Below are 71,894 nucleotides of genomic sequence, written 5' to 3'. Positions count from 1 at the left end.
CTTATTTAACTTACATGCAGAGTACATCATGAGAAATGCTGGGCTGGATGAAGCACAAGCTGGAATCAAGATTGCCGGGAGAAATATCAATAACCTCATATATGCAGAAGACACCACCCTTATGGCAGAAAGCAAAGAGGAACTAAAGAGCCTCTTGATGGTGAAAGAGGAGAGTGAAAAAGCTGACTTAAAACTCAACATTCAGAAAACTAAAATCATGGCATCCGGTCCCATCACTTCATGGCAAATAGATGGGGAAAAAATGGAAATCGTGACAGACTTTACTTTCTTGGGCTCCAAAATTACTACAGATGGTGACTGCAGCCGTGAAACTGTTGCTTGCTCCTTGGAAGAAAAGCTGTTACAAACCTAGATAGCATAAAAAGCAGAGACATTACTTTGTCAACAAAGGTCTGTCTAGTCAAGGCTATGGTTTTTCCAGTGGTCATGTATGGATGTGAGAGTTGGACTATAAAGAAAGCTGAGTGCCAAAGAATTGATGCTTTTGAACTGTGGTGTTGGAGAAGACTCTTGAGAGTCCCTTGGACAGCAAGGAGATCAAACCAGTCAATCCTAAAGGAAATCAACCCTGAATATTCAATGGAAGGACTGATGCTGAAGCTGAAGCTCCAATACTTTGGTCACCTCATGCAAAGAACTGACTCATTTGAAAAGACCCTGATGCTGGGAAAGATTGAAGGCAGGAGGAGAAGGGGACAACAGAGGATGAGATGGTTGGATGGCATCACCAACTCAATGGACATGAATTTGAGCAAGTTCTGGGAGTTGGTGATGGACAGGGAAACCTGGCGTGCTGCAGTTCATGGGGTTGCAAAGAGTAGGACACGACAAGCAACTGAACTGAACTGAACTAGTACATACAGGCCATTGATACTTAAAATATATTAGAAATTTTAGGATGAATGAAAAGTTTGTAAGAATACAGAATGTGTTCACAGAGTTAGCATGCTCAGTCATGTCTGATTCTTTGTGATGCCATGGACTATAGCCAGCCAGGCTCTTCTGTCCATGGAATTCTTCAGCAAGAATACTGGAATAGTATTGCCTTCTCTAGAGGATCTTCCTGACCCAGGGATTGAACTTGGGTCTCCTGCATTGCTGGCAGATTCTTTACCATCTGAGCCACCAGGGAATCTCCAAAAGTTGGTAATAATATAGTGTGTACTCATGGTATAATGTAATGAAAAAGCAAGAGATAACATTACTATAATCTCAACTATATATTTTTTAAGTAATGTATAGGAAAAATACTGCAAAGAAATATATCAAAATTTTCACATAAGTGTTAACATATATAACACACATTTGGAAGGTAAAACAATGGGTTATTTTTTCTTTTTTTTCCTTTTGTATTTTCCTGGCTTCCTAACTTCTCTATAAAATTAATTTTAATGGGAAAAAGGTATTTGATTACTTTTATGATTTATTCCTAGGTGCTTTTTTCATACTTGGGTACCACCATTGAATGAGGAAACAAATGCACCCTCAATGTGGCTACGAAGCATCAGTTCACCACTTCTTATTCTAGCCTGAGGACATTGCTGATTAAACAAAGCCTCCTGTGATTCTCGCCCTGAATTCTATTAATACCTGATATTTACAAGCCTTATAACAATAGTCCAGCTCTTTCCTTCTAATCAATTGAAATAGCACAAACTGGTAAAGCCTGTCTTCGGTCTCATGCATTATTCCTCCCCAGGATATTTATACATTAACTATTAACATATTTGATCACTAGGTCAAAACTTGAGGCTAAAGACAAAAAAGAAAAAATCAAGGTGGAATTTTAGGAGGCCAATTTTTGGGAAAGGAGATTTGGAAAGAAGGACCTTTCAACTGCAACACCTTCATTTTCTTTTACCAAAAGACCATAGGCTTACCAGCAGAGCTTCATGTCCATAAACCTCTGGCAGGATTCCAGATTTTCCTAAGCAGTCTTACTATTGAATGTTCTACCACTTGTACTGGTCAGGCACTGTGCTCCAACCTTGGTTTTACCTCTAAGATCCTGTGAACTCATCCCTTTTTATATTCCAGGCACCTGGCTCTTGGCAGATGTTAAATCAATTGGTTGCCCAGTGATCAATTTCTTCTAGCAAAAAGAAGACCTCTTCCCTTCCTAGCAAAGCCATAAATTTCCCCTCACTCTCAGACTTTGTGCCTCACCTCTTCAGACCTCTTCTACCAGGATGGCACAGCCCATCTGTCTCATGCGTGAACTAGACTAGTCCTCCCAGACATGTCCTGGAGCCAGTTTCCCAGGAGATGAGAACAGGTGGTCAGGGCCATGCCATGCCCATGATGTGGAAAGCCACTGGAAATGACTGGTAAGTGAGTCATATAGCTGTGTCACTGTTTGTTTACAGAGACCAAAGCTACATTTGTCCCAAGCTTGTAGATTCAGAGAAGAAAAAAAATCTCAGGAAAAAACCAGAAGCACATATTATTCCAAATTACCTGCAAAAGGCAGAGTGATAGGCGGCCTGCAGGTCGAGATAGGACAGCTCTTGAAATTCCACTGAAAGGCTGCACGCACCTGTCCCCAGGTGTCTTGGGTAGCTGGCAGAGAGATGTTTCCCTATGAAAAGACTGAAGAAGAGATATTGTCTTTGATGCGCCCAGAGAAGGGGTTCTTGGACAGCCTTTGGAACTGTTGGTTGGTATAGCAGAGAAAACTTATGACTTGGTTTCAGAAAGCCTGTATTCAAGTTCTGCTTCTCTCACCTAATGATGGTATGATCTTGGGTGAGTCTCTTAATTTCCCTGAGTGTCAGTTTTGTCATCTGTAAGCTGGTGGCAGTAATTCCAGGGTGTTGAGATAATTCAGAGAGTTTACATGAATCTTCTGGCATATAGGAAGTGCTCAATGAATGTTTCATTCCTTATCCATTCTGTGGAAATTTAGGCTAGGAGAGATTCTATGATTTGCCAAAGGTCTCCCACATCAATGGTGAATGAATGACAGACCTCCATTTTCTGCCTGGAAAGTGGGAGAACTGGGACTCGAGTCTAGTTAGTTGCCTGTTTTAAAATCAAGGAATTTCCCTGGTGGTCTAGTGGTTGAAACTGTGTTTCTAATGCAAGGGTTTGGGTTTGATCCCTGGTTGGGGAACTACGAACCCAGATGCCATGCAATGTGGAAAATAATTACTTACAAAAATAAAATCAAATGCATTTTTCTGAAAATTCTTTTTGCCTTCTTGCCAGTCAATGCCAACTGGTGGAGGCCTAGTCAGAACCGAAGTTGAGGAGGGGAGCACAAATTCTTAGGGCCAAGAGAGGAGAAAATCCAACAGGCAGAGCTCACTGAGAAAAGCCCTGAGTTCTGTGCTGCTGTCCTCCTCCGCAGCCAGTGAACCAGGTAGAGGCGGCACGTGGGAGGGTCCAGCCCAGAATCGTCACATGTGGGTGCTCCCTGCAGTCACCTGGCACTGCTGACCCAGGACCCTCTCACTGTAACAGCAACAGCCATACAACAACAGCTCCCACTTACTGACTGCTTCCTGTGTAGCCAGTCACAGGTCAAACATGTCCCTTAACAAGGTTGTTGTGGAGACGCAATAAGGTACTGTCTACAACACTGGCCAGAGCAAGTGGTCTATAGTAAGTGTTCAATTAATGGTAGCTTTGGGCACTTTATATACAGTCCCCTTTCATCTTTCCAATGACTTTATAAATTGCTTATTATCAAACTCTCTGGGCTTTCCTGGTGGCTCAGACAGTAAAGAATCTGCTTGCAATTTGGGAGACTCAGGTATGATCCCTGGGTTGGGAAGATCCCCTGGAGAAGGGAATGGCAATCCACTCTAGCATTCTTGCCTGGAAAATTCCATGGACAGAGGAGCCTTGTGGGCTACAGTCTATGGGATTGCAAAGAGTCGGACATGATTGAGTGACTAACACTACCATTGAGGATATGGAGGCTTAGTGGATAAAGGAACTTGGTCACAGACAAAAAGCTGACCATCAGTAGAAATTAGGATTTAAAGTCGATATATCTGAGTCCAAAGCCTGTGCTTTTAACCATTAGGACATAGTAGCTCATAGGTCAGCTAGTGAAAGTTGTGAGTCACTGGATAGTCTCAGTGTAATGTTGCCAGAGTTCCCTCTTTCACAGGGGAAATTGTGCTGAGCCCTAAACAGCACAGCAGGAGGGAAGCAAATGCCCTGCCGGCTGGCTCCCTCCTCTGCATTGCAGGAGCCTCTCTGAGACTGAAGACTGGTGGCTAAGGAGAGAAATGAACTGGGTTTTTCTAGGAGAAACCTTAGAGGTTTCCTGATCTCAAGGTCAGTAGACTGGTTTGTCTGTTCCAGTTTGATTTGGTTTGATTTTGCTTTGGAACACTTTGCTCAAATGAAATTTTATAGGAAAGTCTGAAGTGTGAAGTCAACAAAAGTGAAACCACTCTGTTGAAAATGAATGGAAGGGCCAGAGCCTCACCTCCTCCAAGGAACTCTGATATGTGCACCTCTTAATGTGAGAAAGGAGGCCATGCATTTGGGGAACAAAGGACCATGCCCTCTGTACATGGATGGAGACAATATGGGCAGTGCAAAGTGTGTGGGGCTTTGAAATCAGATAGAACTAGGTTCTCATCTCTCTTCCTTAACCTATGTCTGATTTGAGCAAGGAAAATCATCCTTCTTAGCATGTTTTGTCCCACGGAAAATGGAGCTCTGATCCCAACCTGAGAAGGTTGTTGACAGAAAATGGAACAATTGGTGAAAATGGCCTCAAACAGTAAAAGACACAGAAAAGAAAGGAAACAACTGTTAGCTCTTGGATCACCAATCAGGTTTTGCTTCTTTTATTTTCATGAAAGGAAGAATAAATTTTTATGGGTTAAAATGCATAAAGAAAATATACCTTTTAAAAAAGCATGTATAATCACAAAACCTGAAAAAATGCACATCCTGAGACTTCCCTAGTGGTCCAGTGGCCAAGACTTCCCAACACAGGGCACCCAGGTTCGACTCTTTGTCAGGGAAATAGATTCTGAGAGCTGCACCAAGAGTTCGCATGCTGCTGCGGAGAGATCCAGAATGCCTCAACTAGAAACCCGGCATGCCTCAACGAAGGTCGAAGACCCAGTGTGCCACCACTAAGACCCAGGGCAGCCAAATAAATACATAAATAATATGTTTAAAATCCACATCCTTGCCTTCAGTCAACGTTTGCCACGTGCCCAGAACTGTGTGGTACCAAGATGGAACAAGGGGTACGACTAGCGTCTGCCCCGGAAGATCTTACAGTGCAGTGTATGCACAACCACACACACACAGAGGCGAAATTTCCAAAGTCGTCCCAGTGTGGCGAATGCTGACAATGCAGCAGCTTGACGTCCTGAATCCTGGGAATCCCTCCTCTAGTTCTTGTCAGAGCAGGAAAAACACCAAAGCAGTGAACCGTCCATCACCCTCCCAACTTAGATATGGTAGAATTCCAAGACTTTATGTACCAGAACAAACACACTTTTCTACTATTCTTCGTCCAGTGAGACCAGAAAGGCAAATATTTTAGATAAAATATAGTGACCATGCAACCCTTCATTGTATTTATTGAGTGCTCACTCTATGCAATGTGCAGACATTACCCGGATTATCTTTGGGCTCCAAACTACTTAAAAGCAGGGAGTTTTGTGTTCCCAGAGACAGAGCAAAGGACTAGACTTTTCAGCTCTTTCCAGACTGAAATAATTTTTTTGTCCCCGAAGAATTCCTTTCAGTATTTGTCTTGGTGTAGCCAAAAAATAACTAAAATTATTAAAATAATATAAAATAATTCCATCTATATAACCTATCCTTTTTTTTTTTTTTTTACTGGATAGCTCGTCCATTAATAAAATTTATATGTAAGGTTTCACAGTGTGAAATCATGCTTTCACCAAAATCCTCCAACCTCCCAAGTCCCAGCCCTTAATTCATCTATCTTTTTATTAGTCTAGAAGCCTGGAATGACATCCACCAAATGTGTACATGATTATTTGGAGTGGTAGGATTTTTTTTTTTTTCTTCATGTTTTTCCATACTTCTTTTTTCAAATAGTGATCAGATATAGTTTAAATTCCACTGTTGTGTGAAGACTTTGCTGACTGTCAGGACCAGAAATTATTTCTTTCTTCTCCATCATCCATATCCCTTACTCTGCAGCACTCGCACGTTATATATATACTCTCTGAGACCGATGCTATTTGTAGACATGCAATGCATTCCTGCTGTAGCAGCTCCCTGGAAGTCCAATCTGTGGTTCCACCATTAGCATTGAGTTCAGTTCAGTTCAGTCGTTCAGTCATGTCCGACTCTTTGCAACCCCATGAACCGCAGCACGCCAGGCCTCCCTGTCCATCACCAACTCCTAGAGTTTACCCAAACTCATGTTCATTGAGTCAGTGATTCCATCTAACCATCTCATCCTCTGTCATCCCCTTCTCCTCCTGCCCTCAATCTTTTCCAGTATCAGGGGCTTTTCAAATGAGTCAGCTCTTTGCATCAGGCGGCCAAAATATTGGAGGTTGGGCTTCAACATCAGTCCTTCCAATGAACACCCAGGACTGATCTCCTTTAGGATGAACTGGTTGGATCTCCTTGCCATCCAAGGGACTCTCAAGAGTCTTCTCCAACATCACAGTTCAAAAGCATCAATTTTTTGGCACTCAGCTTTCTTTATAGTCCAACTCTCACATCCATACATGACCACTGGAAAAACCATAGCCTTGACTAGACAGACCTTTGTTGACAAAGTAATGTCTTTGCTTTTTATGCTGTCTAGGTTTGTTATAGCTTTTCTTCCAAGGAGCAAGCAACAATTTCATGGTTGCAGTCACCATCTGTAGTGATTTTGGAGCCCAAGAAAGTAAAGTCTGTCACGATTTCCATTTTTTCCCCATCTAATTGCCATGAAGTGATGGGACCGGATGCCATGATTTTAGTTTTCTGGATGTTGAGTTTTAAGTCAGCTTTTTCACTCTCCTCTTTCACCATCAAGAGGCTCTTTAGTTCCTCTTTGCTTTCTGCCATAAGGGTGGTGTCTTCTGCATATATGAGGTTATTGATATTTCTCCCGGCAATCTTGATTCCAGCTTGTGCTTCATCCAGCCCAGCATTTCTCATGATGTACTCTGCATATAAGTTAAATAAGCAGGGTGACAATATACAGCCTTGACGTACTCCTTTCCCAATTTGGAACCAGTCTGTTGTTCCATATCCAGTTCTAACTGTTGCTTCCTGACCTGCATATAGGTTTCTCAAGAGGCAGGTCAGGTGGTCTGGTATTCCCATCTCTTTCAGAATTTTCTATCGTTAGCATTACAGGGACCAACTAACCTCAAGAAAAGATGATATCTATCATGAGTTTTGAGTTTCAAATTACACTCAATGCCCCAGGAAGCTGTTTATTTTTGCATTTTTGGCAAAATTTGACTTCCTGTTTCTAAGAAAGCCTACTCAACAAAAGAAGGAACTTTGCTCAGCTGTTTAAATTTCAGGACATTCTTCCTCTAGCAGCTTAAGGGTTCATGCAATAGAAATGTCATTGCTTGGGAGCTGTGTTCAAGTTCCAATTCTGCTATCCGGGCAAACTGTTTAATCATACTAAGTCTCCATTTCCTCCTCCCAAGGGAAAGATGGTAACAATGCTATTTACCTACTTCATAGAGTTAAATGAGATCATATAAGTAAAGTGTATGGTACGCTCCCTATCAGAGTAAGCACTCCATAAATATCAGCCCTCACTGTTACCCTTGAGTCATATTCCCAGGAGCTGCTTTCCCAGATGGAGATATGGTTCTTAGATCCTGAAGGGCAGCTTTCCCTGGAGTTGACCACATGTGTCCAAGGATCCAGGCTCTGCGGCTTTTGTCTCGACTCCCCTCACTTCCACAGCCTTACAAAACCATCAGAGATAATTTCACGTTTACCTTAGTTCACCAATGCTTCCCAGGGCAGAATCATAAATACTTAAATATATTTCAGATTACATTCAAACTTAATTTCATAAATTCTTGAAACTTTCTATTTGGGACAACCTCAGACATGATCTAGTTCAACCTGTTGACTTACAAATGAAGAAACCAAAGCAAGAGCATTTAAGAAACTTGCCTAAAGGCCCATGGCCAGTTAGCCATGCCTGGAACCCAGGTCCCATCTTCCTGCAAGTCCCTATTATGGATTGCTTTGCCATGTAATACGCTGGTTAATTGGCTGTCTCCCCCAGAAATTATAAGCACCAGCTTAGAACACCTGCTTGTTCATGAGGAAGCGGAGGTTTAGAGCTTAAGTCATTGGTCACCGAGGTCACCCAGCTGGCCAGTGAAGGTATGAGATTTGGAACTTGGATTATTCCCATTCAGAAGCCTGTACTTTTTATTCTACTAGCCTGTTTTCCAGTCTCAGTGACTTAAAGATATCTCCTTTCTCAAGAAAGAAGGAACATCAATGGTGGATGCAGAACAGTGGTGTAATAACAGGAAGTCAAGGGGCTCATACACTAACCTGCTGTGTGAACTTGGACCAGTCATTTGACCTTGCCTTGTACTGTGTCTTAAGCAGCAAGACTGTGGCAGCCTCTAGTGCAGTGCATGGCACCCGGGATGCCATGGAGATCCATATGGAGTTGAAAATTGTTGACTGTGGGAAGCCCTTTTCCCCCAGTACCACATAGCCACCACGTTCTTTACTTCTTGTTTTCCCTCTCACAGGACACCTCAGTGGAGAGTCCATCACAAGCCCGGAATCCTGTGTCTCCCTCCCCACTCAGGTGAGGCGTGTCCTCAGGTCAAAATGAAGAGATTGCCTCTGTTTTCACAGCTTCAGCAGGGATCACCGGCTCTATCAAGTGTGAATCCACTGTTTGCTTTCCTTTTTGTCTCTCTGTTTGCCATTGGAAAAGTCCATTAGTGCTGAATGACAAGACTAAATAGTCAAGGGGAGAACAGTTGATGTGTTAATAACTCTTGGGTAAATACCATTTGTTATTGTCACCACTGAGGCTTTCAGAGACATGGCACCATTCCGGGCCCTGGACTGGAACTGTCGTCTTGTCAGCTCCCCGTCTTTCAGCAACCTGGAAAGACAGGTTTGGAGAGGGAAGGAGTCTGAAAGGGATTGGTGAGCAAAAGGAAAGGAAGGTATGGGAAAGAAACAGGGACTCTGAAAGCAATACAGAGAGTGAGAGAGAGGAGGGTAGGCTCATATACGTGCCCACACGTGCCTCAGCACACACGCACACACACACACACAGTGATGCCAAGATGTGAAGTCAGAGAGCTGGTGATTAATGGAATTTTTACCAGATTTCATAATCTCTTATATTCCTTCCTTCCCAGTGCTAGGGATCTCTGCATTCATCACTTAGCAGCTCTGACTTTGTTCCTTTGGTTCCACATCTGCTCTTCTACTGACATCCAAGATGTGCAATTTGTCCTACTGAGCCTGTCTGGGACCCAGAGGGGAGGTGATGTTGAAGAACCAGTGTAAGATTCAAAGGGTCAGCATAAGAAGGTCACATGGCATTACCATGGAGGTCAGGAGAAAAAACTTTGTAAAGGATATCTCCATGTTGTGGAGGATGGTGGAATCCACAATCAGGAAAGCTCACATTTGCATGAAAAGATTCGTGAACAGAAAAATTGGGAAACTGGCTTCTGCTCTTAGTTAAGAGGCTGGGTGACCACCTTGGGTCTGTATATTAAGTTCTCTGCACTTGTATTATGGTGTGTGTGCTAGCATGCTCAGTTGCTCTGTCATGTCCAATACTTTGCAACCCCATGGACTGTAGCCTGCCAGGCTCCTTTTTCCATGGGGTTTTCTAGGCAAGAGTGCTGCAGTGGGTTGCCATTTCCTCCTCCGGGGTTTCTGATGGCAGTTTAAACCAAATGATCTTCCAGCTCCAAGCATCTCTGGGACTGAGATCTTAAGGCAGATCAGACACTGAATACTCTTTGAATCACCATCTCTGGCTAGGAATGATCAAGTATGACTTTAACACAAGGTAAAATGGCTTGAAAACAACCGTGTTGGTTAGAGATCATTGGGTTCCCAGACTAAAGACCTTAAATACCTATCTTAGAGTCGTCACAAATTTAGTAATAATTCGTTTACATTTCTTAGTGGTTAATTCTTTTCACAGCACTCTCCAAGAGAGGCAATAGAGCATCAGATTGAGACACCAACTCTGGACTCAGCCAGTGTGTGCGTGCATGCTGGGTGGCTTCAGCTGCGTCCCACTCTTCATGACCCTATGAACTGCAGCATGCCAGCTTCTTCTGTCCATGGGATTCTCCAGGCAAGAAAACTGGAGTGGATTGCCATTTCCTACTCCAGGGCATCTTTCTGACCCAGGGATCAAACCGGCATCTCTTACATCTGCCTGCATTAGCAGGTGGGTTCTTTACCACTCAGGCAGAGGTTCAAATCTCAGCTCTGCCACACACCGGCAGGGTGAAGTCAGGTAAGATTCTTTGCCTCCCTAAGCCTCAGTTTCCTCAACTACGAGATGGAAATAACAGTGAACCTATCTCATGGGCAAAGATTTAAAGAAACAAATAAATAAACAAATGCAAAGTGTTTAGCACAGTGCCCATCTGTATAAACCCTCCATAAATATTAGACTCTGTCCACTCCATTCCCACAGCACTGCTGTGAATTAAGTGTGTATTTCCATTTAGGAGAGTAAGAAACTAAAAAATGGAGAAGTTAAATGACATGACCACAGTCTCCAGCCAGTTAGAGTTGAAGCCAGGATCAGAAAGAAAATAGCCTGTTCATCCCTCATATCATCACAAAGTCTCTAAACTGAGCTTTCAAGAGCCTAAGCTTTGAGGGTGAGAATGTAAAGAGACGAGGGTAAGGGCTAAGGATCTTATCTTGGGGAACACATGTCGTTAGAAGGATGGGAAGGGTAAGAACTGAAGAATGAGGAAAGCAAGAGAAGAAAACTGTTGCAGCAAAGGAAATGCATCTTTTCCAAAGTAGAGAGGGAGGTCCACAATATCAAAAACCATGAAGTCAAAAGAAAGGTCTTGGAATTCGAAAACAAAAAAAGTCCTTCATTTATTCAACAAATATTCATTGAACCAGATACATATGTTAGGCACATCCTAACGCTAGGAATATGTTGGTGAATGTGGTGGACAAGATACCTGCTCTCTTGAAGCTTCCATTCTAGCAGGGAATATAAATACTGTAAGAGTAACCTAATGTCCTAAAAATATAATTTCAAGCAGTGATAGTTCTAAAAAGAAGATAAAATAAGGATAGTACAATAGCAAGTCATGGAGAAGGTGGGTGAGGATCTAAAGCTCAAGTGATTAACAAAGGTGGCTTTAGGAATCTACCAACCACAAGGCCGTCAAAAGTGTATTTTAGGTGAAGGGAACAACTGAAACCAAGTCCCAGAGGTATAGATGAGTTTGACTATGACCTTCAGGGGGCATTTTCAGTGACTTGAACAGGGGCCAGATTATGGGTTAACAGAAGAGAATTGACACATAAGGAAATAGAGTCCATAGGTCAACTGGGCTTCCCTAGCGGCTCAACAGTTAAGAATCCACCTGCTAAGGCAAGAAACACAGGTTCAATCCCTGGATCAGGAAGATCTCCTGGAGAAGGAAATGGCAACCCACTCCAGTATTCTTGCCTGGGAAATCCTACGGACAGAAGAGCCTGGCGGGCTACAGTGCGTGGGGTCACAACTGAGTGACTAAACCACCACCACCATTGGTCAACTACTCACTCAAGAAGTTGGTCTTGAAAAGTAGGAAGAAAATGGTATTCATGGCATTTATAGCTGACAGTGGCAGTATCAGCTATTCCTATTTTGGACGTTTCGTTTCCCTTCCTATTTCAGTGATATCTCCTCACTACCAAAATTTTCAACCAGAGAGCCACATTCTTGGAACATTCACATTATAGATGGGGAAACAGTGGCTGACTTTATTTCTCTGGGCTCCAAAATCACTGCAGATGGTGATTGCAGCCATGAAATTAAAAGACGCTTCCTCCTTTGAAGGAAAGTTATGGCCAACCTAGACAGCATATTAAAAAGCAGAGACATTACTTTGTCAACAAAGGTCCGTATAGTCAAGGCTATGGTTTTTCCAGTGGTCATGTATGGATGTGAGAGTTGGACTATAAAGAAAGCTGAGCACCAAAGAATTGATGCTTTTGAACTGTGGTGTTGGAGAAGACTCTTGAGAGTCCCTTGGACTGCAAGGAGATCCAACCAGTTCATCCTAAAGGAGATCAGTCCTGGGTGTTCATTGGAAGGACTGATGTTGAAGCTGAAACTCCAATACTTTGCCACCTCATGCAAAGAGCTGACTCATTTGAAAAGCCCCTGATGTTGGGAAAGATTGAGGGCAGGAGCAGAAGGGGACAACAGAGGATGAGATGGTTGTATGGCATCGCCAACTTGATGGACGTGGGTTTGAGTGAACTCCGGGAGTTGGTGTTGGACAGGGAGGCCTAGCGTGCTACGGTTCATGGGGTCACAAAGAGTCAGACACAACTGAGCGACTGAACTGAACTGAACTGAACTATAAAATATTTGTGGGACTTGGAGATAAGCATACTCAATTCCTCCCACTCCAAGACTCCACTGACAGCATGGAACTTGTTTGCACTCGTAGATAACTGTCACCATTCCAGCAAACACAGAGATATTTGCTTTGGATCTTTATTAATTTTTTGTTCTCTAGAATTCAGGGTCACCTCTGGTTTCTAAGGCTTAGTGGATCTTATTTCACTGTTGATTATTTTTGCTCACTACCCTTTCCCCTTTCCACCCTTACCCCATCCTCCCAAGTCAGATTCTAGAGCAGTGCTGTCCATTGGGACTTTCTTTGATTATAGAAATGTTCTATATCTGTTTATCCAATAGAGAAACCTTTAACCATATGTGACTACACATATGGTAGTGCAATTAACAAGCTACATTTTCATTTACATAATTTTAACTAACTTAAATGTTAATCACCACATGTGGGTAGCATCTATAGTTTTGGACAGACAGATATTTCTAAAGATTAAAATTCAGGAGAGTTCCTGTTTCCCAAAGAGGAGACACTCTGCAAGATCTTCATGATTACTGAGAAATGTGTCAGTGCAAATAACTCCCAAGGCAATGAGGGAATTTCTCTTCCTTGGAGAAAAATGGAATTTATATAAAGTGGGCCGAGTTTGATGTGCTTGAATATTATCAGCATACTAATTTGGCCTGAAAATGAACATACTGCTTCTTGTAGCTCAGAGAGGTAATCTCAAAAGATCATCATTTCCCTAATAGTGTTTCAAAGGGTGCTGATTTCATGAAGTCTTCTTTGATGAAAAAGTTCCATTGTCAAATAAGCTTGGAGAATTGGGAACACTTTTTTACCTCTCTTACAGATTCACAATGCACGTCATAACACAAAGGCTCTGGAAAATCCCACAATAAATAACTCTGTAATACATCATTTGACTCAGTACTATTTCCTCAATGTCTTTAACCATGAAACTCTGTGTGTGTGTGTGTGTGTGTGTGTGTGTAAGACAAGACATTAGTGTTCTGACACACTAGAGAAATGTTAGGGTTATGAGTATGGACTTTGGGGGAATGCCCTGGTGGCCCAGTGGTAAGGACTCGGTGCTGTCACTGCCACAGCCCCTGTTAAGTCCCTGGTCAGGGAGCTAAGATCCTGCAAGTTGCCTGGTACAGCCAAAAAAAAAAAGAACGTGGACTTTTGGAAAAAGAGAGCTGAGTGAACAATACCAGTTCTACCAATTACTACTAACTATGTGACCTTAAGAAAGCCACTTAACCTTTCTGACCTTCATTTCCTTCAGTTGAAAATTGAAGATAATATTTATATATAACAGGAAAAAAATGGAAATTATATAAAGCGGGCCAAGTAGATTAAATGCAATGTAGATTGCATGTAGATTAAATGCAATCATGTATACAAAGAACACATCCCAGTTCCTGGGATCAACTGCTTCTTCCCCAAGTTATTTTCATTGTGACTTATGAACTTAAGTGACTGAAGGACTGCAGACTCCGCACCCCCAGGAGAAATATGCTATGAACTGGTAGAACGCATGTCCTGCCTGGAAATATTTTTAAGTGTGGTATTGGAAAGCTGGATGTGACAGTGGTCTTTCCCGCCTCCCTTTGTTCATCCTTCACCAAGAATGTACACTCAGCATTGAATGGCTTCCTGCAATTTATTCTTAACAGAACAGCTAGAAGGACCCTTTCAAACCAGCAATGGAGCACGGCATTCCTCTCTGGCTCCCCATGTCACTCAAACTAGAGCCTTCAGCATGGCCTCCAAGCTCTAACATTATTTCCTACTATTGCTGAGTCTATCTTGCAAACAGACTACCCTCCTTTTCTTTGGATATCTCAGGAACAGGTGTTAAGAACCTCAGGAACTTTGCATTTGAGGTGCCTCCAATAGGGTGCCATCCCCTTCCCCCACCCCCGCCAGCCCCAGCTATCTCCACGGTTCCTTTCCTTCCATCTTTCCTAACCCTGCCAAAAGTTGCAAGCACCCCCCATACTCCAGCACACTCTACTCCACTCCTTGCTGTACATCTCTTGACTACACTTCTGATACTCCATGTTGTGTTTGTCAATATCTTGTTTCTTGTCTGTTTCCATCCAATAGAACATAAATGTCACGAGAGCAGAATTTTTTTGTCTCTTTCATTCTCTGCAGTAATTCAGCGCCTAGGACAATGCCCGGCCCGTAGGAGTAGATGCTCAGTAGATGATTATTGAGTAAACACATGCAGAAACTGCCTACGTTGTGTTGCTACAGACTAAGTGCATTCCTCTAAGCCTGGTTTTGGATGGCTTGTTGAAGCATCAAACACACGGTTACAGGCTGGTCTCTGTAATTTTTATTAGTGTTTTCTGGGACCCATCAAACAAACAAACAAAAAAAAAAACCTGTATTTTGAAAAAATAATTCTTTCATAAAACAGAAATACTCAGTTTTAATTTAACGCAGTTTCAAGGGCAAGGTTTCTGATTGTTAAAAAAAAATAGCGGCAGTAGGGTTGCTTCCCCAAAAAATGTCAACCCAGAAGCCAGATGGGAAGAAAAGCAAGAAATAGGTAGACAGTTACAGAAAGATTAATCCCAATTAAGCTAAACTCATGAAGGCTTACACATTTCAGTGGTTTGCGACACCCAGTCTCAACACATTTTTATTCAATGTTCTCTCTCTTATTCCAGAAATGGAATCCTGAGAAGCAATGCTGAGGCTAATTCAGCTCACGTACTTTCTTTCACACAGGAAGTAGCCATTCCATGGGCTCCTCTGGAGTTTCTTACACCCCATATAGTTAGATAAACTCCTCCCGAAGATGGTTCCATGCTGTGCACACAGGTAGGCACTCAACAAACTTTTTTTTTTAACTATAGAAGAATAATATAACTGCCTTTTTCTCTTACTATTTTAACTTCTCCTATATTTTATACATTTGAAAAACAACACACTTGAAAACTAAAATCTAACATGCATGACTAACCTTATCAAAAGATCCCTCAATATTTTTCAAAAAGAAAAAAAAATACAAACCAACCCCAAAATACTAAAACTTAGAACTGCTTTACACTTAAATAGAAATTTACATCATATAAACATTCATAATCTTCATCGTTTAAGACAGGTTCAAGGTTCATGACTGGCTTCTCATATACCGGGTAATTCTCACAGTTCCCAGTGAGGTGACAGAATTCTCACACAACATAGGCTGATTTGCAGAACCAAATAACCTGTTTTGGTTTTATTTCAGCACAGGTAGGAAGGCAAAGTAAAGAACCTCACAGTAAAATGTTCATCTGACAGATAGTAAGTCCTTGAAGTTTTGGCTGTTGTGCTCTTTGTCCAGTAAAGAATCAATTTATATCACAATTATGGATATGGGCTCCCAATCCGAGGAGTCTTCCAGAAGACATTTATTCATTACCTCATCATATAGTTACTAAGGACCTATCTCATGTAGGTATTGAAAAAACAGTATTGCTAAGATATCATCCCTGCCCTCACAGAGCTTACAGTCTAGCGAGAGAAGAGTTTGAAAAAGAACAAGCACATTTCAAAGAAAAACTCACTGCCCTGGTCTGTGCTGCTCAGAAAGCAACTTCCAGAAGTTGTAGGCACGTTGCTGGGGGTCAGGGCTTTGCTCGTTTCATCAAGTCAATTATCTAGAGGCCCCAGATGATCTGAATCTAGTAAAGTCTTAGCAATACATTTCCTTCCTCAGGTTCCCATGCAAAAATAAAATAAGAGCCCAAGCCTTTAGTGTAAGAGGGGTTTAAGGAGGCCATGTGTAGTGATCTTAGGAGTGTTGGCGCAGATGAGAGCTTCTCAAGTGAGAAGCTGTGAGTTGCCAAAAGAAGGGGGCTTCTCAAGTGAGAAGCTGTGAGGTGCCAAAAGAAGGGGGCTGGCTTGTTGCTGAGATGTTGCTCTCCCTTGCAACACTGGGGTGGGAAAGATTCTGTTCACACCCCAGGTTGGCATGGCTCAATTACCTTGAGTTCTCCAAGTCACGAATAGCACACAGAAAATGCATCAAACTCAAGCCAAGACAATAGAGATATATGCTGAGAACTTAATACGCCAACCTATTTAAGTAGGAACCAGGTGCCAAGAAACCGTCACTTTCAACAAATAACACAATCTGCTAATTATCTGCAGTGTTCCAGTCAGTACATCCCAGACTTACTACCTAGCAGGGGTTGCTCTTCAACAGAGAGGGTGAAGAAACAGCCAAGACCAATTTGGAGGAACAGGAGAAACTTACAGTTTTGAGGAAGGGAGAGCTCAGAGAATGATCCAGGCAGCTTAGATGATGAATAGGCCAAGCCAGAGGACAGCAGAGAGCAAATTAGCAGATGTCTCTTAATAACTACACACAGACATGCAAACATTCACATGTTTACATTAATTCAAATATCTGGAAGTTTAATCTCTTCTGTGGAAAGTATGGTCAACTGCTGGGAAAGCCTCAGTTCTATAGCCTTGCTTGGAGAGCAAGGTTTGTCTTTCTTGTGGGAATGTCTCAGATTTGTGCTGCTCATCGTCCTTCTAATGAGAGCCATGATGGCCAGTGACCTTGGAACACAGCTTAGTGAGATGAGTGACCTTCTGAAGGTACAACTGAGTTGTTTTTCTTTCTGCATGACTTGGTCACCTCCAGAGGTGCTACTCAGCATTGTCAAAGTACAGATACTGAGGAAAGCCTCTAACTCCTTCCCGGCCACAGCTCCTGAACTGAGTTTTCTGTCTTTCTCTTCCATCTTCCTTCCTCTCCATCCTTCATTTTCCTCTTCCATCCTTTCTTTCTTCTTCCTTTATTCCTAAGGAAGTCTTTTTTTGTTCGTTTGTTTAACATTCCTCTAGATCCAAATCTAGGCAAGACAGCATTCACTTTGGAATGAGTTAAAATGCGACAGGAAGGTTATCCCAAAGAGGAAAGATTATAAGCAGCAATATCTGCGAATGTGTCTCCCTGGCACTAACCTCTCTCTGTCGGTCTCCCTCTCTCTCCTCTGTGTTCCCTTCCACAATATTATTTTTTCTCTGTTTTGTCATTCTACTGAAAATGTGTTGTATTGTTAGCTCTTGTTTAAGTTATCTGATTCTAGCTTTCATCTGGGGTTCTGAAAAGAAGTCCCTCTAGCGATTTAAACTCACTGTCACAACATTTTAAAAATGAAAAATAAGTTGACTTTAAAGTCTTCACTCCAGGGATTTTTGTTGTTGTTGTTCTGAGAGTAAATCACCATCTTCATCTTGACTGGCTAAACCAGTGGTTCTCAGTCAAGGGCAATCCTCCCACCTAACCAACCTGCGGGACATTTGGCAATGTCTAGAGACATTTTTGGTTGTCGCAACTTTGATGACCACAGTGCTATTGGCATATAGAAGGTATAGGTCATAGATATGCTAAACATCTCAAAACACACACTACAGCCAAAATAATACACAACGAAGAAGAATTCAGCCAAAAAATGTCAGTTGTGCCAATTTTGAAACCACAGACAATGGGAATACAAGAGAAAACTCATCATCTCCTTTTCCCACTTATTTTTTAAGCAATTAATATAAAAATAACCAAGGCCAGACCTTCTCTTAAATAACCAAAAGTAAGCAGAGGTGGCAATTGAAGTTTTTCACCAATGAGTCGAGAAGGAGGAGGGAAGATAGACTTCACCCCAGGTAAATCATTCCTGAATGAGTATAAAGCCCCCTGCACCATTATTCTTCTCTGATTTAAACAGGAAAGTTATGTGATTATGCAGTGATTACAGTCCACCCTGGACTGTGGAAGTCCTCAGTCTCCACTCGCTCACGCCTGAAGGTCAAGGTAAACATCCCAAGCATCCTTCTGGTTCATCCCATCAATCTGAGACCCTGAAGTTCATCCTGGCGACCACATCCACCTCACTTGAGGAGGCCACATGAATGCTTACGTGTGGAGGACACGTCACCTTTTCCTAAATCATTTTGCATATAAAAACATTTAATGCCCTCTGATTATTTTTCTTTCTCTTAACAAGAAGCACAAGACTCTGTCCTTCTTGCAGCAGAAAAAAAGTTCACAATAGAGTCAAAAATTACAACCAGACACAGCGTCATATTTCACAGAAAACTGTGTACGTTTGTTCCCCATATAGGACATACTTCAAAAGTAACAAAATCATTTTATCAACTGTCATGTTCCTTCTTCCTGTTAGAAGTAGCTGTATTTTTTTCCCCTCGTGGTACATAAATATCAGAAAACAAGTAGTCTTTGAAATATTTACGTCCGGGAACTTCATGGTTGGTTATCATTTCGGGGGTTATTTAGCTTTATGTTCAGAGGTGTCAGCAGCTTCAGTTTTCATTTTCCCTCCATCCACGTGCATTCTTGCCAAATTTATATACCAGTCTTCGTCCATCCACACGTTCCAGAATTTCTCTTTTGTAGTAATATCTGTAACAAAAGACATTGCGTAAGGGGCCTGGTCTAATTAAGATGGCTGCGGGAACAAATGGTCACGTGGTCTTATCATGTTCGGAGACGTGAAACTCCTAACCTCATGGCTCGGCTGAGTTTTTCGTAGGTCATGCTGCTGTTGTTTTTCTTTTTCCCCCATAGCTGGGCCACAGCCTCTGATTTCAAGAACCTGAAGATGCCCTCAGACCGGTCTTCCCACTTGATTAACCCTGGATTCTTGTCTGGGTTTAGCAGGATGTCGCGGATGAATTCCCATAAGTGAGTCCCTCTTGGATCTGAGGCCAAGTGGAAAAGAAGAGTTTATTCACAGCTTAAGTCACAGCGAAGAACAGCTCGAGGAAGCCTAGAGTTGAAACATCTTCCATCAAGTAAGAAATACTCAATACCTTGCTACCCACCAATGACACCATGTCACAGCATCTCCAGTACTGAGTATTTAAGAATGAACTAGCAGAATTTTTTAATTTTACAAGTCAGAAAGCTGAAGCATGGAGAACTTAACTGACTTGACCAAAGTCACACAAGCAAATTAGCGGCAAAGCCAAGACAAAAGAATAGGTCTTACCTAGAGAACAGATTTGTGGTTGTCAAGGGGAAGGGGTTGGGGATGGATGGAGTGGGAGGTTGGGCTTAGCAGATGTAAGCTGTTATAGATAAAGTGAATAACAACAAGGTCCTACTGTATGGGACAGGGACCTATATTCGATATCCTATAAATAAACCACAATGGAAAAAATATTTTTAAAAAGGATGCAGAGGGAGGGGATATATATATATATATAGATATAGATATGACTGATTCCTGTTGATGTACAGCAGAGACCACCACAATATTATAAAGCAATATCCTCTGGTAAAAAATAAATAAAATAATAAAAAGAATGTGTGTGTATATACATATATATATATAACTGAATCACCTTGCTGTACAGCAGAAATTAACACAACATTGTAAATCAATTTCAATAAAAAAAACAAATGTAAAAAATCAGTCCTAGATCACCTAGGCTAGTGGGAGTATCTTCAAAATATGGTTGACAGATTGCTGGGGACTCATTTCAACTTGTTACTTCCCAGGAGAACAATGCTCAACCACTTTTATTTATTAATAGGACCTCAACCAATTTGACGGCTGCAACCCAACAATTGTGTGTCAGCCAAATGCACAGGGTTCTAGAACTCTTAGGCCTAGAATATATTGCGGTGGGGTCTCACGGGGGTTGAGGGAGTCAATCTGAAAATAAAACAGCAACTGTAATGACATTAGCAACCAAATTCAATTCTGTCCCCATTGGATTTGTGACACACAACTCCCTCCCCAAGCCCCAATTAGCGAGGCTGTGTTCCTTCAGTCCTTCAGGATGACGTGGAGTAGCAGATAGCAAAGATGTCCAACCACTACAATTTCCAGATTATACCACCTCGATCTCTTTTCCCCACCAACTCCACATCTCTGATATTTCATACACTTTCATAAGATTTTATTATTGGGGGAAATATAGCTCCACAAAAGCACTGCTGATGCTTAAGAATAAATAATATTTCTTGGAACAGTAACTCAACAAAAGAAAGAAGCCAACATTCAGCAAAAGAAAAAAAGAATATACCTCAGCTGTTTCTTCCCACCTTTCTCCTCATCCCATCCCTTTTTTTTTATTTTCTGGAGAAAGGGAGATAGCCCACCGCATGCCTGTAAGAAGTTCCCATTCACAGAGGTCTCAGTGTTAGAACAAATAGAACAGAGTGAGGAGGAAATATCCATTGAAATTCTACTTTGAGAAACCACTGCAGAGGGGTTGCTTGGCCAGCAAGTGATGCCTCTCTTTTCACACCCCACCCAGTCTGAGGTGAAGAAATGCAGGCAGCAGGAAGAGGCAGTGTTTGCCTTAAAACTGGTGGCCTCCAGCAACCCTCCACTTGAACGAAAGGAATGGCCAGGAGGCAACTGAAAGCCAGCCAACTTACTGTGCTTTTTGGTGTGGGGCTTGGTCGGGTGGTCTTGCTCCTTTTTCGTATCAGGTGACTCTGCTAAAGAGAAGACAACGAGAACTGCTTCATTTCCCTGTTTCCTGCAATTGTCATCTCCATTCGTCCATTCATTTCATCAGGATTTATTAAACACCTACTACATGCCTGGCACTGCTCATGTAGTTGGTCATGATCAAAACAGAGCAGAGATGATAAGTGCTCCAGAGAAAACATTTCAGGATAAGCAAAAAAGGGTAGACATGTGGGAATGGGAATAATTCGCAATTAAATATAAGGTGGTCACAGAAGAACTGATAAGGGGACCAGAAGGGTGTGAGGGAGACAGTCACACAGAGAACTTGTGGAAGAACCTGCTGTGCCTGAGAATAGGAAGTGCAAAGACCCTGAGGCTGATGTGCACAGAATAGAAGGAAGCCAGTGTGGCTGTGAGCAAGGGGCAGAGGGGAAACAGTGACGTTCAGATCACTAAGGCCTGATAGGATATTATGAGGATTTTAGTTTTTATTCTGTGAGAGATAAGAAGCCATTGAAGGATTTATGTCATCAGTTGTTTTTTTTTTAATGAAATACCAAAATGTAAACATTTAAAACAAAGAAAGATGACTTTTAAGCCAAAGGAGTGCCTTTTTTGGCATGCAAAGTTACATTTTAATCAGCCAGACAAAGGTGCCATTGACTGGCCTGAGCTCAGCACAGAGAGCCACAGTGGACTGTGGAAACACAAATTAGTTTAACAAATGACTCATTATGGTGACCCTTGAGATTATCAACAAGAGAAAATTACAGAGGCAAATTTGTGAAATAAAACTTGTTTAAAAAGAAAACTAAATGACTTAGCAGTGTGTGTGTGTCTGTGTGTGCCTGTGTGTGTGTGTCTGTGTGTATGCCTCTGTGTGTGTGTGTGTGTGTGTGTTTGTGTCAGTGGGCATGTCCAGTATCAGGAGAACTAAAGCAGATCTTACCAAAAAAAAAAAATCCCACCATCAAAAATCTGCCAACTTGAATACAGAGCTGCTTGTAAGTGGTAGCCAATCCCGATAAGAAATTGGACCAGTATATCACATCTCTTCTGTGGGCATTACATCAGAGTTCCCTCACTTAGGGTTTGCTGACCCACGTGTGGCTTTCAAGAGCATTTTCATCAGACCGACAGTGCTGGCAAAGGAAGAGGATCCAAGCATTCGAGATTGTCAAGAGTGGTCCATTGTTCAATAAGGTTTGACCATCATTAGATCCTAATGAAAATGGTAAAGACTAACTCTTGTTTCTTTAGCACTTACTATGTGCCAGGCACTGTGATCAGTACTTTACATGAAGCACCTTATGTGATTCACACAATAACCCTATGAGGAAAGTGCTAGCAGGATCCAGAGGTTTTACTCATAAGCACTATTCTATGCCATTTACAAAGATGGTGCCACATAACAGATTTCATAAATGCCTTCCCTGCCAAGAATCAGGTTCAGTTCTGCAACACTCTAGTCAGTGGGGAGAAGTCATTCCAATTTGATGATTCTGTATTTCCCAACGTGCATAGACACATTCACCTATCTGAGCACCCAGACTGTCACAACTCAGAGCTCCCAGCAGCTTGAAAGTCGTGGTGCGATGGATGAAAGAGTTTTAATAAGATCTGGTTAGAAGAGAAACCTCTTTTTCTGGTGGTTAAATGCACCACCACCCTCCACTCACCCCCCGACTCCCTCCCCACTACAACAATGTCAGCAGGAGGGTTTGCACCTGACTCAGATTTCTCTGAAACCTGGAAAAACAAATTCACAGAAAATGCAAGGAGACTCCACTCTCTCTCTCTGTAGGTTTCGCAGTGAGGTTGCGACATCCCATCAGGATGTGACAATATTGCGACAGGTTGGCACCCACCCCGGTTTCCAAGTGATGCATCACTCTGACAGGGCCACGTTGTTCTGTAGACAAAGAGTGGCATTTACCCAGCAGGCCACAAGCAAAGCTTATTTTCAAATGGCATCCAGGAGTGGTGCAGGGCCATTATTTCAGAGCCAGGGTTGAAGTCAGAAAAACCCAAGTGTAAGTGTCTCTCAGCTTATTGGCCTCAATCCTTATTTAAGGGTTGCAAGCACATGTAATGCAAGAATCAATTACTTTGGGAGATTGAAGTACTTTATGAATAAACTGGAAACCTTGGACCGTCTCCCCAGAAAAAGGCACATATGTGTGTGTACACTCATGAAATTCTGTAACAGTTTCAGGAGTTTGTGGGTCATTTAGCTGTCCATGGATTCCAGATTAAGAACCCCCAGACCAGCTACACCAAGAGGAAATGTTCTCTTTAAGATGTCAACCATTTACCCAAGCTAGACTTCCATCCATCTTAAGGAAGAACTTCAGCCAAAAAAAAAGCCCTCAATAGAAATGTGACCATCATCGTATGGAAGAATATGCAGCCACAGGCAAAAAAAACTCGAATTTCTTCCAGCCTCTTCTAGTCCCCAGTGTGTGGGGGGCAAGCTGTAGAATCACCCACCTGCCTCAGCACTAAAGTCTTTTGATCTGAAACTTCACCTTAATATGATGGCCTCTCCCCCTGGCTCTTCCCCTGGCCCTCAAATAAAAGTCAGAACCTTTGAAGTTAGCCGTGTGGTTAAGTGACTCATCCTTATAAAATAATAGTTTGCTCTGAGGAAGTTGTCCAGCTTGGTTTTCTCCTGCTCTGCTTCCAGGCACCTCAGGCCAAGGTCCAGTCTGGACCGGGGCAGCACCAAGGCACAAGTTTATGAAGAGCTCCAGAGCATGACTTCAGCTAAGTTGCTTCGCAAGAAGCAAAGATTAGAAACATTTGCATATGATTCAGCTGTGAGCCATTTCTTTACGGGATATACAAATTTCAGTGTTATAATAGACCATGCCACCCTCGCTCTAGGCTCAGCGAGTCGGTGAATAAACACATCAAGCCTGCATTGGCATGATTGGCTTGAGGACTATCGGGCAGATCAGGAACACTGGCGGCAGCCATTTTATGAAATGAGCAGATGACAGAGAAATCAAAACACGGCCGCTTCCCCACCTGTGTTTATCAGTGAGGGCATCAGTTTATGTGTGGCCTCGCCTCAGTGTGGCTTGTAACTTGCATTAAAACACATAAAGATACTTAACTGCCCTCCATTTCATGGGAGCTGGAAATTTGAAGACTCGGACAAATGACAGGTCTTTGGGGCAGGGCTCGGGGGTTGCGGCAGGGTGAGGGGGTCCTGGTCCCATTCAGTAGAGACTAAACTATTCTGAAAGGGATTGATCCTTACAAGGCTGTAATTAACTATTCTACCTGGAGGGCTTGTTACCCCAAAGAATTTACCAACCCAGACACTGAATTGATTAAGTGATCATTCTGATAGAGCTCCTGAATGGCTTATCTCTTTTTTCAGCCTGTTACAATTTCAGGATAGGAATCCAGGATAAAGAGATTAAGAATCAATGAAGGGACTTCCCTGGCGGTTCAGTGGTTATGTCTCTGTACTTCCACTGCAGGGGGCATGGGTTCAATTCCTGGTCAGGGAAGTAAGATCCCCACATGACCAATACCAGAAAAAAAGAAAGGAAATTTCTTGAACTGAATAAAAATGAAAATACAACATATCAACTTAAAAAAAAATTTTTTTTAAAAATCAAGGGATGTGAAGGAGAGTAGATTTATAAAGCTCATTTTAAGGACTATTCAAAAGTTGAGTAAGTGAACTCAGAAGGCAGTGAGTTCCCCGTTACCTCCACGGGATCTTCCCCACCCAGGGATCAAACTCATGTCTCCTCCACCTCCTGCACTGCAGGTGAATTCTTTATCCCCGAGCCACCAGGGAAGCCCACAAACATGAAAACAGACATTGGTCCCTATTGATTCTGAGATTCTAGCAGGTAAGTCAGGATGCAAAAGAGAGCCGGGTCGCCCGGCGTGAGGGCAGCAGAGCTGTGAGGACTGCTCTTGGTTCCCCCGGTGCCTCGAGATCTAACTACCCCTGAGGCTCGGGAAGTGGCTGGTTTAAGTTCATTCTTAGTTGCAATCTTCTGCCCTAAGCCAAAGACTCAGGACATGGGATCAGTACCTTAGGAAGCGTGGCAGGAAGTCAGAGGGTGACGAGGGTGGTCTCTTCAGCTCTGAAAACCTTAGTCTTAACTGAGTGACAACAAAATTTTACCCTGACTGGCTCAATTCCTCCAGAATGGCAAATCCACCACAGAACGCTTCCAGTGTTTGATCTAGTTCCCTAATTTCAGCAGATATTTAGAGTGACAGACAATGGGATGGGCCACCGGGGCTCTGGAGGGGGAAATCAAAAAATGAATCAACCTTCGCTCTTCACCTCGATTCCAGAAGCACTTACCCTGGCTCCCAGCCCGGTCTCATTCAAGGGGCTTGAACTGAACAAAACCTCAAACTGAAAGCTTTCATTTTTTCAGTTCTCAAAAACACACTCAACAAAAGCCAAAAAAAAAAAAAAAAGAGAGAGAGAGAGAGAAGGGGTTGTTGTTTGACTCTTGCCTTTCACAAACACTCTTTTTAAATCCCAGTTCTGAAGCTGCCCCAAATTAAGTTCCAGGAAAAGATAGAGTCACTTGTAACAGGTCTAAGCTCTATTTTACAGAGCCAGACAGAGCCACAAGTTTGCAATGAGATCAAGAGTTGGCATGAAACCATCTCTTCACCTTCCCAGTGCGCTCATTCCTACCAATGGATCTATTTGTAAGTGGATGAAGAGTAATAATCTGAAAGCCCCTCTCCCAGACTCCCAACAGACCAACCCTCTCACTCATTTTGACTTTGACTGAGTCACGGATAGCCTCCAGACACATCCAATCTCGAACACAACTAATATGAACATAACTCATAATGTGCATGTGGTCTGACTGATTAGAGAGTCCTGATGAGCCTTCAAGCACAGACTTTAAAACTGACCCATGATTCCCAAGGTTCTAGAAGTTTTCAGCAGAAGTGAAACTCACTTCAGTTTTCAGTGAAGGTGCAGAAGTTTTCCTGCACCTTCAACCCAGAGACCATCTTCCTAAGTTCACTGACTTCTGGATTCCACTGTGAGACATTCTTTTTCTAAAGCCAAAGACAGCTTGTTGAAAATTAAATAGAGCCTTCTCCCCTAATATACCCACTTAATAATTTTACCACATGATTTCACAAAAGCAAGTTTTTATTGAAAAGAGGGTTTTTCTTGTCACAAGAGAGTGATTTGGATTCACAGGAGGAAAACACTTTTTCTAGAGGCATCTTTGATGATCATTTTCAATAGATAAATATGGTCTCAAAAGCAGTTATTTTATAAACCTTTCCCAGACCTTCACTGGGAAGGACCCCAGCAAAGCTGGAAATGTATAACATTGGTAATTCTCGTTAATTCTCAGTAAGCGCTTGTATGAGGTACATTCAGCCTTGGGTGTCAGGACAACTTACCAATGGGAAGGTGACCAGTGGTTGTCATGGAGATCTGGGCCCGGCAGAAAGTTTTGCTGTCCAGCAAATCTGTGGCAGTGAAAACATAAGGGACATTAAGATCGCCCTCCTTACAACATAAAGTTTTGGCTTTGAGAAAAACAGAATCAGAATGTAAAGGGGGTCTTAAGTGCTGGGGAGTTAGTTACCTACTGTGCTACCATAGTTGGTGTCGTATAAATAGTTTTCTTCTTTCCAGGTGTTCATGATGGAAGGGTCTACTAAGGACAGAAAATGGAAATGTCAGCAGTCACCTTCCCCAAGTGGGGAGTTTGCCTGTTTTTACTCCCTGTTCTTTATCAAAAAGGTGTGGGACAAGAAGGTGGCTTTCAGAGAGAAGAGATCAGATTCTACTTCAGTCACGTGTTGATTTACGATAATGTTAGCCCAGTTTTTCTTCCAGCGCCCTGGGGGAGATGGACTTTGTTACAGCCTCATCCAGGTGTTCTACACCTGTTGCATTTTGAGGGACGTGAGAGCAGTTGCAACAGTGGGATCCTCTCCTAGACCAGTGCTTTCCTGGGGATGTTTCCAGTCTGCACGTGGGGGTGGGGGAGCTCAGGGGCCTGGCATTGTCATACATTCTACTGTATTGTCACCAGAATACTTTTATACTAGTTTAAAAAAATGGTAAGGACAAAAAATTTCATGATGAATGAGCATCTTTTCCAAATAATATCTTCCTGGGAAAATTAATTATGTTTCTTTCATAAAAAATCTGCTCAGTCTTATCATAGAATCTTTATTGCTAAAATCCAGAGTGAAACTCTTAAGTTGGGTGACAGCTCCCTCCCTCCAGGACATCTCCAATAGTCTTAAGGGGTGGACATAAAATTTTCAAAATAAAACTGAAGAGAAGAAGAGGAGATTGTAACCGAATCAAATAAACAGCTTTTAAGAGTAGAACCTCATTAGAATGGATAAAGAAGATGCAGTACATATATACAATGGACTATTACTCAGCCATTGAAAAGAATGAAATAGTGCCCCTTGCAGCGACACAGATGGTCCTAGAGAGTGTCATACTGAGTGAAGTAAGCCAGACAGAGAAGGAGAAATGCCGTATGACATCCCTTATATGTGGAATCTGAAATGAGCTTACAAAACAGAAAGAGACTCACAAACTTAGAAAATGAATTTATAGTTGCCAGGAGTGGATGGGATAGTTAGAGAGTTTGGGAAGGTCATGTACACATTGCTGTATTTAAAATGGGTAGTTAACAGGGACTTATTGTATAGCGCATGGAACTCTGCTCAGTGTTGCGTTGCAGCCTGGATGGAAATAGGGTCTGGGAGATAAGGGACACATGTGTATGTGTGGCCGAGTCCCTTCACTGTCCACCTGAAACTATCACATTGTTCATCGGCTCTGTCCCAATACCAAATAAAAAGTTAAAAAAAAAAAAAGAGTAGGGCTTCATTGCCTCATCTTGGAAAAGAAGTTCTTTCTTTCTTCAGAGTACTGGATAAGCACATCTCTTGACTCTTTAGATTTCAGACTCGAAGGAAACTCCCCTCCACCTACCCCAAAAGCAGCCCAACTCCTACACACCCCCCACATCTGGGCTGATCTCCAACAGAAGATCTCTTTTTTTCCTGGCCGGGCAAGAGCTGAGCAATCTGGCAGGAGCTGTCACCTCATCCTCACCAGGAACTTCCTGCTCTCCCCTCCTCACAGATGGAGATGCCCTCAGCTCCCTCCTGCCCAGCATCTGAATTTCAGGGCTGGGGTGGTAAGCCACTGGCCGAATTTCATTTTGTTTTTATAGCATAAATGGTGTAAAACCTGACTCACTGGCTAAGTCCTCTTGTTTACGACATAGGGATTTAGCTGGTATTTGAACTAATAGCTACGTGCTTGGGCACCCCAAGCCCAGTCTCCTGGGGTTACACCCTCTCTCCTCATTGGGTTGCCTCGTACACCTGTTGTTGTCTCTGAAAACAAACTGAACCAAAAGAGGTTTGGGGGTGTTGGCCCCTGCATGAGCCTCCTCTCCCCTCCTCCCAGGGTGCACCTTCTTCCCCACCCTTCAGCTCAGCTTTCCTGAACTGGCACCACAAGAATGTCTGGATGGTCGAGGAGGAATTGTCAAGTACTTGGGACCTCTCTGGTACCACCTCCTGGCTCTTGCACTGGGGCTATCTGTCTGGTCAATAGCGGGGGTTAGAGGTGAGGGGGCACCATCCTCTTGGCCAAGTTCTATTCCTGCCTCTAAGGCAGTCAGGCCCATAAAGCACAAACCATCTGGGTAACTCAACCCCTGGTCTCTGGGGTGGCGTGGAGAGGGGGGGGTGGAGGGGGAAGGGCAGGGCTGGAAAACCTAATTAACATGCTTAGCAGCTATTGTTTTTTCTTTAATAATGGTAGACCAGCCCCCTTATACAAGAGTAAATAACTGCATGGGGCCAGTTTCTGCCCCTAGTGACTCACAAATCACCCCAGGTCAAATTCTGTCCTTGGTGACTGGCACGCAAGCCTCAGGGAGGCCTGTGGCCGACTATGGTTGGCCCATGTGGCCCATATTCTCGCTGATGTGGGCATGGGGAGGGACCCTGGGGCGGGGGCAGTTCCTGTGGACTTGGGCGACTTGCAGAGTTCTCTAGACTAAGAGGTCATAGAAGGGCAATATGCCAGGAAACTCTGATTGATACCAGGCTCTGGGACACAACTTCTGGAGGTAGTTACTGTTCTCTGCAGGTCCCCTGGAGGGGAGGTGGGGAGACAGAAAGTCCCCAGGAGAGAGAGTTCAGGACAGAGAAAGGAGGGATGATCGGGCAGAAGGAGGAGTACAAAATGAAAGTAATGGCTCTGGGGCCGCAAACTCTACTCGGAGCTCAGAACATCAGCTTTTGTCTGAAAATGCTCTTAAAGCAGGAGTTGGTTCCACAGCTGCTTGGACATCCTTACAGAAACTCCAAGGTCCCCAATCTCTCCTCAAGCCCAGTCTCTTGGGATAACACCTTCTCTCCTTGCTGGGTTACCTCGTACACCTGTTGTTGTCTGTCATAGAGTAACTACGACACCCAGGCCGGTGCTTCCTCTTCTTGATGAAACACACTCCCTTCAAGGGAGAAGAGGGAGAGGAGACACTGATGCTTCCTCTTCTCTCCTCTTGCTTCTCCTGACTTGGCCAAGTCCAACCCCCTGACTCTCTGCAGTGAGGAGGATGCCCACTTAGACTCTGCATTTTTCTGGGCTCCTGGATCAGAGCCTGGATGCGCCCCTGACCAACCACAGGAAGCAGAGACGTGTGGGAGGAATTAGGCTCACCACCAGTCTAGAAGTCAGAAAGAGTTGGCGGTCATGGTCCCAAGGACAAGGAATGAGATTTGTGGCAGGGTGGGTGGCCCATTGGAGACAGCCAAGGAAGAGGCATCCCTGGATTTCCTGCCCGAACACCGGCTCCATCCTGCTCCCACACTCTCCCTCACACTCCCTCCCAACTTGTGTTCCCCAGACCTTTGCTTCCCACGTTGGCTCCCTTTATCTACCACGACTCACCGGTTTGTTCAGTTTTGACAATGACGTTGTGCGTGGACTGGAACAGGTCACTGCTGCACTGGCCTGTGAAGGGCAGATTGGGAAAGTCAGAGCGGGCCCACATGGAGCCAAAATGTGTTGCTTGGCTAAGGACAAAGCTGGCTTCATGCAAGAGTTTCTGCTAAGCCCACTGCCTGATCATTATCCTTTGCTTCTGAGAGGGGGCTTCCCTCTCTGCATCTGTAATCTCAAGCCTGGGGTCCTTGGCCCAGAAAATCAGTAGCTGGGGCACCCACCTCAAATGGAATTATTTAGCCTTTCAAAGAGAAGACATCCAGTATAAGGGAACTAGAAGTTTAGATGTTAGAAGACCAGTTTCTCCACTAATAGCTGCAAGTCATTTCAGCTTTCTCGGTCTTGGTTTCCTCAACTGTAAATTTAGGGGATTAAACTAGATAAAGTCATTAGATAGCCTCTAAGGTGCTTTCCCATACTAAGATCTGACACAAAATGCAAACAAAAACACAAAGCCATCTTAATCCTTTTCTGATCTTAAATGTAACTCCTTTTGGTTAGATCTGATCTGTGAGGCACGTCTAGATACGTGCAGTGATTCTTCTCTTACGTATGCCTTACAAATTCTCTTCAGATGTATCATATATAAAAGCACATGCATGCGTGTGTGCAAAGTAGCTTCAGATGTGTCCAGCCCTATGGATTGTAGCCCGCCAGGCTCCTCTGTCCATGGGATTCTCCAGGCAAGAATACTGGAGTAGACTGCCATTCCCTTCTCCAGGGGATCTTCCTGATGCAGGGATCGAACACGTGTCTCTAATGTCTCCTGCATTAGCAGGAGGGTTCTTTACCACTAGCACCACTTGGAAAGCCCCATTAAAGCACATATATACATGTAAATTCACTTTGTATGTTTGTCCTCCCCAGCCAGATTACAAATATCTCAGGAGCAGAGGTCACACTTTAACGTCTCTGACCTTCAGTTTTCCCAGATGAAAACTTCCCCTATCAAATGGCTGTGATGTTTATTTTCTCATAAGGTCACCAAATGAATCTATTCACTTGGAGTCCTTGTATAAGTAAATACTCAATAAATGTAAGTTAGTAGAACGTTTACAAAAAGGCAAATGACAAAAACAAGGTGAGAAATCTGGCCAGGAGGCAGTCAGAGGCACCGGCTGTACACAGTGGGACCAGACAAGTCATGGAAGGCCAAAGATGGAAGGCCAGAGCTGGGAAGTCAAGGGTGACCACATCCCATCCCACGCCTCCCTGTCTTAAGCTTCAATCAGAGCAAAGCTTTAAAGGAGTGGATTTAATTGGAGGTGGGGAGGTAAATATTTTTAATTCTTCAAGTATAAGTCTGCTCTTTCTGAAGACTCCTGGATGTTATTTTTAGAGCCTTGTTTGGTTTGGTTCTAGTAAAAGAAAAATGAGCAACCACCACTGAGGTGGGCGGGAAGCAGGGAGTGCCCCAGAGCTGAATGAGGTCATCTCAAACGGCCACCATGCTGCCAGCTCAGTGGCCAGACATTGGGTCTCTTCAGTGTTGATGGCAGCTGTAGGGATCTGAATCTGGTCCATAGCCCTGGAGCTCATGCTTCCCACAGCCCCAGCTCCATGTCCAAACACAGGTTCTGCTTGGATAGATGTGCCTGCTCCAAAGTAGATAGGCCAGCCCACTATTCATACACATCACTGCTTCCCAAAAGGGTTCTCAGAGAAGCTAGTTTTTTAAATAACCATTATCATAAGAACTTCAGGCCAGTGTCAAGGGCATTCTGCAAGATAGTTGTCTCCCCTACCAAGCCTTCCAAGCCAGTGTAGCATGCATGCATGTGTGAATCAAATATCACTGATGGATAGCCTTTGAATGCTTCCTGTCTATGCGCTGGCTGGAGCGTCAGAAGAGACATCTGGGGCTCTAGGATAGCCCCAATCCCAGAAACTGCAGAAACATACCAAACCTGTCCAGACCATTTGTTCTAACCCTTTTTCATTTAGGACCTTTTAAGAATCTGTTGTAATAACATAAGCTTTCTCTCCTCCCCCAAAACAAACTAGAAGTAATTTCACCTATTTTTTTTTTTTTTACCATACTTATGTCTCATTGTAAGAACCTAAGTATAGAAATATTTTTTAAAATAGCCATGGCGATCTTAACCAGCAAGTGATTGGGAATGAAACAATCAAACCCCATTTGTAAGAGAAAGAAGTGGTTTTCTGAGAGCACCAAGTATTCTGTAACTACCCAGCTAACCCTTGTCTCCTTGGAAATTAACCATAAGGAGAGAATTACATTACCCTAGATTTGTATGGGATTTGGCACACCTTGTCCCCTAGGCTTCAAGCCTATCCCCTCTCACCTCCCTTCTACTTCCCTGTCTTGGGAAACAGTCATTTGGAGGTAAGACCATCCTCAGATGTCCCTAAACAGGAACCCTGCCAGTCGTGGAGTCTCTGCCCTTCCCAGCTGGCTCCCAACAGGGTAGAGAGAGTGAAAGAGAGTCACCATTCCACTTGAGATGCTGCAGGTTGCTGTAAAGAAGCTGCCCGGCCGTCCCTGCCGCCCGGGTGAACTCCTGCAGACTCATGCTGCAGAGGTGCTCGCCGTTGACGTCAAACTCCTGGAAAGGGATGCAGCTGGCATCCAGCTGGTTGGTGTCCAGGAGATGCTGGAGCCACTCCCACACCTGGTACTTGGTCCAGTACTGAGGATGGATTTCATGCCACTGGCCTCCGAAAAACCCACTGGAAACTGCAAAAGAGGAGGCAGCCCTGTGAGTGAGCCGTGTTTGTTTCTGAGCATGATCCCAGACAGGAAGGTGCACCGCCAGAAGTCACAGGGATCACAGCCGAGGTGTGCACGCATCAGCAGAGGTTGGATTTGGAGAGGAGGCTCTGGGAAATACAATTCCTTCCCTAGTTGTGGTAGGAGCCAGTCATTCAGCCTCCCTACATCTTCCTGTTGTTCCTCATATACTCACCCCTGGGCTCTGGATAAGGACACAAGACTTGAAACGCTCTGAGATCATGAGCTTCTTCCCCATCTCCCACAAAGTACCATGAGAGCTAATGCATTGCTACAGTTTCAGCAATGTATTGGCTTCCTGCCCACACCCACATAGTTCCCATGTTTTTTTTTTTTTCCCTCTCTCTCTCACACACACCTATATACACACATATACCCCCAATTCAAATCATTTTCAACCAGAAGCCTGAGACTTGGGTTCTCTTCTTTATGATGCCTTTGTTTCTCCCCAGAGTGGTCCAGATGATTCATCTGCTCGCTATGCTGATGTCCCCTGCCCAGTACTGGTTATTACAACCACTATGACGTCACTTCCCTACCCAGTTACCTTCAGCAACTTCCCTTTATCCAGTGAAATTAGGTCCAAAACTTCCAAGCCAGGCACTGAGGCTCTTCACTATTCCTCAAGTGACCCTTTGCCTTTTTTCTATATTGTCCTTTAGGACAGTTTGAGGTCTACCTGTGGCTCCCTATTGAATTCCTGCCCAACTCACTGACTCCGACCACCCATAAAGCCATCAGAGACTCCCCCGACCAACTGCTGAGGGCTGCTGTCTTTAAATCTCCAGGAAACATACTTCCCATTTCTCCTCATGACTTCTGTCCTGTTTTGTCTTTTTTGATGGGTCTTTACAGTCCTATTCTTCTTTGTAAACTGTATGCTCAATTTAGAGACTTCACTTTCACTTTTCACTTTCATGCATTGGAGAAGGAAATGGCAACCCACTCCAGTGTTCTTGCCTGGAGAATCCCAGGGGCAGGGGAGGCTGTTGGGCTGCTGTCTATGGGGTCGCACAGAGTCGGACATGACTGAAGCGACTTAGCAGCAGCAGCAGCAGCATATCCATCTTACCCATCCTTGTATCTCCCATAAAAACTACTTAGAGATTTTGCCATTATAGGTACTTTCTCTCCATTTCTTCAGTAAATTTATTGTTGAAGAAGAAATAACATTGGAACCTGGAAGAGCCTATGAGATGCATTCACAAGATGGCTAATTCAAGTACCAGTGAAGAAGAGGAGTTCCTCCAAGCCAATAAATATTATTGAGCTCACTATGGACTAACCATCTATGTATGTGACTCTCATACTCACTTAAGAGAGCATCACTAAATCAACCCAGAGTCCTGAAGGGATGAAGAAGAAAGAGCCAGCTCCTGTTGGCATGTGACCAGACTGAGAGCTCTTACAATCCCTTCTAAAGCAGGGACCAAGGGAGGGAGCACTCTTTTGGAAGAGGTGAGGGGTAGGAACAAGGAGGAGACCCTATTATAGCCCACCCAGCTGAAGAAGGAGAAATCTAACTGAGCATGACACACAGATATTCCCACCAACTCAAGGATGGACCAATAAAGGAAAATGTAGTGCAAGAAAATAGTCCCTAACTTTTTCTTCAAGGTCCTGCCAGATCAGTACTTCTCTAAACTCTAAAGCGATTATGAATCACCAGGGAATGTTGTTCAAATGCAGATTCTGATTCCATAAACTTGGGGTGAGGCCTGAGATTCTGCATTCCTGGTGAGTGTCCCAGGAATGGGGATGATGATGATGTTTGTCAGTGGACACAGTTTGCGTGGCAAGGAGATACAGAGCTCCAAAAGGTCTGATCCCCCATAATACCCACAGCCTGGCCCTCAACACTCCCAGAGGAGAAGCTAAAGGGTGAATGCTTCCAACCCACTCCCGTTTTTGCTCACCCTCTTGGACTTCATCCACTGCTCGCAGACTTAAGGATTGCTAAGAGCAGGAGGTCAAGATGACGTGGCCACAAAGATACTGTCCTGGGTCATACCTGCCGCTCACATTAGGTGCCATACGCCTCATATCTCATAACCACACAAAAGCAGGCCTGAACCCTCAGCTGGGGTCCTAAAGGGGAAGCCAACAGTGAAGGGGGAAGCAATAAGGATTGGAGGAATCTAGTCCCCAAATTTAAATACATAGAAATATTCCCAAATATACTAACAGACTGAGCCTAAATGGGATGTCTCTCATTTCTCCCACTTTTTTTTTTGGTGTCTCACCAACCAATACAGCTGTTGAAGAGTGGGCTATATTTTTTGCAGCTCCCCCAAGTCTCTGTTCTTTTATTTTTAAATTAATTGTTTTGCTAATTGTGCAACTCTGAGTTTGCAAACAAGAGACAACAACTCTCAATAACCCCACACCAGGCCCACAGTACTTTCTTCTTTCAATGTCACATGATTCAGAAGAGAGGAGGGTTCCTGATAGTGCAGCCTATTAGAACTTGGCAGAACCAGAGAATTTTGTCTGAAGTTGAACGGAGCAGACTCCCCAGTAGCCTCCAGAAGTTTGGGGAGAAGCATTGAAAAGCCTATGAGTTCAGCTCCTCTCTGGCATTCAACTGGTCTCCCCAGTCCCATCAATCAAGACCAGGAGCTTCTGGAAGTGAGAATGTAACAGTGATGAATGGATTCTACACCCTGCGCAGCAAACAAGAGGAATGCTGCCATAATGGAGAGTCCAAGGGCTTGGGATGCAAAAGACTTTCCACCCTGAAGAACTGTTCCCTGTTTAGAATTATCCTTCAAGGTCCCCACAGGGAAGCTCATGCCCAGAAAAGACAGCAGTTCAGGAGGATAAATGATCAAATAAGAGAAGGTCTCCCCTTCCTGTTTTCCACGCTGTGTGTCTGGGGATTCCAAATTGAAAGGTGGAGCTGCCCAGGAATCGGCTGCTTCTTGGAGAATGCAACCCTTGCATTAGCATCCCACTCCTGCCTCCCAGACATTGTTCACCAAGAGCCACTTCCATGTGGTTCAAGGGAAGCAAGAGCAGCAGGTGGGAGAAGGCCCGGACCTCCTTACACCCACTGTGGTTCAGCGCAAAGGAGTTTGCCCCAGCTGACTGCCTTCACAACGAGGTGCACGGCGCTGATTAGCAACCACTGTATTCAGCCTGGCTTCTACAGTAAGCCATGGGCTGGATCCACCCTCTGTAGGCGCCAGACTAAGCCCTCCCTCTTCTAATCCACCAATCTTAGATTAAAGTGCCACAGGCAGGCACATGGTCTCCTAACAAATCTACCCGCCCCTTACAGAGGGAAGTCACTGGAAGATGAAACAGAAGGATGAAGCTGCTCTAACTCTCTTCTCCTTAATGTCCATGCTTCTACGTGACACACAGACACACACACAAACACACACACACAGAGTTTTCTCTCCTATCCATCTTCATATCCCAGCCAACACTATTCAAATGGCCTTACTTTGGGGTAGCTCTTCTCTCACCCTCTCTGTCAGCTCGCCAACCTGGAACTTTGAATATTGAGAGGAAACCATGGAATATCTCGAGTGGGCTTCTGGCTGGGGCTCCGGGGACCTGTGGGGATCTCCTGCTTGAAGGGTTTTCTCCAGTCCCCCCAGCTCCCACATCCCCTGTATTTCCCACAGGCCTCCTGGCTCCCACGCCCACTGTATACTTCATGAGGTTGGGGAATGAAGTCTAATCAGAGCAAAGGAAGAAGCTGGAAGAAGCTGCACGAGGAGGGACATGCGTAGCTCCCTTACCATTGCACGTGGAGTAGCTGTCTGTCCAGGCCGGCTGCTGGTGGAGAAGATTGTTGCTGGGGTTGAGATTCATTACACCACTTCCTTCCAGAATCATGATCTGTAAGGGGATCAAAAAGGCCGTTCCGTCAGTGCCTCTGGGACAAACGTCATTTCAGAGTATGGATCATAGAGCAAATTTAGGAAGGAAGAAAGAACGTGTCCTCCCGTCCACTGCCTGCCAAGCATGTTGCCACAGCCCTTTCAGTAAAAGCAAAACTGACTGGCAATTAAAAATTTCCAGGTTCAATTTTCATATGCATGAGGCAAGTTTTTACAGCCACCCATTCATAAATGAATAATCTCTGATCGGGAATGAAACAGGAGGAAAATGTAATACCTGCTCACCGGGTGAGTCTGGCTAGCGGCCAACTTTTTTTTTTTTTTTTACAAAAGTGAAAATGTCAGAGAGATTTTGTTTAAAGTGGAATTGCCATTCGGTAAAATCCCAAATGGGTAGCAGAACAGACCCAGCACCTGTGTGGGAACCCTGACTTGAAATCAAACATGTACGAGTTCTGACACACCTGAGCAGCCCACACCTCAGCATCCAGTAAATTTCCTCGGTGAGGATATCTGCCAAGAGATGGGCTGGTCTCGGGGGACCTCAGCCATATTTGACCTAGAGCTTTTCAAGCACTTAGCTCTGTGATAAGGTTATAAATCAACAGGTTTCTCCAACAAGACACTGACCCTTCCTTCTCGGTAAAACGTTCATCCTCACATTCCCTTTCCTTTTAGTTGTCACCCTCAGTCAATATCTGACTCTCTGCAACGCCACAGACTGCAGCATACCAGGCCTCCCTGTCCTTCACCATCTCCCGGAGTTTGCTCAAACTCATGTCCATTGAGTCGATGATGCCATCCACCTGGAGGATACTGCAAGCTTCACAGCTGACCTGAACGGGACTTTCTCAGTATGAGGCTCATTTTCTCAGTAAAGGATCAAGGAGAAGAGCCTTTCTTCAGTGAGCCTGTTTTTGGATTTTTTTGAACTGTATGAAAATTTTATGTTTTAGAAATATTCACCTCGGTCCTCCAGCACTTACAATGTTCTTACCCTCATGCCAGACTCAAAGCCTCAGAAGTGCATTCAGTCATTCAAAGGATAAACAGCCTGTTTCCAGAAGGTGACTGAGCCTTACCCGGGACCTCTAAGGGTAATTTGCTCTTTCTAAATGTTGGACTGGGGAGAAGCTAGAATTACAGTAGAAGATCATGGAAAATTCTCTGCCTGTTTGGGTGAAAACTTGCATCTTCATGTGTCACCAACATCCCCAGGATGGAAATTGCCCAACCAGAGCCATTCCACTCTCTCAAAACCCCTTCCTCTAATTTAACTACTGCTTTTAGGTCAATGTAGGGCTTAAGAGGGGAGAAAAGGGGTCTGGAAAAGACATAAAAATTCATTCATGTATTCATTCATTCAACAGATATTTATTAGCCTTGCAATGGGTTGGGCACAGTTCTAGGAACAGGGAGTAGAGCAGTGATTAAGAGTTGAATTAGGCTAAACAGAAACATTTATGATGATCATTAACATCATCATCCTGGTTGTTCGGCAAATAATTAGGCCTGAATCCAGCCTGAGTAGAAGGTAGGAGAGGGCAAGATGGGGTGGCAATGATGAGCTCTGTAACAGACCACCAGGAGGAGAGGTAGCAGAGCTGAGTTTTATGAGGTGATGCCATAGAGATGAGTTTCGACATCAGAAAGAGCTGGAGTTTATCCCAAGTTCCACCACTTAATACCAGCTAAGTTCTTAGCTGGTTTGTACTAAGTCAAACAAGTTATTAGCCTCTCTGAACCTGTTTCCTTTTATGTAAAATACAGACCATTGTACCCACCATATGTATTGGTTGGGGCTTAAGTTAGTCTCCATACCTCGAGCACTTGGCACCAAATAGGACATAACTGCATAGCAGGTATGTTATGATGAGGAGGGGCACTATGCCTATGGACTACCTGAACCAGAAGTAACCGTGGGCCTCAGTTTCCCCGGGCAGAAATTGAAGAGCTAGTAAATTGCTTTTGAAGTTCATTTCCAGAAATGTCTTGGATTCTCACTCTCAGAGAAAACCAACCCAAGTCAAACTTTCTTTTCTTTTCCCATCGAGCTTTCTAGAGCAATAGCCCTAAGCTAAGAAATCAGATGGGGGACTTGAAGGCAAAAGAAATCTTCCAGGTCCCCAGAGGGTTGGCTGGGAGAGGGAGAGGGCATGGCACCAGCTCCTGTTTGCTCAAGGCTAGGCTTGTTCCTTGCCAGCATTTGCTCAACTACAAGCAGTAGAAAGGTTACTGTTTAACCCTGAAAGGGCTGAAGCTCAGAACCCAGTCCATGTGCCCTCCAGGCTGGGGGTAGGGGTGGGTGTGCAGGGGAGGCTTCCCTGAAATTCTTTCACAAGGGTTTGCCTGCAGGGCTGTTTCAAAGTGGCTATTTCAGTGGAAGTCAGATCTGCTGGGGCCAACTATGACCTACTTCCTCAGCCGGCTGGCTCAGGGCTTCTCTTCACCAATTCCCCAAAATCTAGAAGGAAGAGTAGGGTGAGGACCGAGCACCCAGCTTTGGAGTTGAGGAGAGGTGGGCTCAGATCCTAGTTCTCCTGCTCCCCGTGGGTGACCTTGAAACAAGTTCAAGTCTGTCCAACCTGAATCTTTCTGATCCTCACTTTCCCTGCTTGTAAAATGGGAACAACCCAAACTCAAAGGGCTGTGGGCATCAAATGAGCTTGTGCATACAGAAAGCTCAGCAGGTACTAAGAATTCAATAAATGTCGCAGGAACACGTGGGCCAGACTTCCTCTTATGACTAAATGCCCAACAAGCCCCAATCCTCCAGGCGGACATCATTCCTCACCGTGAGGCATCCAGAACTACTCTCAGCCAGAGAGAAGTCCTGAGGATTACAAGGTCACAGCTGCCCCATTGCCATCTGGGCCCCCAGGAGGCTGAGCGCACTCCCTGCTGGCACCCCCTTTCCAAGGGAAAGCAGCCAGCACAACGAGGGGCCCTTTTTTACAGGGCCCAGTAAATGGTTAGCACCCATAAAAGAGTTTATGTGGCTTATTCCTTAGTGAGTCAGAGTTCACTGAGCTCACCCAGGCTGCTGAGGAGAGAAGGTCAGTGTTCTCAACCCAGCTTGGGGCGGCAGGGACCATGCCCTCAGGGTGGGCACGGAAGGCCCCTGGGGCCAGCACGGCTGAAGGCCTTTCACCAAGTTCCAATCCCTTGGAGAACCAGCTTTTCAAGTGTGAAATAAGGACATTTGCCCCCCAACAGCCTCACAAGATTGTTGAGAAGATCAAATGAGATAATAGATAATAAATGTGCCTTGAGAATGGTAAAAAAAAAAAAAAAAGAAAGAAAGAAAGAAAGAAAAAGCATTATCATAACCAACTCACCGACACTCCCATATACAAATGTAGACTTTCCATGGTACATGGTGATTACCTTCTGCTGTGCTTAGTCGCTCAGTTGTGTATCCAACATTTTGTGACCCGTGGACTGTAGTCTGCCAGGCTCCTCTGTCCATGGGATCCAGGTAAGAATACTGGAGTGGGTTGTCATGCCCTCCTCCAGGGGCTTGGAATTCCCAACCCAGGGATCAAACCCAGGTCTCCCACAGTTCAGGTGGATCCTTTACTGTCTGAGCCACCAGGGAAGCCCAAGAATACTGGAGTGGGTAGCCTATCCCTTCTCCAGGGAAACTTCCTGACCCAGGAATTGAACTGGATTCTCCTGCATCTCAGGCAGATTCTTTACCAGCTGAGCTACCAGGGAAGCCTAGGTGATTACCTGATGGAGTATGAAAAGCAATCCTTTTAATTTAGAAGTATTTAATGCTTCTCATTGGAGAAGGAAATGGCAACCCACTCCAGTGTTCTTGCCTGGAGAATCCCAGGGACGGGGGAGCCTGGTGGGCTGCCGTCTATGGGGTCGCACAGAGTCGGACACGACTGAAGTGACTTAGCAGCAGCAGCAGAATGCTTCTCGTTAATCTTTTTACTTTACCTTCAGCATAACTTTTATTATTTTCTTTAAAAAAAAGTATCAATTATGGGAGGTTGAGACTTTGGAGACTTTGAGGGCTAGGTTGGAACCCAGACTCCCCATCTTTGTATTTGAGCTATGTGACCTTGAGTGTGTTACTCCTTCCGAGCTCAACATCTTTACTGATTCCAAAGAGGGAGTCAGGGGACTGTGGATGTCCTCCAAGCTTAAGGGCTATTTGGAAGGATAGGTAATGCTATGAAGTTAAAGATCCCTGGGCTTCCCTGGTGGCTCAGATGGTAAAGAATCCACCTGCAATGTGGGAGACCTGGGTTCAATCCCTGAGTCGGGAAGATTCCCTGGAGAAGGGCGTGGCAACTCACTCCAGTATTCTTGCCTGGAGAATCCCATGGACAGAGGAGCCTGGTGGGCTAGTGTCCATGGGGTCACAAAGAGTGGGACACGACTGAGCTACTAAGCACAGGACAGTGTACAGCACCAGCACACACGCTCTTTTAAAATGTTTCTTTTCCTTTTCTTAAACATCAGTTTTCAAGATATTTCTCTAACACATTTTACTTCTTCCAAGATTGGAAGCAGTAAATTCAGAGCCTAAGGAAAAACAGTTCCACCCTTTGAGCTAAAAGCAAGCTGGAAAAGGATCCACTTCACCCCATTTCAAGCTAGAGAGAGAATTCTAGGGTGAAAAGTAGAGTTTCTCAGCCTTGGCGTGACTGGCATTTTGGTCCAGGATGGTACTTGCTGGGAGGGCTATCTCGCACACTACAGGATGCCTAGCTGTATCCCTAGCCTCTTCCCACTAGATTCTAGCAGCACTCATGCACCAACCCTGGGAAAAAAGCCCCGGAGCCAGATCACACCTAGTCATGAGCACCCATCAAATCAGAGCCTGTGGAAACAACAGCTCAGATTTTGCTCTTGCTGGTGTGGCGACTTTGGACTAGCCTTTCTGAGCTGCTATATCCTGTCCTGGGAAACTGCCACCTAGGCTTGCTGGAGGACTGAAGGAGATTCAGGACCATGGGGCCCCTGGGGCCCCTGGCACAACGCCTCATCATACCCATACCCGGTAAGTGCCTCCCAGGTGGAAGTTTATGAAAACGCACTGACTATTGGACCCCCCTTTGTCTATTCTCACATAGTATGTATTCTGGGAACACAGCATAAATTGTTACTTGGGGTATTGAAAAATGCCCATCAAAAAAAGAAAAAAGTAAGTTTTAATTCAAACCGAAAGATTGAAATGCACTGAGATATACAAGGTTTTTCCATCTGCATTCTCTTCACTGATTCCTCCACATGTCACCCTTTGCACCACAATTCTAAGACTGACACTTTGGATGACAGAAGTCTGCTCTTTATTTCAAGAGGAGGAACCATGGGTGGGATCCAATCAATGACAGCAGATGGCCCCTCGTGCCAGCCTTGCAGTCGGACACTCTTCTATCCTAGGCAGCGACTCCCTGGGCCACTAGGGTTTGGCCAATCCAAATTCAATTTGGCAGAGAGGCGGCACTGTGCTGTGCTGGGGTGGCCAGAATCACTCTTTATTCCCCACTTGGTTAAGGGGCTCCTTGGGATTAAACACAAGCACCCACAGGGCCCTAAGTTGCTACAGACTCAGACTACTTCTGGGCCACCCACATATAGAGACATCCCAGTACATCTGTACCCACCCTACCAGACCTTCCTCAAGGGTGGATTCCCTTCCAGCACCAGCTTGACCACCATGCACAGGGAAGAGCAATGGATCGGGGAGGGGGCCAGCAGAACACCTAGCCTGACCCTAAAGTTTAAGAGTCTCACATTTTAACTGTTGCTCAGAAGGCAAGGGCACCCCACTCCAGTACTCTTGCCTGGAAAATTCCATGGATGGAGGAGCCTGGTAGGCTGCAGTCCATGGGGTTGCTGGGAGTCAGACACGACTGAGCGACTTCACTTTCACTTTTCACTTTCATTCATTGGAGAAGGAAATGGCAATCCACTCCAGTGTTCTTGCCTGGAAAATCCTAGGGACAGGACAGCCTGGTGGGTTGCCGACTATGGGGTCGCACAGAGTCAGACACAACTGAAGTGACTTAGCAGCAGCAGCAGCTCAAATGGGAGTGGGTGAGACCAGCCACAGAGACAGAATCTCATTAACATCTGGGTTGAAAGGACACACTCAAGGTGTGAGGAGCTTCAAACCCAGCCCAATGTTGCTATGCTTCTGGAGGGCAGTTCTCATGGTGACTCAGATGGTGAGGATTGAAGTCTTGATTCTGCTCCTTGGCAGGCTGTGTTGACCCTGGGGAAGTACCATCCTGTTTAAAGTTTCACTTTCCCCCATGATGAAAAGTGGGAGAAATGGAGTTGATGTGTGGATCAAATGAGAATGTTTGTAAAATTCTCACACAGTATGTCAGGAAATGTTAGTTGTCACCATGGGGTCTGCCCAGAAGCTTCTCTCTGAACTGTGTTGGTTGGCTTGGGCAATATTCTTAAGGTTGAGGGAGACTCTTCAGAGGCAGGATGGTACAATGGTGGGAAGCACCAGGCTATGCAGTCAAATGGCCATGGTTCAATGCCTGGTTTTGCCAACCAGGCCAACTTGGACAAGTGATTCAACTTCTTTGGGTCTCAGTTTCCTCATTGATAGAATGGGGATGATATGAAAATGGTTGTTGAAAGACAAAATGAGGTGATACCAGTAGAATGCTTGGTACATATTACACATATCATAATACACGTATTAAGTACTTGGTGAATACAAGCTAATAAGTGTCAGTCGCTCAGTCATGTCTGACTCTTTGCAACCCCATGGACTGTAGCCCGCCAGGCTCCTCTGTCCATGGAATTCTCCAGGCAAGAATACTGGAGTAGATTGCCATTCCCTTCTCCAGGGGATCTCCCCGACCCAGGGATTGAACCCAAGTCTCCTGAATTGCAGGCAGATTCTTGACCATCTGAGCCACCAGGGAAGTCCCAAATTATTATTATCTTTTATTTGTTGTGTTGTGACTTATTATTTCATTGAGTCTCCAAGGTGAATATTGAGGGTTAAGTTCATTTCAAGCAAGGCTTCTAACTTCTACCATCTATATTATGTTCAGCAGTCCCAGTGAGCTGGCACACTCTAGCCTAGGGCTGGACTCGGGCGCCCCAGCCCCATCCTGCTCTGCTGGGTGACACGCCATTAGGCTGAGCGATGGACAGCATCTCTGAGCCTCTGCTCACAGAAGCTGTGCTCTGCCCCTCCACCCACTTCCTCCTCCCCTTCATGCCACCAGACACACGCTGCCTGAGGCTGCCAGCAGCAGTGGGAGGGCACACCTCTGTAGGCCCTGGGTTAGTGCCCCAGCATTTTGCTCCCACACACCATGGCTGGTTTGCGGGTGCACAGACGAGCAGCCCGTCTAAGATGGGAGCTCCTGGCGGAAGACAGCCTGCGGATCTCTATCCTACAGGGTCCCTTAGCACACGAATTGATCAATTACTAGAAGAAAGGGGTCTGGGATTTGACGTGTTAAGGACAGAAAAGTGAGCAGAAGGAGGTGCCCTTGGAACTTTGGCAAAGGACCAGAGCCAGGCCTTCCAGAGCCCAGGAGGCTCTGCCCAGCCTCAGGACTCCTAACAAGGCCAAGCCCTGCTCCACTGGTCTCTCTTAAACACACAGAGAGGACCTGCCGGCAGAGACAGACACAGCCCAGCTTGGGCTCGCTCATCTGGAGCAAGGTGTGCCTTTTGCTCTGTGGTGGGGCTACTGAGACCTAAGACCAAGTGCTGTACTGCTACTACTAATAGTAGCTATATACTATAGTAGCTAGGGCTTATTGAACGTTTAAAATGTGCTGCCTCTTTTCTCATAGTTTTAAATCCATTATCTCAGTCAATACTCACAACTGCTCTGTAAGGCATTATGTCATTTAGCAGATGGTTCATCTGCGGCTCCAAGAGGTTGTGTCACTTGTTCAAGCTCACACAGTTTTGAAAGAACTGAAACTAGCAGAGAATTCAAACTCTGAGTGTCTAGCAACAAACCCTGGGCACTTTCTGCTGAGATGGGGTGCTTTGCCACAGAGGAAGATGCCCTCAGCTCATCCTCAGCCCCAGCCCCATCCTATACATCGTCACAGCATTCTCCCTGTGCCACCTGGGGCCTCACACCTTTACCAGTTTCTCCTGGATTTCAAAGCTCTCTGTGTCCATTCAATCATGCAGGGACCCTGATTGAAACGTGTTTCTTTTTTGCCAGAGCAACCTGAAGTCATCTCTCTTCTCAATATATTTAAGAATTCTTTTTAGAATGAAGGGGAGAAGTCCGTTATCATTTTTCCATACCTACAGTATATTCAGGTAGGAATATTTAGGGCCAGTTTTATCTATGATATACTCTTTTAGCCATTAAAATAGATTTATGTGTGCTAAGTTGCTTCAGTTGTGTCCAACTCTTTGTGATCCTATGGAGTGTAGCCCGCCAGGCTCCTCTGTCCCTAGGATCCTCCAGGCAAGTATACTGGAGTGGGTTGCTGTGCCCTCCTCCAGGGTATCTTCCCCGATCGAGGGATCAAACCCAGGCATCATAAAAGGAGTATTTATATATTCATGCAAATATATTAATCTATACATGCAAATACATGAATATATTTGCATACACATATGAATATTCCTTGTATGATTCAATAAAACGATTTTTAGTTTATATTTTAGAAATAAACCAATCCACAGTGCTTTGTGCTTCATCTGGATTAGAACTGAATTAGTTCAAAAAGTAGTGTTTTCTTCTGTTGGGTGGGTGAAGATACACTGGAAGCCACCAGGGCCACAGAGCAGATCATAAGCAGGGCTTCGCTTGCATTCCCTGCTCCCAGCCCTAGGGGACTGAGAGTCAAAGCCACAATCTGCCTTCTTACCAGATCCTTGATTCATTCAACCACATCATCCCCAAACTGCCTCAGAATACTGTCTCATGTGGGTATTTTTACTCCTCAAGCCCAAGGAGCAATTAGGCATTTTAAATAATCACTTTTGCAATGACAGCACTATCCAGACCATTCTTGATCTTTAATCAAAGTTACCAGCAGGTGAATTCACAGCATTTGCCCGAAGGATGTTGCAATAGCTTACTGACTTCCTGTTTCAATATGACTGTCATTTCAACAGAACTACTCCCAGTGAGGAGAAAAGAAAATTCAAGTATGTGTGAAATCTAACTGAATGTAACAAAGATGATAATTCATGTTTTCCAAATGAATCAAAATATGAATCAAGCTTGGGGAATGTATTTGATCCTCTCAGGATTACATCACAGGTAATTTCATGCCCTCATAATGTGTTTCAAGACAGACATTTCATGTTCCCAGGGGCAACATCAGAAGCATTATTCCTGGGCTTTCAAGTGTCTACATGAGCAATGATGCCATAGTGGGAGCCCAAGAGTTGATTCATTACAGATACACTTTACTAACTATAAGCCAGTTGAAAATACACATCTTATGCTGATTTTTATCAGTCTCAGTGACAGTTCAGACAAGAAACAGACACTGACAGGAGACAGGAACCAAAATTGATCAAAAAACAAGATTCCCTTACATGACCTCAGAGGCCTTTATCAATCGTGTTCAGCTATGACAAACTAAAAATAGAGCAAGCTTTGAAACATGAATGTCACGGAGTCTTTTCAGACCTCAAGAGAAACTATGGTTCTCTCCTCCCCAGACTTCACACTCACACCAAGCTTTGCACATATTTTGTGCAAAAGGCCCTCCAAAGACTATCCACTGACCCCTATAAATCTATTGACACCGTGGATCTTTAAATCAAAATCTCTGTTGCACTCATGTAGGATTGAAATGAAAAGAAAACTTGTAATGGAGTCAGGGTCAGAAGAAAGTCTACCCTGACCTCTGAGAGAAGCCCTGAGAGTTTTTATTCTTGCTCTTACTTGACATGAGTGTGGCATAGTTTTCCTACAATGGCAGCAGGAAGGGCCTCCCCTTTCCCTCTCTATCAGCAGCTGAAGGAGGAACCATGCTGCGTCCAGGACAGTCATTCTGGACCTCTGTTCAGCAATGTAGTAAAAAATTCACCGTATACCCTACCACCCTGAACCTCAGTATTTCTCTCCTGACCAATCCTTGATCTCTCTTCTAAAACAAAGTAGCCATAAGCAACACATAGCAAAAAATAAAAGCAAAAACAAACAAACAAACAAAAAAAAACGCAGCCTACTTTTACAACCGAGGTCTCCATAGGGCTTTGGAAAGGCGTAGGTATGGGAACTGGGAGATTACGTTTACAATGCTTATTTTCCTACTTGGCTGAAGAGGCCACATGATTGGTCTATGGGCCACTTGTATCATCAGCACCGAAGAAGAAGTTAAACTAGGAGTTTCCTGAGGTCCCACCCAGACCTGTGAATCAGAATCTATGCTTTTAAGACCCCACCTTCACCAATCCTTAAGCACCCTTGCCATTAAGAGCTTCTGGTTAAAGACTCATCTACTTGAGTTTTTTCAAGTTCCCAAAACAAGATAACGAACTCCAGCAGATATTGGCCCTAAAATAAACATCCGTAAACACCAGGAAGTCCTCGTAAAGTCAGAGGCAATACATTTCAATCCGAAGAACTCAAGCTTCAGTTCATCTGCGGAGATTCTCTCCCTGTCTTATTGCCTAACTTGAAGTAAAGCAGTTCCTAACATCCGGTACCACCATGTTCAATGCAACAGTGCTCCGCAACTTAACAAGTATGAGTCTGTGAAGGCCAAACAAAGTCCTCAGAACACAGCATTGTGGAGGACTTTTGTAATGATTGTTTTCATCAAGGGGATTTCATAGCTGGCTGAGTCACCCCTTATTCCATCCCACCCCCACCACAGCTCTTCCAAAGATTACTTAACCACCCTGGCTTTTAGACCTCATACCAAAGAAACCTGGTATCTTAGCCTTCAATGGAGAGAAACAATCATCAAGAAATGTTTGCCCTGCTAGTATATTGATCCCTTCCAATTAATAGATATTCATTGATGAGCTACTAAACGTTGGCACTGTGCTAGGTGCTGGGGGCATAACAGTGAACAAAACACAGAAGCTGCCCTGCTCAGTTGGACTGTCCAGTAAGGTCACCACTTCTGAAAATGATGTAATAGCTTTTTCCAAGGTCATCTGGCCTCATTGGCCATCTCCTGCTGGGGTTACAGTAGAACAAGAGCAGGGAGAGCCAGGTGACCTGCTTTGGCATTTGGAAATGACCAAGCTTGGAAAGAACTTCAACTCCCTTAAAAAACAGGGTTAGGGCAAGAATAGAGATGCAGATGTAGAGAAGAGACTTGTGGACACAGTGGAGGAAGGAGAAGATAGAACAAATTGAGAGAGTAGCGTTGACATACGCATATACTACTGTGTGTAAAATAAACAGCTTTGATGCCTTGTGATGACCTAGATGGGAGGGACGGGGGATTGGGAGGGAGGCTCAAGAGGGCGGGAATATATGTCTACATACAACTGGTTCACTTCTTTGTACAGCAGAAACCAATACAACATTGTAAATCAATTATCGTCCAATCAAAAATAAATAAATTAATTAATTAATTAAAAAAGGAAAACCAGGACTGGTCCTCCTTTCTCCAACAACCCCAAGCCCTTGCCTTCATGGGAAACCCTCACCAAGACCTGGAGTTGGCAGCCATGAGTTTCACAAAGCAGCCTCAGCCAAAACCAATCTCCACGCAGGACAGAATAAAGCAGCTGGTTGTCTGGATGGCTGCATGTCTCTCTCTGAGACAATAGTGTGTTTATGTGTCAGAGGGTTAGGGGCAGGTTAACATAAAACCCACCGTAAACAGAGCTGTTAATTCAGTTGCTGGCAGGGGCTTCTGTTATCTTCTGAATACCTTCCAGAGGGTATAAGCCCTACCTTTTCATTTGAGTTGGCAGCAGAGTTATTTTTTTGCACCTGTTGCTCTGCTCCAATAACAACGCAGTTAAGCATTGATTTGTTGGAAAATAAACAGAAAAAAGCAAAGAAAGGCATCTGCCCAAACAGCCTGAGCTGGTTTGACAGAGCATTCATGCCAATTTGTTTTTCCTATAAAAACCAAAGAAAAACCTGCGCTTTCAGTTTGAATGCTGTCCTCCCACTCCCTAAGAAGAAAAGGTGGTATCGAAGAGACCAGCCAGAGCTGGCAGGGCCCAGGAGCCAGAAGACACTGTACTTTTCCATTGGCTGGTTCTACGAGGGCGCTGAGGGGTATCTGAGATCTGTAGAATGACATGGCCAGCCTCCAGCCAGCCCAGGTTAAGATCCTGAATCAGATTAACAAGGCCAGAGAAGGGGCTGCCAGGGTATGATCATAACCCAAACCACACTCTTCCAAATGGTTGATTTCCGAAAGTCAGTAAGTTCGGGGAGTAGGTGTGGTCTCTGGGTTACCTCCCTGAGCAGAAACTCAGCGTGGCTCTCCCAAAGGCTTCTTTCATCCAGCCCTGGGCGATGAGCATAATTTGAAAACCCCCAGTCCCTGGACCGTAGCTTTCCCAATGGGGAAAGGAGGTTAGCCATACCTACCTCCAAGGCAAGCTGTGTAGACTCACTCATGTCCTGCCAAGTGACTTGAGATCCCAGGTGTCCTGTCGAAAGGACCTAAGATGTTCACTGTATGATGCACGCGTTAATTCAAGCATCACCGCGCTCTCATTTCCCAACAGTTTGTCAATATCACATGATGTGCTCAAGCCAGAAAGGGCTACAAAGAGCTAAATAAATCACTCAAAGGGAGATCATGACAACACTAATTAAGCGGTGGCATCATCACCCAGACTTCAACACACACTGTCAGGCGAAGCCTCTTAATATCTCTTTTTTAAGCCTTGAGCAGAAAACCTGGGACATGTGGGCAATGTGTGATGTTCCCCAAGATTACCACCTCCCCGCAGCTTTCTCTCAGCCACTGGGCTTTCATTATCACCACACCATTGGCTTAATGGGGAGGGGAGGTCACAGCAGTGGGGGAAGCCTCCGAAACGCCTCTTCTCAAGGAGCGTTAAGAACAGGGTGTTCTGACAGAGGAGGGATACGGCTGGCTGAGCATTCCCAAGCATTCTTGTCATGAGCAGGGCAGGGAGTGGACTGCCTCGGAACCAAATTGGGCAGCCAGAAAAATAAAAGATTTAACAACACCCTCAGTTGACTGAAAAATAAATAAGACCCAGGACGCAGGAATGTGGGAAGGGTGGAGGGAGGTTAAGAGGCTGGAATCGGAGCCAGGGAGGGTTGGGATGGACTGGGACAATGGATTTGACCAGGTCGAGATTAAAGTTTCTTCCCAGAGAAAGACTGAAATGCCCCAGTCAGGGAAAGATCAACAGCCACCAGTTTGGGATCTCCAGATCATATAATTACAAAACAGCAGTCAAAATTATGACGAGGATGACAGTTTATATTTATTGAGTGTTTATGATGTGCCAGGCATTGAGCTAGGCTTTACAGGAATTGTCTCATTCACTCCTTGCAAAAACTCCAGACGTGGATACTAATATTATCTCCATTTTTACAGAAAAGGAGGCACAGAGAACTTGAGTAACTTACTCAAAGACACAAAGCTAGTAAATGGTTGGATGTATAATAACAAATGCATTGGGGTGTGGAGGGAGTGCCATATAACTTTTCGTAGCTTTGAAAATGGACTCTTGTATTTCCAAAGACAAGGTGATTGTCTTTTAGGATTGCACACTTTTATTTTTGAAACTGAGCTCCTTTAAGTACAGCTGTATAATTTTTTGTTCCCCAAATGTGAGCGTGAAGCATACTAAGCATCCTTGTGCCCTTAGTTAAAGTTATTTTAGTGTGCATCTGTGTGGATGCTACAGAAACACCCGTTCATGTCCACCCAAACCCATCTGTCAAAACTTCAGCCTGGCTTCCAGTTGAAAGCCCCAGATTGACTCAGCGATTGGGTTTGGCTGCTTGAAGTCACCTCAGACTTATTAGCCATGATAAAAGAGCAATAATAATCACAAGGAAATTGAAAAATTAAGGGGAAATTAGGCCTCCTTTGGAAAAGCATCTGACGACTAAGCCATCACACACGAGTCCTGATGTCAGACCCACTGTGTTATGGACATCACCCCAATGAGGGGAGGGCTCTGGGAGCCTGCATTCCATCCCTCTGAGAAGTCTAGGAAAGTTCTCCCCGACCTCCATCATACCCATGACCCTGCAACTGTTTGTAAAAACATAGCCATAAAACAGATAGGACTTCACTAGACTCATTCCAGCATCATCTTTGCAACTTAAGAAACAAATAATACATGAATTTTCTCATGTTGTTAGAGCATCTCCTCTTTAGAAGAAGTAGGGTTTTCTCTTTGTACAGACAATCATTAAACAACCATAAACAAAAAGTCGTATTCCTTTCTAGAGACTTGCTGCAAGACCTATAGACTCTAGGCATACCAGATCTCATTTTCCCTTCCAGAACACACTTCATTCTGCTTCCTCTAGCTCCCTGACCTGTAAAGTAAGCCCTCTGGAAAGTAACACATGAAAATACTCCTCAGCAAGGCAAGCGACTTCCAATCAGAAAGGTTTTCCCAGGGATCAAATCCCTTCCAGCTGATTATTCAGGTATTCCTCCCCTTGCTTCAGTGGACATCTTTGACACTCAAAATGATCAAATCAAAACAGCCAAGGTCAGCTAGATGAGCATGATAAGGAGGAGCCGGGGTTCTCCCTGCAGAGTCCCAGCATCAGGAGTTGTCACACATTTGAATAATTTCATCATATCCAGCTACGTGACTGGCAGGACTCAGTGCAAAAGGAAAATCCAGAGCCCCTTGTCCCAAATGTGTTAAGAACTTCAAGACAGCAAAAACAGAGTGCTAAGCCAAGCACAGGTGCTTTCTAGGTGTTGGATCCTGTATGACCGGGGTGGCTGTATTTCGCTGACCCCAGCCCTGTCCCAGGGGTCAGTCCCAACTCTTGCCTTTATCCATGCCCTTGCTCTTTCATCATGGAAGGCAGGGAGACACTTTGCTGTCTAAAGTTCCTAAAGGAGTTAGGAGAATCAAGCAAAATATGACATGGAACATGCCTGTAATAGCACCTGGCTTACGGCAGCACTCAACAAAGGTTAGCTATTATTAGCATGATTATTATTATTGTTATTATCTTCATGATGCCAGGGTCCTTTGACAACTCCAAAGCTATCCATAGACAAGAACGATGGGTGGGAAGAAAACACACCCCACTCTGATAGAAACTATTTATTAGCTACTGCTGTTCATCAGTCGTGTGTGAGAGAGTGCTATAAGTTAGGGACTCTTAGCCTTCTCTTTATACTGTGAACCCATCTTGCAGTCCACTGAGGATTATGGACTCCTCAAAATAACACTTTTGAAATGACAAAGTAAAATACTAAGATTAGAAAGGAAGTTTATATTGAAATACAATTTTCAAAATGCTTTTAGAAATAAATGTGTGATAACATAAAAATATATGTGCTTCTCTGCTGTTGTTCAGTCACTCAGTCGTGTCTGACTCTTTGCAACCTGATGGACTGCCGCACTCCAGGCTTCCCTGCCCTTCACTGTCTCCCGGAGTTCGCCGAAACTCATGCCCATTGAGTTAGTGATAGTGTACTAATGTACTAAGCTTCTTTCTTAGTACATTAAGCAAGAATAGCTAGTGCAGGTTCAACAACTTCCATGACATCAAAGTAGTGATGAATATTGATATTTTAAGACATCTGTAGCAAGTGCAATGTGATATAAAAATATCTGTAATTTCTCTGCGTGATAATCAGTTACAGCTATTGCTACTGAGGAGTTTAGTATGCCACACTCGTACTGAAATTGAATCGAATTCACATTGAATATTAAATTTTAAATTACTGAAAGTAAAAATTTTATTTGTTTTCACATTCAAGTCCACAAAGCCTCTGATTTCTCCCATGGACACTAAGAGATCCTTGGATCCCGGGTTAGAAACCTTTCCTGTTTTTGTAGCAAGGGCTGCTTGTTTAATTCAAAGAGCCTCTAGCTACCACCTCTACATGGCCAGAAGCCTCATTTGAACAATTTACAGGAGGTAGATCCCATACTGCCTTGCCAAAATAAGTAGGAATTTTTTTCAAAGCCTCTAGAATACCCAGAGTAATTAATGCCTTAACTGCCATGGCCAGTAAGTATCTGGAGACTCTCAAGAATTTAAGGGGTGGGCAACATATATAAAGTTGTGACTAGTCATGTGGACTGCCGGGAAGGAGATCAGTTTCTTCTGGAGGCCTCTACATGCCAGACATCAAGACAGGATAAAAAAAAACGTGCTATGTACCTATCCCAAGTCTTCCTTGAGGCTCCCGTGGGTGGTGGTTTGCAGCCAGCTCAATACAAGGCTCCACTAAGAGATGCCCCTCCACAGAGCTCATCCTACCTCCTTGCTGCCCACCTTCCCCACTGAAAACCCCGCTGCCTTTCTTCCCCAAGGTCACAGCACAGAGCCAACGTCGATCATTTTGACAAACAAAATCCCAGAATTATCCAGCCACTCCTTCTCAAGAGAGACTCACTGAAAACACCCAGGTTGAGGACTGATCCTCCAACTCCATTCCACAATTACTAATTGTTTACTCACAAGCATGGGTCCAGATGCTTTCAGATTCTTTGTCTAATTTAATCCTTATAACAGCCTGTGCAGATGTTATTACCCCCATTTTCCAGATGAGGAAACTTATATTCTGGAGCTTAGATAATTCATCCAGTGTCATTCAGCTGCTCAGTGACAGAGTCGAATGTGAACCCAGGTGTTCTGACTTTAACCTCGTGTTCTTTCTACCACATTCCAACTGCTTGCAGGCAACAAAAACCCATAGCCTCCTGCCTCTTGAGAGACAGAAGCAGCCAAAGTCTACATTTCAGCCATGTTCCTCAAGCCACAGCCTCTGGTCAAGGGCGTTAGAAAGGTAAGCTAGGTGTCCTCTGATTTTCTCAGTGGACATAATTGAGGCAGAGGCTGAATTGAGGCCAAATCTCAAGTCCAGCTGCGAAGAAAACAAGTCTTGTCAGTAGATACCCATGGAGACAGGCTGACATAATCTTCACCTTTCAGGCCCCACTTACCTCCTCCAATAGAATATATCATTAGTCTTTATGAGAGAATTTTTTTAAAGGTTCCTCAAAGGGACCCCCCAAAAACTCTTTGAGACAGTCATATGCTCCAAGCCCTATTGTCATATTTAGGAATAGAAGACCTCTTTCATATTCCAACAGATACTTGATAGACTTTGGGAAAAAGTCTGCATGAGGTCAAGAAAGGGATGGCAGGTGAGCTGAAATTTCTCAAATCCACAATGGGACCAATAAAGGTCTAGCCCCAGAGGCCCTTTATGTGGTGTCTATGACATAGAGTGAGGGGTATGTGGCTGAAGAGGAACTTCTAAATTCCCCACAATCACGCCCATAAAGCCCTAACCCCCAAGGCCGTTTGTGTGGTGACTATGATACAGAGTGAGGGGTACGTGGCTAAATAGGAACTTTTAAACTCACCACAATCACAACATCAAAAAAAAAAAAAGTGTGCATCTGGACAAGGACCTACAAAAGTAAAAATAAGTAGTTATTATAATAGTGGGGTTCGTGCGGTAGTCTAATAGTCCAGTAATCAAAATATTATAGTAGGCCTGTTGGCTCCTTTTGATTTGGGACTTGGTTTTCATCAGAGGCATGTTTGGAATGTATGAAGCATGTTTAAAATGCTGGTCATATTTAAAATAGACAGATACCCTTAATAATAACAAAGATGCTGCTGAAAAAGGACAGGAAGGAAACTCTTAGGACCAGGGTGTTGGGGAAAATTGGAAGAGAAGACATAATATGAATCCAATGAATCAGAACAAGGGGCTCAGCCCCGTGAAACAGACCAAAGACAGAATGTGGTTAGGTGCTAGTGAAATCAATTTTCAAAGGAGTATTTTACAGGGTATCTCTTTTAAAACAAGGCCAATTAGAGCCCTGGGAGCCTCTTTAAATGGGCCATCCTGCTTGACTCTATTACAAGCTCTGATTTTTCCAGACTTAGGCCGAGGGCCTCTGTAAAGACTGGACTCTCCAGGTGGGCTGCTCAGTGGCTGGGCCAGCCATGTTCCTCTTCTGATGACCCCTCAGGTCTTCCTCTGTAGGAGGTGAGGCCACACCCATCCAATCTACCCAGTAATTCATGGACAATCAGTCAAGTGAGCTGACCAGCACCACACAGTCTGAGTGGCCTCCATGGGGGCCTGAATATCCACCTTTCAGCCAGCTGCTTTGGGGTTTTACAGAAGAGGGCATTAGAGTGCCTACCCGGGTACACCAGCGGCTTCCAGTGGTCACAAAACAGTCAGCTGCATCTGCTTCTATACTCACACTGACTCCGGATAAATGAGACAATTGATAAAGACGGGATATTGTCATGGGAACTGACTCCAGCACCCCTAGGAAAGTCGCCCGGTATCCAGTCTGCAGTACCTCCACCAGGCATATCCCTGGGCCAAAATTCTGAAGACCCCAAGGAAGCCGTTCCGACTTGAGTTCCGACTGGTCTTCTTTCCTGTCTCATCCTTAGGAGGGCATCTCTCATCCCATTCTCAGCTTTCACAGCCTCAAGTTAAACCTGCTGACCTCTAGACGTAGCTAGCTTTCCCCAGTCACCAGGTTCTGAGGACCGAAGTGTATCTTCAGGATGATCAGGTTTCAAAATGAGGGATCAAAAGCCCAGAGAGGTGGTGTGTGTTGCTATGGGCACATAGTTTTGCTGGGACTACAAAAACCAGGTCTCCTCAATGCCAGTCCGGGACTGTCCTACACCCTGCCTTGTCTACATTGTGCTCCCATCACTCAAAAACATGAGTCTGGAATTCTTCAAGGAGAATTCGTAAAGACATTTTTTTTTCCTTCTGAAGTCCAATAATTCTTTAATCAAATAACTCTGAGGGATCCATGAAAACTTCTACTCTGGCACATCTTAGCTTCCTGACGTCAAAGCCACTTGGCTTGAATACACGTTCCATCTGAACATGACCCAGTCTCCCTCACTGCACCGTATTTCCTGCACAGCTTAATAGCCTGGGGCTCTAAAGCCCTGTCTGATTTAAATAAACATAATAGTCACACATATCTAATAAGAGCACAATTGCTGCTCCTCAAAACAAATCATATGATTTAAAATCCTATTATGAAAAATTAGATAAGAGCATATTAAATAAAGTTTATTATCTTCCCTGTCGCTTCAGTGATTGTGCAACAGATTTAAGAGAACCCCAATATGACAGGGCTGCCGTCCTCAGTCTTCAGACGACCACCCGCCGCGCACTGCCAGCGTGCCTCACCCCGGCTAAGAGCTCAGCATGGTCGGTTACCCGGTAACACAACCAGGGTGAGAAGCCAGGTCTCCAACACCAAAGCTGCATGGAGCTGAAGCCTCCCAACTGGGGCCTCACCCACAACAGAAATGATTGTCACTTCAATTCTACCAGAGAGGGATCTTAACAAGAGAAATGGTCTGAAACGGCAGAAAAAGGTTATCACCGAAAATCACGTTCCGACTTTTTATTTGATTCCTCCAAACCGTGGCATTGCTTCTCAACTGTGTTAGCAGTTTCTACCACGGCGTTCTCAGTATCCACCCCACCCATCTCCCAGAGGTCTTTGAAAATCCCATCTGTTCCAAAGGACTTAGGGAGGACTCTAACTGGAGGAAGCGAGGCAAAGACTGAACCACTTTTGAATGATTCGTGTAAACCTCTGCGACTGGGCTTAATGCTTGAACATTAAACAGGGTTCCTACACTGAGTTTTCAAAAAGCAAGATGGTCTAAAGAACACAATTCAGGGCTAACCTTAATTTAGGGGTGGGGAGTAGGTGGGGATAAGGAAGAAATAAAACCTTACAAGAATCCACAACACTAAATTCTACTTCCTAGAAGTGAACTTTGACCCACAGCACTCACATTCTGGCCTAGGACCTGATTTGAGTCCCTTCTAGTTTCTGGTTAGCTAACTGAATGCAGTTGAGTAAATAGTTTAGCCTCTCAGTTTCCATTTTGTCTCGGCCTTTGAAATCATCAAAAAGGTACTGAAAGAGGATCTGCATAAAGTTAGTGAGTTAAAGGGAGCACAAATGTGGAATCATGAGTGTGAACACAAGACTTCTCAGAGGTCCAGAAAGACCCAAGGCATTTCCATCTGGGGGCACTCACAGTATATTTTTTTTAAAAAAGCAAAAAAAAAAAAAAAAATCAAAAAGGCATTGTTTGAATTTAACAAATAGATGCTTTTTAACTCAAAAGAAAAAATATAATTGAATTTGAGATTTTTCATATGTACAAGGCCTGGATCTAAGGCATCACACTCCCCACAATCACCCTAAAAAGTTTCCAAATAATGCCACCATCTTGAACAGTAACGCACGAGAACTGAAAGCACAGTTGTTCCCTCAATGTTTCTTTCTTCTAAAGTGCCTCTATAAAATAGTTTGGAAATATGGAGGATTATCTCCATTATATTTATTATTCTTTCAAATGTGATCACACATTTTCAAACGACCTTCATTTCATGTTCCACTGTTTTTAAAGTCTGTCCACATAAGCCATTAGTGATGGTGCAGAAATAATGTAATCCTACACAATTTCAGGTTATAAAAAGATGAATCTGATGAGTTATTTCATAGTCTTTGGACTCAAGTCCTCAAAAAGAAGATTAAATGCAGCCTTCTACAAAATCCAAATGCAGCTATTAAAGTCATTCTCCTTTTTTTTAGAATTAAAGATTATTCACTTTTATAGGGCTACATAAAATCATTCTTAAAATCTCTTAAGAGCCTTTCCTGGTAGTATCCCTTACCCCTAAAATTCTTCCTAATAACACAACTTCATCTCTCCTGTTGGAAATCAACTCTTCCCTTGACTTCAGTGGAATTAGCACATGGCCACTCATGAGCCCCAACTACACTTTTATGCAATGAAAAGCTCTATCTAAACACATTCTCACAATCATGCCTACAGAATAAACTCCTGAACTAGACATTCCATTGAAAAGTTCTCCAGTCCAAACATTCACTCCCTTTATCCCTGTTATTAAGGTCAGTGTCACGAGACACCTGTGAACTTAGGCCCAGCAGCTTATGCTTCATCGTAACAAGATCATGCGCCCACCATCCCAGCAATATGCTAAATCTTGCCAAAGACAGATGGTGAAAATGTCACTTTCTGACTCGGCATCGCCATTACCAACAAAAAGATGGTCTACCCACCGTTTCCAGTTCTATCCACATGGAGGCCAATACTTCTCCATTGTGACCAAACAAAATCAAAAGAACCCCTGTCTTAGAAGACATTTGGTGCCGCTGACTCACGTCTGCCTGTCTGGTCACAGTGTCCCGTCATGGAACAAAGGGCTGGTCTGTCCCCTTATGATATGGCAAAACTCTTTGCCAAAATTGTTATTGTTTTCTGGACAGAGGTGTGCCACGCTCCCCAATACCCTTGCCTACCCACGCTGCCTGAACACTTTTTCTAATTTGAGTGCATACACCTTTGCCTGTTTCCAGCCATTTTCCAACACCAGAATATACTGAAGATGAATCTGCCTTTGCCTACAACTAATGGAATGAGTCAGGAAAATCACCAACAGAAGACATCTCTAGAAAATGAGAATGTGTGTTCTGAGCCCCAACAGCAATTTAGCCAACCAGTTCGTCACTGAGAAGAACCTGTCCCAGCTTTCAGAATTTCACAATTCAATCCAGGGAAATGGCTTTGTCACAAAAAGAGAGGGAAACCAGGGGACTTTTAAATTCAGTGATTGGAAGCCCAGACTCCATGCAGGGAGTTCAGATAGCACTCAAAATCAGCCTGCCGCCCTCCAAAATCAAATCCTAAGACGACCCAGGGAGGTGAACAGAGCTGAGGCACGTTCACTTCCTGCCAGCTGCCTCCGGGAGTCTCTTATTTACCTCTGTCTGATTCAAGGCAGGTTTCACTTTCCACTCAGGTATTTAAATTCCAGACTCCAAAGAAGGTTTAAAAGTAAGGACTTACCTCATCTACCTAAAGATTCTGGGTGGAAAATCCAATAGCTGTGGCGAATGGAGGGAAGACTGCTAGAAGCACTCACGCCAGCTTGAACGGGGACAGGGAACCGGGAGTGTTATCACGTCTGAGCCCTCATCAGAGTGAAGATCAATGCACATGACAATAATTTTAAATCATTTTGTAGGATGTTAAGCAATAAGCCACCAACCGGGAATTCCCTAAGTCACTTCCCCCTCTTCTGATTGGCTGCCGGGCCCTTTAAAAAAATAAAATAAAGGATTACAAACATTTGCTCATTTGCATTTGGCCAACTCACACGTTAGTGTTCAAACAAAACAGGTCTAACCAGGTTATGCCTGTGTCTCGAGAACAGAGAGACAACCTGTTAATGGATGAGGAATTGATTTGGTGGTGACTGTTCTTTTCAGCTTAAAGGGTGTTTCAGGTGAAAAACACCAGGCTTGCTCCCCAAAGACACCACCAGGAGGGGAGACTGTAAATGCGATGTGAGCAGAAGCTCAAATCTGGAGGAGATGGTGGTATAGGGGATTCAGGGGCTCTCTTAAACCTCTGTCTTCATATACTAATTTGTGTTCAGTCCACTCTGGTTCATCATCAAGATCTTTTCCCTGCCACACAGACAGCAAGTTTTTATGGGGCTCCCGGCCAGGTTGCTGGAAGCATAAATTCTTTCTCCAGGCACCATGATTACCTCCTTGACATGGACCCTTGGTAATTTCAGTGGACTTTGAAAAGCCCATCGCCCTGGTCCCAGTAGTGAGCTTTGGAAAATTTGAAGGAAGGGTCCTGGGAGGGAGAGTCTACCCTGAGTTGACAAAGTAGAAGAGTCAGCTGTCAACAACGCAAAAGCCTGACTATCTGGTTGTCTGCTTAGCCAGATTCTTCCTCTTGACACTTCCATGGTCTTTTGTTTTTTAACTATAAATCAACCCTCCCTATAGGAGCTCGAGAGAGAAAAACCAAGATGCTGAAACTAGAAATATAACAACACACTTTGGGCAAGAAGATGGAATTTGAGGGAGGATCCGTGGATTTCAAATATCCACACAATTCCCACCCCCCTGGCCAAGGGCCTGCTTTACTGGCTCACAGACGCCCCTCCTCCAATTTAGGTGAGTGTCAGCTCCTGGCAAGGAAAAATACTATGAACTTTCTCTCTTGGGTCTCCTTGGACACTGGCCTGGCATGAGCTAAGTGTCTAAGCGGATTTCTTTAACTCACCAGGCCTCCCCTCTATGGGAGGGGAAAGGGAATTTGGGTTTTGGCAAAGAGACAAAGATTTTGTGATCAAAACCAAGAAGTTCCTTGTACAAAAAAGGAAAGTCTGTATATGGGCAACGACTGAATAGAACAAAAAGTAAGCCATTGCCCAACAGGAGATGGACTAGTAAGTGGACGGTAGCAGTCTTTTTTTGCTGGTTGTCCTAGTGTGGGCACCGTGTTTGCTGAGGTTCTGGAAGGTGTCAAAGACTTGGTGGGAGGGTAGGTCCAGGAGGGTCTCAGAACTCAGGCAGGTCCTGAAGATTTTGAAAGTTTTGGAAGTACAGTTTAAGGGGGCTCTGAAAAACGCGTCTATCTCCCCGGCTTTCACTAAACATTCCCACCATTCCCTACCTTCAACCTGCGTGTTTTCCAAAGGCCTTGTTAAAACACAAATATCTGATACACATAGTAAATGTCATTATTGCCCATTATCACATTAGCCCTAATTAGTCTATCAGCTCCAGATCTGAGAGCAAGGCCCTCAGGGAGCAGACTGGGTTTTGCTTAAAGGATGAATCATGAGCAATCTGAACTAGCAGCCCCACCCACTTCAGGGGGGTGCCGTGTGTATGTGTGCACATGTGTGTGTGCAGGTGTGCGTGTGTGTGTGTGTTTGTGGGAAGGGGTGGTGGGGTGTTATGAGTACCAGTGTAACGCCAGGAAGCAAACTTGATCTTCTTTACAGTTTTGCCTGATATTAACCAGGGGCATATGTGGGAGGTAGGGGGTGTGTAATCAAGAAGTGGTTAACTTCAAAAACAACTCCAAAAGTGATGTGATTCTCAGGTCTAGTCCCAGCCACTTTTAATTGCAGGCTCTTTTATTAATATTTCTAGTTGAAGAGTTCCAGTTACATCTCCAATGTCTTCATCCACTCTTACCCTGCTCATTTTCTATCAGAGGACTACTTCATTAAAGGCATTCCTGAAAAGAGACATTTGAGGATGGAAATGATGAAAGGGGAAGGAACGATGTCACCCCATTCTCATAAACCACTTTATTTGTGGAGTCTTTATGTATATATCAGATCAGATCAGATCACTTGCTCAGTCGTGTCCGACTCTTTGCAACCCCATGAATCACAGCACGCCAGGCCTCCCTGTCCATCACCAACTCCCAGAGTTCACTCAGACTCACATCCATCAAGTCAGTGATGCCATCCAACCATCTCATCCTCTGTCGTCCCCTTCTCCTGCCCCCAATCCCTCCCAGATCAGAGTCTTTTCCAATGAGTCAACTCTTCACATGAGGTGGCCAAAGTACTGGAGTTTCAGCTTTATCATCATTCCTTCCAAAGAAATCCCAGGGCTGATCTCCTTCAGAATGGACTGGTTGGATCTCCTTGCAGTCCAAGGGACTCTCAAGAGTCTTCTCCAACGCCACAGTTCAAAGCATCAATTCTTCGGTGCTCAGCTTTCTTCACAGTCCGACTCTCACATCCATACGTGACCACAGGAAAAACCATAGCCTTGACTAGATGGAACTTTGTTGGCAAAGTAATGTCTCTGCTTTTGAATATGCTATCTAGGTTGGTCATAACTTTCCTTCCAAGGAGTAAGCGTCTTTTAATTTCATGGCTGCAGTCACCATCTGTAGTGATTTTGTAGCCCAGAAAAATAAAGTCTGACACTGTTTCCACTGTTTCCCCATCTATTTGTCATGAAGTGGTGGGACTGGATGCCATGATCTTCGTTTTCTGAATGTTGAGCTTTAAGCCAACTTTTTCACTCTCCACTTTCACTTTCATCAAGAGGCTTTTGAGTTCCTCTTCACTTTCTGCCATAAGTGTGGTGTCATCTGCATATCTGAGGTTATTGAGATTTCTCCTGGCAATCTTGATTCCAGTTTGTGTTTCTTCCAGTCCAACGTTTCTCATGATGTACTCTGCATATAAGTTAAATAAACAGGGTGACAATATACAGCCTTGACAAACTCCTTTTCCTATTTGGACCCAGTCTGTTGTTCCATGTCCAGTTCTAACTGTTGCTTCCTGACCTGCATACAAATTTCTCAAGAGGCAGATCAGGTGGTCTGGTATTCCCATCTCTTTCAGAATTTTCCACAGTTTATTGTGATCCACACAGTCAAAGGCTTTGTCATAGTCAATGAAGCAGAAAGAGATGTTTTTCTGGAACTCTCTTGCTTTTTCCATGATCCAGCGGATGTTGGCAATTTGATTTCTGGTTCCTCTGCCTTTTCTAAAACCAGCTTGCACATCAGGAAGTTCACGGTTCACATATTGCTGAAGCCTGGCTTGGAGAATTTTGAGCATTACTTTACTAGCGTGTGAGATGAGTGCAATTGTGCGGTAGTTTGAGCATTCTTTGGCATTGCCTTTCTTTGGGATTGGAATGAAAATTGACCTTTTCCAGTCCTGTGGCCACTGCTGAGTTTTCCAAATTTTCTGGCATATTGAGTGCAGCATTTTCACAGCACCATCTTTCAGGATTTGAAATAGCTCAACTGGAATTCCATCACCTCCACTAGCTTTGTTCGTAGTGATGCTTTCTAAGGCCCACTTGACTTCACATTCCAGGATGTCTGGCTCTAGGTCAGTGATCACACCATTGTGACTATCTGGGTTGTGAAGATCTTTTTTGTACAGTTCTTCTGTGTATTCTTGCCATCTATTCTTAATATCTTCTGCTTCTGTTAGGTCCATACCATTTCTGTCCTTTATCGAGCTCATCTTTGCATGAAATGTTCCTTTGGTATCTCTGATTTTCTTGAAGAGATCCCTAGTCTTTCCCATTCTGTTGTTTTCCTCTATTTCTTTGCATTGATTGCTGAAGAAGGCTTTCTTATCTCTTCTTGCTATTCTTTGGAACTCTGCATTCAGATGTTTCTATCTTTCCTTTTCTCCTTTGCTTTTCACTTCTCTTCTTTTCACAGCTATTTGTAAGGCCTCCCCAGACAGCCATTTTGCTTTTTTGCATTTCTTTTCCATGGGAATGGTCTTGACCCCTGTCTCCTGTACAATGTCACGAACCTCATTCCATGTTCATCAGGCACTCTATTTACCAGATCTAGGCCCTTAAATCTATTTCTCACTTCCACTGTATAATCGTAAGGGATTTGATTTAGGTCATACCTGAATGGTCTAGTGGTTTTCCCTACTTTCTTCAATTTAAGTCTGAATTTGGCAATAAGGAGTTCATGGTCTGAGCCACAGTCAGCTCCTGGTCTTGTTTTTGCTGACTGTATAGAGCTTCTCCATCTTTGGCTGCAAAGAATATAATCAATCTGATTTCGGTGTTGACCCTCTGGTGATGTCCATGTATAGAGTCTTCTCTTGTGTTGTTGGAAGAGGGTGTTTGTTATGACCAGTGCATTTTCTTGGCAAAACTCTATTAGTCTTTGCCCTGCTTCATTCCATATTCCAAGGCCAAATTTGCCTGTTACTCCAGGTGTTTCTTGACTTCTTACTTTTGCATTCCAGTCCCCTATAATGAAAAGGACATCTTTTTTGGGTGTTAGTTCTAAAAGGTCTTGTAGGTCTTTATAGAACCGTTCAACTTCAGCTTCTTCAGCATTACTGGTTGGGGTATAGACTTGGATTACTGTGATATTGAATGGTTTGCCTTGGAAACGAACAGAGATCATTCTGTCGTTTTTGAGATTGCATCCAAGTACTGCATTTCAGACTCTTTTGTTGGCCATGATGGCCACTCCATTTCTTCTGAGGGATTCCTGCCCGCAGTAGTAGATATAATGGTCATCTGAGTTAAATTCACCCATTCCGATATACAAAGTACCTAACAATGTATCTGGTGCTTAATGGGTTCTTATTAAGTATTATTTCTTTTCTTTACTTGAAACTTAGCTAAACCTCCCTTAAAAGCAAAAACATCTTCCTCCTCCATCAAAAAAAAAAAAAAAAAAAAGCTAGATTTTTAGGCCTGCTACATCCATAGAGAAATCCCTTCAGAGTATGAGGTGTTTTACCCTATGGTTAACTTCAATATGACACCACTTACATCAAATTAGACAGATGGATGGTTACAAAGATAGACAGACAGATGAATCAACGGATATCACATCCATAGAGAAATTCCTTTAAAGTATGAGGTCTTTTACTCTATGATAAAAGAGACAGCACTTATATCAAATTAGATTGATGGATAGATAGATAGAGATGATAGAATGGATGGCAGTCTTGATTTTTACAATCAAGACAAGCTTGATTTTTACAATCAAGCTACAAGGGCTTTCCTTGTAGCTCAGTCAGTAAAGAATCTGCTTGCAGTGCAGGAGACCTGGGTTCGATCCCTGGGTTGGGAAGATACCCTGGAGAAGGAAATGGCAACCCACTCCAGTATCCTTGCCTGGAAAATCTCACGGACAAAGGAGCCTGGTAGGCTGCCGTCCATGGGGTCACAAAGAGTCAGACACGACTGAGTGACTAACACTCACTTACTTACTTACTTGATTTTTAACTGAAAATGCCAGAAGTTGGATTTGATGATGAGACCTTCAACTGCAAGAGCATTAAACATATCAAGCATGTCATTCGTGGGTAAGTTTAACAGTTTAACCACAAAACCATTAAACATACCAGTCTGTTTATGAACACATTGTTAATTTCTCGAAAGTCATAACCTTCTCGAGGAGAAATCAGGCAAGAGTCTCATTATCCCATCAGAGTTCTAACCCAGTATAGGTTCCATTTGCTCTATGCTCCCAGGATCTCCTGGAGACTGATAAAGACCAAGGGAGGCAATGAGGTGATGAGAAAAAGCTGACTGCCTAGGTTTTAAGGATGCGAAGACATAAAACAGAGAGGCAAAGCAGCCTGCCCTCAGGTCAAGATCGAGATAATACCGAGAACTGGAACCAACTCTGCAAAGTCAATTACTCTGAAGAGAAACCTTCCTGGTTTCAAGTCTGTAACACTGTCTCAGACCTGTGCAAAGACACAGAGGCCTTGGGTCAAGTTGCAATGCTAGTTCCCATAAAAGAAAGAGTGGGGCAGAGCAAACCAAGCCGGATTGTGTGCAGTGACCTGGGGACCCTGAGTCCAGTTGAAAAGTCTACCAGGAGATCCACATCTCCGAATCAGTGAACCCCAGGGACCTTAATTCCTACACCAAGGCCAAGACAAAGAATCTCTCTGAGCCAAGTATCAAGCCCTAAGGGGTCGAGTCTTAATACCAACACAGGCTGTGGTTACAAGGTTAATGAGAGCACCGTGCTTGCTGTGGAAAAAAAAAAAAAAAAAAGGATGCTGGCTTACTTTACACAGCACCTTTTAACTAGAGGCCCTATATTTATTTTTGAAAGCAAACGTGTGTTTATATATGTTTCTGTCTATCATCCCCTCTTGATGACACGGAATTACCTCCAGGGCAGAATGTGGCAATTTAGTGAGAGCCACACAAGAATATTACTCTAGAATTGACAGGAACAAGAAACTCTGGTGAGAGGAGGGGGCTGATGTAAAGAATTATCTGGCTAAGGGGCTGCCTAGAATTAAATAAGGAACTAGGATTAATAAATATCATCTTGCCTCACACCCTACTCCCTCCTAAGAGCTGTGCTTCCAAAATCTTTCCATCTTTCTTAGATCTACTTCTCAAGGGTCTACAAATCCTCTGGGAGGCAGCTTCCTGGGCTCTGAAGGTAGCACTTGAGTTCCATTTGGAAGGTCTGACACTGACAGCTGTCTTAACAGCCATGTAAGCACTTTTTGACCATGTCTTTTGCCGTCACATTTGTGCCTACACACTGAGAATATTCTCTGCCAATGGAACGTCCTACTTGCCTGCTGAGGTGGGGATAAACTTGGTGCTGGAGTAGTGGCGGGTAGTTCACCATTTCTGGGAAAAAAAATGACCCAATGCATGTATACATATGTGCACACACACCCACAAATACACCTCAGGCATCTGGATGCATCACCAATGCACCAAAGATAAGTGTTGTGAACTTTCCTCTCATATTTTAATTATTCTCCAAGACATCGCGATTCTTGCCTTTTTAAATGCACTCCTGACCCGTTCCTTCTGCTTCACCTATATCTTATTACTCTCTTTCTGGCCTTATCTCTCCTCCCAGACAACTTTACGTGGTGCCCTGACTTAACGCCAACTCCACTGTTGGCATAAGCACTTTGCTTCTTGAATCAAACTGCTTTGAGCATCTAAACAACATTTCCATCAGGGTCTTCAGGAAGGCTCGTTCCTCCGTCTCACAACAGGAGAACAGACAAGGCAAAAGTTCTCCACTTCCAGGCCACCTTCTTGCAGCCTATATTTTCTTCTTTTTTGTGTGGGCAAGAGCTTCTTACAATTATAGAGTTTATTTTAATGTATTACTTAACTGTGAGAACTTTTTCCACTATCATGGAACCCCCAACTTTAAAACAGAATAAGGAGACGCTGCTGAAGATGCATCAGAGGTGAGGCACGGCAGCCTGCCCAGATCGGTCACCCATCCCTGCCCCTGCAAGCACTCAGCCTTTTCTGACCCGTGTATCCTTGCTCTGCCCTAATGCAGCATCAGGATCGTCCATACAACTCAGGGGCTCCTGCTTACACCGACCAAATTGACACCTCCAAAGGTGAGTGACAGCAGAGACAATAATTAATATTGCATTCATTACCATCTATTTATATTTTGTGGGCTCCTGTATTATTCCACTAATGATAAATCAGAAGACTAGGTTCCTACTGTCCAAGAGGCTCATTATAATGGGGCTGAACTTGAGTGAAGTTCTCAGTCCCTCAGTCTCTTTCAGCCAGGGGTCATGAGCAAAAGCAAACTCTCAGACCCAAGTAGAAAATATGTAAAATCACAATCTAAATGTCTAATGACTAGGGAGAACCTGTGGTGTTGCAAGATGAGGGTGCTCGGAACCTATTCCCTCATCCTCAAAAAAAAAAAAAAAAAAAAAGACAACTCAGCTTTTTCAGAAGCAGCTGGTCCAGTGAATACGACAGAGATGTTGGAGTCAGACTGACCAGGATGACCTTATTGTAGTTACTTACTCTTTAGCTCTCAACTTTCCCATCTGTTTGTTGGGTATATAAATACTTTCAGTGAGCTATTTAGATATTTAAATTAGAAATGTACAGAGCACTAGCAGAGTGTCTGGCGTTTGGTGGGCTCTCAGGAAATGCTTACTCTCGCCTCGAAGTATGGAGCTTAAATCTCAAGAGATCCCCTTAGGAATGTATGAAGTTACATAAGGGTGCTGTTGTTGTTCAGTCGCTAAGTTGTGACTGACTGTGTCTGGACTGCAACACGCCAGTCCTCTCTGTCCCTCACCATTTGCCGCCATCTCCCGGAGTTTGCCCAAGTTCATGTCCATTGAATTGGTGATGCTATCCAACCATCTCATCCTCTGCCACCCTTCATGGATCACTGCCTTGTCATGGCAAAGGGGCATGTGTAACTCAATGAAGCTAAAAGCCATGCCATGCAGGGCCACCCAAGACAGACGGGTCATAGTGAAGAGTTCTGACAAGAAGTGGCCCACTGGAGGAAGGAATGGCAAACCACTCCTGTATTCTCACTGCAAGAACCCCATCAACAGTATTAAACGACAGAAAGATGTGACACCAAAGGATGAACCCCCCCAGATTGAAAGGTGTCCAAGATGCTACTGGGAAAGAACAGAAGGCAATTACTAATAGCTCCAGAAAGAACGAAGCTGCTGGGCCAAAGCAGAAACAATGCTCTGTTGTGGATGTGTCTGGTGGTGAAAGTAAAGTCCGATGCTGTAAAGAACCATACTGCATAGGAACCTGGAATGTTAGGTTCATGAATCAAGGTCAGTTGGATGTGGTCAAGCAGGAAATGGCAAGAGTGAACGTAAGGGTGATGAGAGAACTAATTCTCCACATTTCAAAGGACAAAGTAGGGGAGGGGAGGAGTGACACTGGACAAGTTACAGGAAAATGGAAGCATAATAGTGACTCTTTACATTTACTCATTTTTAACCATGTCCCAGTCACTAGAATTTAACTTGCATCACTTCATTTAATCCTCACAAAACTCCATCAGAAAGAGACTAAGACTCTTCTTACTTTGCAGAGGTGGGAGCTGAGCCTCCTAAGCCTGAGAAGTAACTTGGCCAAGGCCGCACAGTAAAGCAAGTTTCTGGAGCTCAGACAAAGCTGGTGTCATTCCAAAACAAGTCAATCACAACCATCTTCAACAAAGAGAAGCTCAACAGTGTGTTGAATTTTGGATTATAGAAAGTCATTCAATCGTGTCCAACTCTTTGAGACCCCATGGATTAAACAGTCCATGGAGTTCTCCAGGCCAGAATACGGAGTGGGTAGCCATTCCTTTCTCCAAAGGATCTTCCCAACCCAGGGATCAAACCCAGGTCTCCCACATTGCAGGGGGATTCTTTACCATCTAAGCTCCTGGGGAAGTCCATAATATCTTACAGGGACAGGCAAAGCCAAGCTCAATTCTGGAAGACAATTGGAGATGTGAATGTTTCTTGTAAGAGCGAGATTGTAAAGTTGAAATGAAAAAAAAGTATAAGACAGGCAAACAGATCTGGATCTTCTAGGACAGTCTTCAACCCCTGTCCTTCCATACCAAATATTTAAAAAGCCAACTGCACAGAATAATAATTGAGGGGAAACCCATTGGAAAAAGCTGTGACTTGGTCTTGCCTGGGAATTCATGAGTCTCTTGACACAAAGGTCACCCTGCCACCCACCCAGCCTAATAGCCCTAGGCAGGCTAAGTCCCACAGCCTCTAGATGCAGAAATGGCAGAAGAATAGTCAAGAGTTGGAGTGATGATCAAAGTATTACTAACGACAGTTGAGGGAAGCAGTGGAACTTCATTAGAGGCGGGGGCTGTCATCAGTTTCTCAATTCCATTCTTCTTAAGCAACTGAGAGTGTCTCAAGAAAATGTAAAATACTAATCAATCAGATTCTGCTCCTAAATGCCTTCCAGATAGAAACTAGAAATTCTAGACTTGCTCATGCCTCTGGAAAGAATGCACCTAGAAACCTCCTGGAAATGATATCTGATCGTTGACAAGCACAACCACTGGGACTATACAAATAACCTCATTTGCATAAATAAATTATTCATTTAATCCATTCAAAACATATGCACCTGCACGTTGGTGGAATGTCAAGAAAGAAGCCCTTGGAATTATTTATGAATAATTCTATATTTGGGGGAAATCCAAATGAAATCTCCCCACATGTATCATGGCATGTCTATGATTTTTCTCCCCTTTCTCACCCCACCCCAACTCCATTCTTAGCAACCGCATGTTGAGTACAGGGTTTGGAATTAGTCAATTTGTCTTCCTGGAGAAGGACAGTATACCAAATACCTATTTTGAGACCTGGTTTCTTTTATGACTGTGAGCCAGGAAAGTTTTATGAGAATCCTGATTTAAGGTTGGAGGTTAATAGCTCTGAAATTCTGAGAACCAAAAGATAATTGTGTAGGTGGGTATACAGTAAAACTGAAATAAGGAACTCCTCTGTAAACTGAACCAAAAATCTGCAGTCAGTTCATCTGAAAACTTCTTTCTGGAGGACAGCCCCAAGCGAAAGAGACTGGCCACAGTCTGCCCACTTCCTTACAGTGGAAAGCCTGGAGGCCCTCGAACTCTGTTCTGCTGGAAAGAATGAGAGACGGAGGGCAGGGGACAGAGCAACCTGACCAGGTAAGCATCCAAAAAGGACATGGTCAGCTTGCCATAGACATTCTCCATCAACACCAAAACCAGATGGTTCAGGGACTTTCTCCATCAGCACCAAAAGACTTCAAAGTCTGACCAGGGTTTATCATCCTCAAGTTCACCTGTTTGTGGTTCTCCAGGAGTTGCCAGACTCACTAGAGCAGAAAACCTCAAGGAATCCAACCTTAGCTCTCACAATCGTATGTGGCTGTGCTGGAGGAAGGGAGCCCCTGGCAAATTTCTGATTTTTGCCAATCCATTTTCTTTTCAGTTGGCAGGTCACCTTAACTTGGACGCTAAATGCACAGCTGGGAAAAATAGGCTTGTTAGGGGATGGGTCAAGCCTCTGTGAACATGAGCCTTGGCTGGGGGTAACATTCTTTGAACAGCCAGGTAAGACGAGCCTAGGAAGCCATAGCACTATGCTGCCATGAACTTAATTGTTGGTCATCAAGACCCACCATGGATCATGCCCATCCCATGGCCTGACCTCCAGTAGACAACTCTTTGTTCTAACCCATCTCCACTCCTCAGACCTGTTGGCAGCAAGCCGTAGGTAGTAGGGCAGAGTTGCTGGGAAAGAGGGTAAACTGAGACCAAAAAGGAAAGAGAGCAGTTACTGTGTGCTTCATTCTGAAGCCCTTGGAGAAACTGACTTGCCCCACAGAACTCACCTTGGTCATTTTCCTTACCATTCTAGTCACAAATGAACCAGAATTGTACGTACACACCACCATTCTTCATGTTTGCCATCTTCTCAAAAAGCAACCAGATCATTCTCCTGCTCAAAAATCTTTACCAGGATTTCCCTGGTGATCCAGTTGTTAAGAATCTGCCTGCCAACACAGGGGACATGGGTTCAATCCTGGGAAGATTCCATATTCTACCCAGTAACTCAACCTGGACACCCCAACTCCTGAGTTCCCCCACCTGGATCCCATGCTCCACAATGAGAAGCCCATGCACCCCAGCTAGAGGACAGACCCTGTTCACCACAGCTAGAGAAAGCCCACGTACAGCAGTGAAGACCCAGGGCAGACAAAAAAAAGTCTTTACCAGTTTCCCCGTTCCCTGGAGCTGTGTCCCTCAAAAGATGACAAGATGATTTTTAAGCACAAATAATAATTTCTATTTTAACAGTTATATGTTTTCACATGAAAACTAACTTAGTAAAGTAAAAGAGAGTCAGTGCAAGTCAAAATGAAAGTTATTAAGCAAACAATATAAACAGGTATGTAGACATAGAGAAAAATAGAGTTAATAAAATTGGAGTGATTAAAATTTGGAAAATAAAGGCTCAAAGGCAGACAGTCCCAACTCTCTGAGGGCACACCGTTACTGGTCCCCATCCCTTGGCCTCCACCTATGTCCTCAGTTCTATAGTCTCCAGCTGCACCTCTGATATACATCCCAGACACGATGGACCCACATGGCTTCTGCACAGGTGCCACGTGCTTCTCTGCTTCCTGCCAACCCACCACGTGGACCTTTCTGCATCTTTGCCCAGCAGAACCCAACCCATTTTCTCCACTCAGTCTCCCCCAGTTGCTTCATTAGAATCTGTGTTCCCAAATGATTTGTTTGTACTTGGAACCATTCAGTAGTCAACAAATGTTTACCAAATTTCTGCCATGGGCCAGGCACTGTACCAGGAAATGGGGATTTAGCCACAGGAGGAAAAAAAAAAAAAAGATAAAAATTCCTGCTATCATGGAACACAGATTCTAATGAAGCAAGACTTCAGTACATTTCCTAGTCTGCCATGTGGGGCCATTTGGGGTTCTGCATTTCCCCAGCCAGCCTAGGTAACCCAGGCAGACAGGGTCTACGTTGCCTATCCCTGGAAAGGCTTAACACACTTCTCTCAAGTATCAGGGCGCTGAGTTGGTGAAACTCCAAAGCTGGGGCTCGGGTGTCTAGAAGCAGCAGCATAACCCACACACCCTGTGTGTCTATGATGCTTTAGAAACTGTTTGCTCTGTGTATCTCCTTAGATGCTCCCAATATCCCTGGGAAGTGTGATGCATACAAGATGGTTGAAATGATACACCTCCCCGCTTGGTTTGGCATCTATCTGGAGGTCATTCAGTGACTGTATGGTGGACAGGGGTCTGAGGTCACATGCATGGTTCCCAGCGGGTCCTCTGGGTCCTGCACCCTCTCCTCCAGCCTCAGGGGAGGCACCTCCAGGCACAGACAGCTCTAATTCCCTATGGGAATCAAACCCACAGAAGGAGCACCGTCCCACCTCAAGACTCTGTAGTGATCTCAGGAAAGAGGAGGGCGCCCGAGAACATGGTCAGGAGAGGAAGTAGCCACAG

At 44.2% G+C, this 71,894-nt stretch overlaps 1 protein-coding gene and 1 long non-coding RNA gene across 9 annotated transcripts in view; both read right to left on the bottom strand.

The window, feature by feature from the left end:
• LOC147358413 (uncharacterized) overlaps window positions 1-2,610 on the bottom strand; it is a 7,455-nt gene extending 4,845 nt beyond the window's left edge. Inside the window, exon 1 of the long non-coding RNA XR_015142254.1 lies at window positions 2,479-2,610. This is a non-coding gene — a long non-coding RNA (uncharacterized LOC147358413). The remainder of the gene's footprint in view (window positions 1-2,478) is intronic.
• A 12,276-nt stretch (window positions 2,611-14,886) lies between these two features.
• Window positions 14,887-58,765, bottom strand: EHF (ETS homologous factor). Of its 8 annotated transcripts, none has more exons than XM_086341134.1 (9): window positions 58,630-58,765; window positions 36,528-36,627; window positions 32,479-32,724; window positions 29,973-30,035; window positions 26,620-26,691; window positions 26,432-26,500; window positions 20,977-21,039; window positions 19,091-19,286; window positions 14,887-18,987 (listed from the first exon to the last, which is right to left on the bottom strand). In XM_086341134.1, exons 2-9 carry the CDS (start codon window positions 36,622-36,624, stop codon window positions 18,888-18,890), a joined length of 906 nt encoding a protein of 301 aa, XP_086197260.1. In that variant the 5' UTR covers window positions 36,625-36,627; window positions 58,630-58,765; the 3' UTR covers window positions 14,887-18,887. The 8 variants fall into 8 exon arrangements, with proteins under 8 accessions (XP_086197260.1, XP_086197261.1, XP_086197257.1 ...); XM_086341135.1 differs by having other exon boundaries at window positions 26,620-26,688; XM_086341131.1 differs by lacking the exon at window positions 58,630-58,765 and adding an exon at window positions 57,843-57,974 and having other exon boundaries at window positions 26,620-26,688.
• Between the last annotated feature and the right edge of the window lie 13,129 nt (window positions 58,766-71,894).

Source organism: Bos grunniens, chromosome 15 (assembly GCF_055505025.1).
Source record: "Bos grunniens cultivar Pamir isolate PY7600 chromosome 15, Bosgru_T2T1.0, whole genome shotgun sequence".
Classification (NCBI taxonomy): domain Eukaryota; kingdom Metazoa; phylum Chordata; class Mammalia; order Artiodactyla; family Bovidae; genus Bos; species Bos grunniens.
The sequence above is the reverse complement of the archived record's forward strand: the minus strand, read 5'-3'. Positions and strand labels throughout refer to the sequence as shown.

Excerpts from the sequence above, each read along its gene's own strand:
- EHF (XM_086341130.1), bottom strand. The coding sequence starts at position 57,926 with ATGTCTTCTAAGACAGGGGTTCTTTTGATTTTGTTTGGTCACAATGGA. Across the intron at positions 32,725-36,527 it reads CAGCTACTCCACGTGCAATG|TTTCCAGTGGGTTTTTCGGA; the intron begins GTAAGGGAGCTA and ends CCTCTTTTGCAG. Across the intron at positions 26,692-29,972 it reads TGTCAAAACTGAACAAACCG|TAGACCCTTCCATCATGAAC; the intron begins GTGAGTCGTGGT and ends TTCTGTCCTTAG.